This window comes from Sarcophilus harrisii, chromosome 1, assembly GCF_902635505.1.
Source record: "Sarcophilus harrisii chromosome 1, mSarHar1.11, whole genome shotgun sequence".
Classification (NCBI taxonomy): Eukaryota; Metazoa; Chordata; class Mammalia; order Dasyuromorphia; family Dasyuridae; genus Sarcophilus; species Sarcophilus harrisii.
This window is the reverse complement of record NC_045426.1, coordinates 642,775,492-642,847,191: the sequence shown is the minus strand read 5'-3', so window position 1 is coordinate 642,847,191 and position 71,700 is coordinate 642,775,492. Positions and strand designations below refer to the sequence as shown.

At 41.4% G+C, this 71,700-nt stretch overlaps 2 protein-coding genes and 1 long non-coding RNA gene across 5 annotated transcripts; 2 read left to right on the top strand and 1 right to left on the bottom strand.

Annotated features, from left to right (window-relative positions):
• The first annotated feature begins 11,451 nt into the window (after nucleotides 1-11,451).
• Nucleotides 11,452-19,438, top strand: LOC100924622 (TBC1 domain family member 20). The gene is made up of 8 exons (XM_031947377.1): nucleotides 11,452-11,890; nucleotides 13,208-13,387; nucleotides 16,577-16,657; nucleotides 16,946-17,132; nucleotides 17,315-17,416; nucleotides 17,613-17,754; nucleotides 17,926-18,110; nucleotides 18,315-19,438. The coding sequence occupies exons 1-8, from the start codon at nucleotides 11,764-11,766 to the stop codon at nucleotides 18,556-18,558; spliced, it is 1,248 nt and encodes a 415-aa protein (XP_031803237.1). The 5' UTR covers nucleotides 11,452-11,763; the 3' UTR covers nucleotides 18,559-19,438.
• Nucleotides 19,439-19,506: 68 nt separating this feature from the next.
• On the bottom strand, nucleotides 19,507-29,205 carry SCRT1 (scratch family transcriptional repressor 1). 2 transcript variants are annotated; one of them, XM_031947378.1, is made up of 3 exons: nucleotides 28,750-29,205; nucleotides 22,389-25,883; nucleotides 19,507-21,863 (listed from the first exon to the last, which is right to left on the bottom strand). In XM_031947378.1, the coding sequence occupies exons 1-2, from the start codon at nucleotides 28,862-28,864 to the stop codon at nucleotides 24,916-24,918; spliced, it is 1,083 nt and encodes a 360-aa protein (XP_031803238.1). In that variant the 5' UTR covers nucleotides 28,865-29,205; the 3' UTR covers nucleotides 19,507-21,863; nucleotides 22,389-24,915. The 2 variants fall into 2 exon arrangements, with proteins under 2 accessions (XP_031803238.1, XP_031803239.1); XM_031947379.1 differs by lacking the exon at nucleotides 19,507-21,863 and having other exon boundaries at nucleotides 24,072-25,880.
• Nucleotides 29,206-29,811: 606 nt separating this feature from the next.
• On the top strand, nucleotides 29,812-69,862 carry LOC116420727. 2 transcript variants are annotated; one of them, XR_004231139.1, is made up of 5 exons: nucleotides 29,812-30,537; nucleotides 37,975-38,097; nucleotides 60,695-60,761; nucleotides 67,699-67,857; nucleotides 68,972-69,862. It is a non-coding gene; the product is annotated as an uncharacterized LOC116420727 (long non-coding RNA). The 2 variants fall into 2 exon arrangements; XR_004231138.1 differs by having other exon boundaries at nucleotides 67,699-69,862.
• The last annotated feature ends 1,838 nt before the right edge of the window (nucleotides 69,863-71,700 follow it).

Sequence of the window (71,700 nt, the reverse complement as noted above, 5' to 3'; positions counted from 1 at the left end):
TATCTCATGTAGTTTATACATTTACATGTTTTAAACATATTTCTATTTTAGTCATGTTGTGAAAGAAAAATCAGAACAAATTGGAAGAACCACAAGAAAGGTAAACAAACAAAAAAAGGTAAAAATATGTTTTGATCCATATTCAGAATCCATATTTCTCTCTGGATGCAGATGGCATTTTCTATGCCAAGACTATTGGAATTATCTTGGATCACCACATTGCTGAGAAGAGTTATGTCCATCATAATTGATCATTACATAATCTTGTTACTGTGTACAATGTTCTCTTGGTTCTGTTCACTTCACTCAGTATCAGTTCTTGTAAGTCTTTCCACACTTTTCTGAAATCAGCCTGTTCATCCTTTCTTCTAAAACATGAATATTCCATAACATTCATACACCATAACTTATTCAATCATCCCCCAATTGATGGGCATCTACTCAGTTTCCAATTCCTTCCTACCACAAAAAAAGATGCTACAAACATTTTTGCACATATGGGTCCTTCTTCCTCTTATGATTTGTTTGAGATACAGGCCCATTAGTGACACTGAGTAATTTTTTATTCTGAATCCTTAATGGAGTCATGCAAATAAATATTTATTGCCAGGCACTAAATTTGCTACAAGTGAATGAGCTCGTTAGATGGGAGCCTGTTGAGAGATTAGTACAAGGAAGAGAGAACCCCTAATATCACCCAAAGGGAAATTCACTTCTAAGGAGTTAAGCTAGAAATCAGGTATATAATGAGGAATTTCTGCAACTTCCAGAGTCTTTATCCCTCACTCTCCAGTCCCTAAGGGAGAGTTTAGCCTCATGAATGTCCTATCTGGAAGAAAGAAGAGTGTCTTTCCCCACCAAACTTCCCACCCTCACTCACCCTTCAAACAGAAAAGCAGCCTTTCTCCCGCATTCCTTCCTACAATTTGGAGTTACACTTAAACAGCACCATGAAAAATACTCCAGGCTTGGTTTGGAAACCAGGTCATAAATCTATGGGTTTTAACCACCTGTGCAAATTCATCTATGAATCAATCAACAATATGATAAGAGAATTAAAAAAAACAATTCCATCTCGGAACATATTAATACAAACAGATCTAGGCAGCTGTTGTTCCTTGAACAATATGTCTTAGCCAGATCACATCAAGATTGAGTTTGGTTGCAGGTACCACATATTAAGAAGGACATTGCCAGGTTTCAGAGTACCTAAAATAGGATGGCTAGAATGATAAAGCAACCACAAATCATGCCAAGTGAAGACAGGTCAAGGAACTGGGAAAGATTATCCTAGAGATAGGAAGACTTAGCAGGGACATAATAACTATGTCTAACTACTTAAAGAGCTGTGGAAGAGCTGTTCCATTAGGAAGAGGGCTGGAACTTGTTTAAATTTTGACTCCATGTCTACAATACCTGATTTCAAACTATAGTACAAAGTCATAATTGTTGAAACATTTTAGAATTAATTAAGAAATAGAAAAGGATGATCAGTGGAATATATGAGCTTACACAATATACAGAAGCAAATGAGCACAGAAAACTGAAGGTTAATAAATCAAATCTCAGTTATGGGATCGAGAACTCACTATTCAACAAAAAAAATTGAAAAAAATAAAAAACTGACAAACTATACAAAGATGAATATTACACTCCTGATACAAAGAAAAGCTTAGATATGCACACAATTTAGACATAAATATATATTGGAAGCATGGAATAATCTATGTCAGTTTTATGGATAAGAAGAAGAATTCCTAACAACAAACTATAACCAAAAACCCATGGGCCTAGGGATAGAAATAGGATCTCTGACCCAAAATCATACTGCATTCAGCTGAAATCAGAGTCATTCATAATCTTTAGATAATATAATAAATATGTACATTATCACCAGGGGTTCAAATACCAACAAAGACTTCAGCAACCATTAGCCCTTTACCCAGAGCAACAGTTGATGAATATCTACAAAATCCTGAAATCTCATCCCATTGAGAAAAGACTCCTCCAGCCATTCCTGAAATAATAGCTCAATTCATGAGTAACTTTAAGAAATGTTACAGAAAAACAGTGGCATATGTTTTGCATCTGTCTAGAAAAAATAATAATTTAATATACAGTAAATTTAAAGACATGAATGTTACTTCTCTAAAATTACTATGAATATTTATTTTCTTTTTTATTGAAGCTTTTTATTTTCAAAACATATGCAAAGATAATTTTTCAACATTGACCCTTGTAGGAAAAGGACCTGTATGTGCACGAATGTTTGTGGCAGCCTTCTTTGTAGTGGCCAGAAACTGGAAACTGAGTGGATGCCCATCAATTGGGGAATGGCTGAATAAATTGTGGTATATGAATGTTATGGAATATTATTGTTCTGTAAGAAATAACCAGCAGGATGATTTCAGAGAGGCCTAGAGAGACTTACACGAACTGATGCTGAGTGAAATGAGCAGAACCAGATCATTGTACACAGCAACAACAATACTATATGATGATCAATTCTGATGGATGTGGCCCTCTTCAGCAATGAGATGAACCAAATCAGTTCTAATAGAGTAGTAATGAATTGAACCAGCTACACCAGGAGAAAGAAAGCTACATCTCTACTCTGGGAGATGACTATGAACTACTACATAGAATTCCCTATCCCTATATTTTTGTCCACCTACATTTTTGATATCCTTCGCAGGCTAATTGTACATTGTTTCCAAGTCCAATTCTTTTTGTACAGCAAAATAACTTTTTGGACATCTATACTTATATTTAATTTATTCTTTAACATATTTAAAATGTATTGGTCAACCTGCCATCTGGGGGAAGGGGTGGGAGGAAGGAGGGAAAAAATTGGAACAAAAGGTTTGGCAATTATCAATGCTGTAAAATTACCCATGCATATAACTTGTAAATAAAAAGTTTTAATAATAAAAAAAATTGACCCTTGTAAAACATTGTGTTCCAATCTTTCCTCTTCTTCCCCCACCCCCTCTCCCAAATGGAAAACAATCCAATATATGTTAAACATGGTAAAAAATAATATGTAAATTGAATCTAGGCATACATATTTATGCATTATCTTGCTGCACAAGAAAAGTTTGATCAAAGGAAGAAAAATGAGAAAGAAAATAAAATGTAAGCAAACAACAAAAAAAGAAGTGAAAAACCCATCTTATAATCCACACTCAGCCCCCACAGTCTCTCTCTAGGTGTAGATGACTTTCTTCATCACAATTCCATTGAAACTGGCCTGAATTATCTTAATGTTGAAAAGAGCCACATCCATCAGAATTGATCATCGTATAATCTTGTCTCTATACAATGATCTCCTGGTTCTGCTCATTTCATTTAGCGTCAGTTCATGTAAGTCTCACCAGGCTTTTCTGAAATCATCTTGCTGGTCATTTCTTACAGAACAATAATATTCCATAACATTCATATACCACAATTTATTCATCCAGTCTCCAATTGATGGGCATCCACTCAGTTTCCAGTTTCTAGCCACTAAGAGAAAGGGCTGCCACAAACATTGTTGCACATGTGAATCCCTTCCCTTCCTTTAAGATCTCTCTGCGATATAAACCCAGTAGAGACACTGCGGGATCACAGGGTATGCACCGTTTGATAGCCCTTTGGGCCTAGCTCCAAATTGCTCTCCAGAATAGTTGGATCAGTTTACTGTGTGTGATATGTAATAAACATTTGATCCAAGTATGAAATATGTAACAAAACACATTTTGATTCCAGAGGACAAAACTGGGAATAATATTCAGAGAAGCATGGGAAAGTTTATACGAATGGATGCCAAGTGGATTAAGAAAAACCAGGAAAATAATGTAAACAATAGCAATGGTATAAACAGAACACTATGCATAATTAAGATAATAAAAATGGTTCACAACGAAGAGAAGATAATGTCCTTTTTTCTATTGCCTCATAGTGTAATAAGATACATTTGATATATGGATTGATTTTTCTGCAGTTTTTTTTTTCCTCTTTATTTTTTAAAAATAAGTTTTTATTGATGTCTTTTGCTTTTTTACACCAATATATGTAGGATCCCCTTGTATTCTTCTTCTTCCCCTTTTCAAAAAGCTTTCCCATAAAACAAATATTATTTTCTCTAATTGTTTTATTAAAGCTTTTTTTTCCTTCAAAACATATGCATGGATAATTCTCCAACATTAGCCCTTGCAAAACCCAGCGTTCCAATTTTTTCCCTTTCTCCCACATCTTCTCTTAGATGGCAAGTAGTTCAATATATGTTAAACATGTTAGAAATTCTTTTTGTTTAAGCAATCAAGGTTATAAGTGATTTGCCCAGGGCCTTTTATAGTAGTATCTAAACAATATTTGAACTCAGGTTCTCCTGACTCCAGGGCTGGTGCTCTAGTCACTGTGCCAGCTAGCTACCTCTTTATTTTTTAATCTTTGCTACAAGTATGATTTGATGAATAGAAAGAGGGGAATAATCAGAAATAAGTATGCTATAAAAATGCAAACTAGCAATACAAATAAGGTTTTTTTTTAATTAAAAAAAGGTGGTGAATTTTCCTTTATTTGAGATCGTCAAGTCAAAGCTAGATGACTTCTTGTTGGGTATGCTATAGGGAGTGATTCCTTTTCCTCTTGCATTCAGTGTATCTCTGAGGTCCCTTCCACCTTTGAGGGTTCACATTCCAGTCTAATTCCTGGTGAAGACATGTAGAGATAGTACTAGGAAACCAGTAAAGGCTTGGGCCTGTGCCAGCTCTGGGGGGAGATGGCGGTGGTAGAGATGGAGTGGGTACACAGAAAGAATCTGACTGTGGGATTATAACAGAAGCTACCAAATCACATGGCATAAGCCTTTCCTGGACTCATAGAGACAAACAGCTTGGAACAAATGTCATCCAAGAGCCTCATATTCTCAGCTTTCTCCCTGGCTTGAAGTCCATGTCTGTGATGAAAACTGAGGAGTAAGGGGCACATAGGGCAAAGGGGCACAATCTTCCCCTAAGAAAACACCTGGTTTTGAAGGGACACCTGGTCCCTGCCTTCAGATAGCTCTGCCCTTTCCATCTCCACCTTCTAGTACATGGGTTTTTCAACAATGGGAGTTTCATCTATGGCATGATTCTTCCTCAGAGGGAGAACAGATCGATGAGCTCCTAGGAAGGAGCAAAATCTCTGTCCAGTCACACTGGGTCTCAACTCCAGCCAAAAGGGGCAGGATATGGAAAGATTTACATGAACTAATGCTAAATGAAGTGAGCAGAATCAAGAGAACATTGTGCACAGCAACAAGATTATGTGATGTCAACTATGATGGACTTAGCTCTTTTCAACAATGAAGTGATTCAAGGCAATTCCAGTAGATTTGGGATGAAAAGAGCCATCCACATCCAGAGAGAGGACTGTGGGGACTGAATGTGTATCAAAGCATAGTATTTTCACTTTTTTGTTGTTTATTTGCTTGTTTTTTTTTTCCCTTTTGATCCTATTTTTCTTGTGCAGAATGACAAATATGGAAATATGTTTAGAATATGTTTATTGTAACATAAGAATATGTACAGTAAACTGCAGATGTTTAACCTATATTGGATTGCTTGCTTTAGGGGAGGGAAGGGAGGAAGGGAGGGAGGGAGGGAAAAAATTTGGAACACAAGGTTTTGCAAAGGTGAATGTTGAAAATTATCTTTGTATTTGAAAAAATGAAAAGCTATTATAAAAAATAAATAAAAATAAAATAAATTTCTATGCTCAGAAACTCAAAAAACAAAACAAAAGGGGCAAGCTAGATTCTAGGGTTAACCTTGAAAGGTTGGGATTTTTATTATGGTTGCTCATCAGTCCCCATATAATGTGCCCTCCCTTCGTAAATCAACCAGTTTGATATCAGTTAGCTTTTACAAGCAAGAACTTACTGAGAAGATATAAGAAGGGACAAAAATGACAAAACAGTCCTGAAAACAAAGATACACTTTTCCCTTTACATCTTTAGGAAGAATGGGATCAAACTTAAAACACATAATGATGCATCAGTGTAGAGAATATATAGGTCCAAGGAGAACACTGTGAGTCCCTTTCTCCCTTTGAGAAGTCCCTATCAAATAATGAGGGCAAAGCATTTCCAGTGATAAATCCTTGGTCAGCTCCACTATTGGATTTGGTCAAGCCGGTCACTAGGATGACATGCTGTTCCTCACAGGACTAAGTTCTTTGGTGCTACCAGCTCCTCTCCTCCAGGGAAGCTGGACCTCTGATGGCTCTGATGAATTTTCTTGATCTCACTAGTCTTCTGGGTACTAGACCTGGGTATTGTAGGAGCAGCTGGATGGTCCAGTGAATGGAGCACCAGCCCTATTGAAACTAATGGGATACAGGGCAGTCACTGTCCCTCTTTCCATCTTGCTTCATTCCCAGTGGGAAAAGTCCAAAAGGGCCAAGAAAAGGCTGTATCAATCCTTTTGTATGTGAACAGAATTCTGGTTTTATGCCTGGTTGAGTCATTGATCCTTCTAACTTCTCAGCAAATCAAAAGTTGCCACATCTCCACAGAGCATCAATCACCTTAGTCACTCATGCCCTGAGAAGGCTCACCAGTTTTTTAAACTGGAACTAGGCAGGAAATATTGCTCATACTTCTTTGTATAGGAGGATACCAGGAAGGGCAAATTTGAACATATTCTAGGGACTGGGCCCCTTACTGGCCCTTCTCCCATTACAATACTTCCTCTTTAGATAATTACATGTCACACCCAATCTTTCAACAGGTTTAAGAAAGACAGCACAAGGGCCTGTGTGGACTACTTGAACTACTGCATAGTTACTGTATACAGTTTTTATCTATGTGACCTTTCTCTCGGATTTGGTGATAATAAGATAATAGCAATAACTAGTAAGTTATGTGCTAAGCACTTTACAAATATTATCTCATTTGATTCTCACACAACCCAGAAGCTGGGTGCTCTTGTTATCCGCATTTTACAGATGAAGAAATAGAGGCAGGAAGCTGTCAAATGAATTGCTCAAGGTCACACGGTTAATAAATGTCAGAAGCAGAATTTGAACTCAGATCTTCCTGAGTCCAAGCCCACCACTTTGCTCACTGTACCACTTGACTGTTCTTTAGGATCGCTGGGTCTGGTGACCTTGATGAAAAGTTGAGAAATCCCTGGAAATTCTGACAAGGAAACAGATTGGTGAAATACTGGGAGGTGATGAGATTTGAGCACAGGAACAGAAATTTCTAACATTGCCTAATATTGCCTTCCTTTTGCAATAGGACTCTCACCTTCTTGGTGAAATCCTGATAGGGTTGGTAAGAGATGAGAAAGCTTCAGTTTTCAGCCATATCTCCCTTTGGGACCATTCAAGGTCAGTTCCCTTTGTGATTCACCAGTCTTCAAATGGTTTCAGGTGCTTCTGGCTTCTAGCTTTGAGTAAGAGGATGAAAGGGGTCAGCCTGCTTCTGAAGGCTGAAGGAAAAGTCCCTGGGAAGACAGGGGAGGAGCTGGCAGTCTCTAGCAGGATCCTATTTTCATTTGGTCACTCTAGAGACTGCAAGTAAGTTTCCCTTGGGCGAGATCAAGGACCTTCTCTTGGTTGAGTGCAGTTATCTCCCTCGGGATGGGAGAACTCCATCACTTTGTTTTGTCTTGTGTTTGTGTCTTTTCTGATTTCTGTTTGATAAGCATAAATGGGTGTCTTTGCTATTCTCTCTGTGTGTTCAGGGGGAACCTTCCCCTCCCCAAAGCGGTTGGAAGGTAGGTGGAAGACATTCATACCCAGCCTGGCAATATTTAAGGGAGCAAATACATATATAATTCTAGCCCTCTCTCGGAGGAGGCCTCCTAGCAGCAACCTCGGGCTTCTCATTCTGGCAGGAACTAAAGCCCTTCTTGAAGAGGCTCTCTGGCCTCTCCTGGACATCTCTACGGCCGCGCTGCTTCTCTCTGAGCCCCTTGGGACCCGGGGGCCTTCTCTGCAGGCCCACTCCTCTTGTACGCGGCCTTTGAAGGTGACTTTCTGCTGGCTGCACAGGGGCCCGGAAGGTGGTGGCTACGTCGGACAGACCGAGCCTCCTTGACTTTGAGAACTGGATCCCCGGGTTCTTGTGCAGACAGAAGGGCGCTTGCTTTTTCCCCAGACGCGGGCACCCACACGCGCTCAGCTCCCCCCTTTACTCTGCGGCACTCAGCAGCGAGCTCGTGTGCGCTTGACCTTTTCCCAGCACCAGAGTTGGAATGCTTCCTGGAGCAACATTTAGCTGGCTTCTCTTTTTATTTTGCAACCATATTTCACATATTCCTCTTGCTTAAATTTAGAACTTGGTCGGCAACCACAAAAAAACCTCAGCAGCCTCTTAGAGGGACGGTAGTCTGAACGTGTGTAGGCTGAGTGCCTCCTGGTGGCCGGAGGAGCTACTGAAGCTTGGGAGGCAGGCTAGTCCATGAACGGTCACCCTGGGAGGCAGCTCATTAGGGACACCTCACAGGGGGCACTTCGTTAGGATAAGGGGTGACATCCCTGCCTTCTCGTGGGCTGAAGGAGCGCCTGCAAGGGAAAGGAGTCGGCTAATGCTGCTCTTTATCTGTTACCTCACAATAATCTCTCTCCTCTCAAATGCTGGTACAATGCCCAGGGGCCGATCTCTCCGTCCCATAAATTTGATTGCACAGAGCTCAGTTCCGAAGAAGCGATAAATAAATGTTTATTGGATAAAAGATCGGACAAACACAAGATACAGGTGGTTCTGGAAGGTTTCCTAGAGTAGGGGTCCGGGCATGCCAATTAATCGATCAGCCAATGCACATTAATCACTTGCTTTGGTACTGAGCTGTCAGAGTGTGTCAGAGGAATAGGAAAAAGGAAGAGGTTCCAAGTGGGGGCCCAGGCTGAAGGGGAGAAGGAGAAAAAGCAGTCAGGCTATGTTATAACTAAGGTTTCCAAGAGATGCTCAGTCATCAATAATTTCCTAGGAGCAAGACTGGCCACGGCCTATCCATTGAGTTTAGATGCTTTCTGATGCGGTCCTCGTTTGCATTTTGGAGGCCGTATATGTTGTTTTCTTAGTCTTGCTTTCTTCTGTCTACATTAATTCATATATGCCTTCTCATGGGTGGTAGGCTATGGCTAGGCTTCTATTCATCACAAGAGAGAAGGAAAGTGCCTGGAAATGTCCAGGATGTCACAGGGGAACATTTCTAAGGTACAGAGCAAATAGGATTACCCACCGGCAGGAGGGAGCAGGGATGCTTTTGGACAGTGGTCCTACTTAGGCAGCTAGAACATATTTTTTGGTTTCATAAGGAATTGAAAGCTTTGCCCTGGTGACTTATCCTGAACGTCCCCTTCCCTCAAATAAAACCACTCAAGCTCACAAAAGAGGGCCCCGTACCTTCCTCCTCAGACCCGGCATAGAGTGTACCATTATCAGTATATGTGAATCTGTTATCATTGAACTAATCCTCTGTCACTTGGTTTGAATGACTGGTAAAGTGGGCTGATAAAAGACTTTGAGAAGTGGTATTGGCAGAAAATATGGTGACTGGGTGTGTGAGGAGAGGTTAACCACCAAGATTAGACCATTATCCCTGATGGTAGAACTTGATGGTAGCTGGGCCAGGGGTCATGGCCCTCTGGAACCCAGAAGGAAATAGCCCAAACTCTGTGTGACTGTATCTGTCATCAGGTACAATGTCTATCTGGGGAAAAGGAAGGAACCTCTTTCTATATTTCCTATCTATATCATTTCATTTGTTTGCATGTGGACTGAGTACCTTGAGAGCAGGCATTGTTGCCTCCCCCTTTCTCTGCACCCCCAGTACTAGTGGAATGCCAGAAACGGGTCATTTCTTTACTTTGAAGCGGGGGTCTTGGTGCTAATACATATTCTTGTTCATTATTCAGCATTTGTGTCCTTATGAGCTAAGAAAACTAATTTTTTTTACATGACCAAACCGTTATTTTGCTGTACAAAAAGAATCAGACTCTGAAATATTGTACAATTAACTTGTGAAGGAAATAAAAAATGCAGGTGGGCATAAATATAGGGATTGGGAATTCAATGTAGTGGTTTTTAGTCATCTCCCAGAGTTCTTTCTCTAGGCGTAGCTGGTTCAGTTCATTACTGCTCCATTGGAAATGATTTGGTTGATCTCGTTGCTGAGGATGGCCTGGTCCATCAGAACTGGTTATCATCTAGTATTGTTGTTGAAGTATATAATGATCTCCTGGTCCTGCTCATTTCACTCAGCATCAGTTCGTGTAAGTCTCTCCAGGCCTTTCTGAAATCATCCTGTTGGTCATTTCTTACAGAACAGTAATATTCCATAATTTTCATATACCACAATTTATTCAGCCATTCTCCAACTGATGGACATCCATTCAGTTTCCAGTTTTTAGCCACTACAAAAAGGGCTGCCACAAACATTCGTGCACATACAGGTCCCTTTCCCTTCTTTATAATCTCTTTGGGATATAATCCCAGTAGTAACACTGCTGGATCAAAGGGTATGCACAGTTTGATAACTTTTTGAGCATAGTTCCAAACTACTCTCCAAAATGGTTGGATTCGTTCACAACTCCACCAACAATGCATCAATGTCCAAGTTTTCCCACATCCCCTCCAACAATCATCATTATTTTTTCCTGTCATCTTAGCCAATCTGACAGGTGTGTAGTGGTATCTTAGAGTTGTCTTAATTTGCATTTCTCTGATTAATAATGACTTGGAGCATCTTTTCATATGACTAGAAATAGTTTCAATTTCTTCATTTGAGAATTGTCTGTTTATATCCTTTGACCATAAGAAAACTAATTTATGTGGTATATGAAAATTATGGAATATTACTGTTCTGTAAGAAATGACCAACAGGATGACTTCAGAAAGGCCTGGAGAGACTTACACGAACTGATGCTGAGTGAAATGAGCAGGACCAGGAGATCATTGTATACTTCAACAACAATACTAGATGATGACCAGTTCTGATGGATGTGATTCTTTCCAACAATGAGATGATGGAGGTCAGTCCCAATGATCTTGTGATGAAGAGAGCCATCAGCACCCAGAGAGAGGACTGTGGGAACTGAATGTTCCTATGTTGCGTGCATTTTATTTTCTTACTCGTTTACTTTTTTTGATCTGATTTTTTTTTTGTGCAGCAAGAGAATTGTATATGTTTTATATATTGGATTTAACATATATTTTAACGTGTTTAACATATATGGGATTGCCTGCCATCTAGGGGAGGGGATGGGGGGAAGGAGAAAATCGAAACACAAGGCTATGCAAGGGTCAATGTCAAATTACCCATGCGTATGTTTTGAAAATAAAAAGCTTTATAAAAAGTAAATATAAATACATTTCTTTCTAGTTTTCTAAAGCCGCAGCCATTTTCCATTACCCTCCTAAGCCATTCCCCAATCAACTTTGTTTTCAACTCTTCATTTCACAGAGATACGGAGAGCGGTCCCAGGCTCTCACACCCACAAGTTTCCGTTCCTCCCTCCAGGAAACCCAGCTGGGGAGGAGTTTGCTCCACCCTGCCAAGGAACCAACTCCGGGAAATCAGTGGTGAAAAGACTACAATTCCCAGGTGGCCCTCTTCCTAGGTCCCGCCCCGAACAGCTGAGAGCCAATTGGCGGAAGTGAGAAGTGACGGACTTGGTGACCAGTGAGTTACTTGAGTGGTGCCTGCAGGACCCAATGAACGAAAAGGGGCGGGGTTTGCAGCAGCTGCCCGGTTTTCTGGACCCAAGAACTGAGCTGGCGGCGGCATGAGAAGGGCCCGCGGAACCGGAGACCGTCGGGGAGGCCGGGACCGGGGCGGGACCGGGGCCAAGGCTGCCGAGGAGAAACTGACAGCGCAGCAAACCCGCGGCCTCAAAAATAAGCCTAACTCAGGTGAGGGGCTTTAGGGGAGGGGAAAGCCGGCACGGAACAAGGCCGGTGAAAGGAGAAGCCGACTGGGAGAAGAAAGCCAATGGAAAGACAAGTACTAGGGAATCCGACCAATAGCAATAGCCCAATGGTGGCATGGGAGACCGGGCCCGAGCTGATAGAGGGCGGAGTCAGGGCCAGGGAGGCGGGGCTTGTGGGGAACTGTCCAATGAGGGTGTGGTCTGTAATTAAGTTCCATTTAATTTAATATTAAGTGCCTACTAAGTGCCCGGCACGAGCAATGCCCTGAGGGGGCAAAGTTTAAAAAAAAAAAAAAATCCCCAAACTCTCCCAGCGTTTTAGGAGTTTAAAATCGATTGAAAGGACAGATCAGTAAAGACACACTGTGTGCCATTAATTACGAATGACTTGGACAGAAAGCATTCCAAGCATGAGAAACAGCCCGGGGAGGGCTCTGTGCCAGAATAATATAATGATGGAGGGGGTGGGGGTGGCGGAGGGCAGACCTGGACGTTAAATGCTAACTTTTTTTTTTTTTTTTTTAATGTTGATAGCTATTTCCATATAATTGGGTTCCTTTATAATCTTATGTTTTTTTTTATTTTATATAATTAAAGATTCTGAGGAGGGGGTCCACAAGCCACTCCACACTGGAGGTTGCAGTTACCCCTTTGGAAACCAGCAGAAAAAAGCCAAAAAGGGATGCGTGACCCTGAACAGGGATAGCATGCGAACTGTGGGGGCTTAGTGAAGACTGAACCTGTAAGGAAGGGGACCAGGGAAGTGTCCACTGCTGTGCGAGGGAGAGTGTCCGGCGGCTTGAAGAGGACGTTAGCAGGGACCTGTCCTAAAAGGGTGGTCCTTGTTTGGGAGCATCCCAGGGGCAGCCAGATTCAGGATAAGATCTGTTCCTCATGCTTGGAACCTGTTGCGGGCCTTCCTGGATTCTCCTTGCTACCCAATTAATTTGTAATTTCTTGGCACACATTTTATATGTATTGATTTGCTCTAAGTTTAGAAAGTGTTAAGGGAAGATTTGTTCAGTTAAACAGTTTTACTTTCAGGAGTATCGGGGAGGTGGTGTTTGTCTGTCCATTGAAAGCGCCAGTCCCATGAATCTTAGGGGGGACTGGAGAAGAGAGAAGCTGAGCTCCCTACCAGTCCTACAGTTGCTCATAGATTAGTTTAGTTGGGATGGAATTAATGAAAGATTCCTGGTGCAGGTTGTACTTGCAGCCTAGGAGGATGGTGAGACTATGCAGAAGGGGATCTGGGAACTGTTCTGAGCACTCCGTGGGGTTTTGGCTCCTGTCCCCGCAGAATCCTGGAGAAGGCAGAAGCTGCTGCAGATTCATGAAGCCCTGAGCCAGGATCCAGTAGATGTGGAGTTACTACGAAAGGCTGCCCAAAGCCGAGGGGGCCTACTTAGTGACCAGGTCCGGAGGAAGGTCTGGCCCCGGCTTCTGGGCCTTAGCCCCTATGACCTGCCACGCCATCCAGGTGTGAGAGCAAGGGTGTGAAGGGGAGGCCGGGAGAGAAATGAAAGGGAAACAGAAGTCAGCCCTAATTTATTCCCCAAATCTTCTCTCACCTTCCAGTTCTATACTCACATACCTGTAATGTCTGGAGGGAACAGTGACAACCTCTGGGCATAAAGACATAGGTAGAGCTCTAAGGCACTTCAGGAATCCTCTAGTCCAACTCATTTCCCAGCTCATATCTGAGCAGGAATCTTTGGATTTCAGTTTCCTTTTCTATAAAGTCAGGAGGTGGACTAGATGGATTATAAAACAGAGGATCAGAATATTATAATGAAAAGAGTCCCAGATTAAAAGATGGAGGACTTGAGTTCAGGTCTAAGTGCTGCTGACTTATTCTGCTTCTCCATGAAGCTTTTCTGGGTCTCATAGCTCGCATCTGTAAATTGAAGGGGTTATATCTGGTGTCTTCTAGGTGCCTTTTAGTTCTAATCTGTAATATTGTGATCTCCAACAAGTAGTCATCTGACTTCTCTGTGAAGATCTCCAGTAATGGGGAATTCCTTATCTCCAAATACAGAGCATTCTACTTTAGGACAGCTCAAAGTGTACAAATGTCTTCTGCTAGTGAGTCAAAATTTGCCTTTCTGTATCTTCTGGCCCCTGTTCTAGTCCTAATATAGGGCATTCCAAAAGTCATAGTGTAGTTTTACATTTTGAGAACACACTGCACAGAGTGGTAGAAAAATTCAGGAGAAATCTAGATCCAAATCTTACCTTTTTTTTTAAAAGCTTGGTTTCTTAAATGGAGACTAGAAAAACAATCTATATAACAAGAAAAAGAATTATATAGAAGAGAGTCTTAGAAATACTAAAATTCAAGTCTAGAGAGTCCAAAACTGTTAAATTATACAATTAAATCACAAAATTGATCTTCATCAATGGAGGTAGTTTCCATACTGGTAGTTCCTGGCAGAAAGGAAGGATGAAAACAAATATTAAGCACCTACTATGTGCCAGGCACCATTTACAAATATCATCTCATTTAATTCTCACAACAACTGTGGGAGGTAGGTGCTATTATTATCTCCATTTTATAGTTGAGGAAAATGAAGCAGATAGAAGTTAAATGATTTTCCCAGATGAGAGGGAGTTATTAAGTATTTGAGACAGAATTTGAACTCAGGTCTTCCAACTCCAGGCTTAGTATTCTATTCACTGAGCCACCTCTATCTAGCTATGGCAGTAAAATCATATAAAGATCCAGGAGAGTGAGAGTGTGTGTGTGTGTGTGTGTGCTGTGTCTGGACCTGTGATATATAAATGGATGGATAGATTTGGACAAAGAAAAATAGTACTGCACAGGTTGTTGTTAGGAGGAAATAAAATAAAAATAAAAAAGCATCTAATGTGCTTTCTAAATCTTAAGGCCCTCCCGCAAGTATCCATAGTTATTACCGTAACCGTAATAACCAGGTTATTAGTTGTGGAGCCATCTCAGGAAAGAGGAATTAGATTTTCTCTGTTGGACTTCAAAGAGTAATGCAACCATCAGGATCTCTAAAACTCTGAGCTCAACCACAAGGCCCAACCCAATATGTTACGATTGCCTTGTCTCATTATGTCTCTACTCAAGTTTATTTGAGAAGTTTCGGAAGATAGCTCATGTAGCTCATGACTAAGTCTCTATAGACATAGATAAAAGTATTGTCCTCCCTCCCCACCTCCTCAGACCTGATACAAGCACTCAAGGTAACCTGCATTTATTAGTTATGAGATGGCCTTTATTTCACGCCACAGAAAATACATAGGAAGCTTATACAGACTCCATCATGGATAACCATGAACTCAGTATCACTTTACTCTCAGAGGGGAAATGCATTTAGGGCTGTTAGATGGGCAACCCTCTTCCCATTGGTTCTATACTATTTGAACAACTCATACCGTGGGAGCAATATTATCCTAAAATGTAGTTAAATTTCATATAGCATTTTAAAGTTGGCAAAAGCACTTTGCAGAGATTATGTCATATGATCACCAGATACCTTTATCAAGTTTTCTTGTAGAGGATTTTCTGATAGAGTTGATATCCCACGTACTAACTGGAATTCTTGGCTTTGATGCAGACTTCCACTGAGAAATACTATGTGTATGGAGCTAAATTTCTAATGTGAAGAGATAATTTCCTGATCTAGGTTTTAACCAGCTTCTGGTTGGATATTTATAGAGAACTGGCCAACCATGAGTTCCATGTATATGCTGTCTTCCTGAGAAAACTACTGTACCTATGTGTCCTGTCTCTTAGGCAAAGATATCAAATTCCAGGCTTCAGAATTCTAAGGGAAGCCACAACTAAATTAATGTAATTAGGAAATATTTAACAAAATAAATAGAAATACAATACAATTGATTTTAACTTGTGGTTTTCTAGTTTTCTGGTTAGCTGATTTCCATTTTTTATTTGAGTTTGATATACTCCTTTAGACTGTGGGATATTGAATCTATCTATGATAATAATCATGAAAGGGATAAAGGTTATCTGTGATACCTGGAGAGCTGCAGTTAAAAGAGGAGCTGAGAGTTTGGAACTCCCCTTCAGGGTGTACCATCTTTACATGTGATCCTTTTGTCATTCCTTTATTTGTCCTTGGATGACTGGCTGTGAGAAAAGTTGGCTGATAAGGAACTTTGAAAAATGACTCCAGCTAAAGACAGGGCGATTTTTTGGTTGGGGGCAATTAGTTCCCCAAGATTGGGCCCATTCTCTCTGAGTCGAAAGCTTGGTGGTCAGGTGTTACATTACCCTTTGGAGCCCAATAGAAAATAATACCCCCTTCCCTATGACAGTATCACAGGATTAGGAATCTGAAGACCTGAGGTTTCTGATTTTAGCTACCTGTGTGACCTTAGGCAAAACATCCCTCCTGTTATCCTTACTTTTTTAATCTGTAAAATGAGGGTGTTGGATGTATTGATTTTGAAGTTTGACCACAGTTCTTAATGTTATGATTTTTAAGTACTTGAAGAAGTGATGAGATTATTTCCTCTTCTTGACCCAGTGCTTCTATATCATGTATTGAAGTCTGCTAATTAGCAATGGGCATCTGGGAGTGCTGAGGGTGGGCGGGATGACTTGAAATCTCGGGGCCTTGGAGGAGGGAAGGCCCTCCGACCCTGAACGCCAGCTTTCCCCACCTTTTCCTTCCCACAGGCCGAAGCTCGCTGCAGGATCACAGAGACTATCACCAGGTGCAGATGGATGTGGAGCGCTCCCTGGCCCACTTTCCCCGGGGTGAGGTGCCTGGCTTGGGCTGGGGACAAGGGCAGCCAGGGGGTGAGGGAGGCATTGAGCTCCGAGAGTCAGGGTGGTGCAAAACAAAGAGCCCTTGGTTTGGAATCCGGTGGACCTGAGTTCAAGTGTTTTTTTAGAACCCATGAGGCTTTCATCAAGTCACTTTACCTCAGTTTCCTCATCCACCCAAAGAAGGGTTTGGATTAGATGGGAGGGAGGGAACCCAAAGTGGGCCCCAGGACAGGATGTGGCGGTGACCGCTGCCTCTGTCGCCTTGTGTCTGGGCAGGGATGCGCCCTGAGCAGAGGGCAGTGCTCCAGGAGCAGCTGGTGGCCGTGATCCTGGCTGTGCTGAGCTCGCGGCCGGAGCTGCACTATTACCAGGGCTACCACGAAGTGGCGCTGGCCCTGCTGCTGGTGCTGGGGCCCCGAGCGGCCGCCGCCTTGCTGGACCAGCTCTCCATGCACCACCTAAGGTACCCAGGGAGTGAGGGGCCCGGCGGGGGCAAGAGCCTCCTGGGGACCCCCAGCCCAGGCCTGGGGATGGGGTGGCCCTTCTTGCATCAAGAGCCATGGGAGCACCCCCGATGTCACTGCAGAGGAACCGCAGGGAGGTCAGGTTGGGTAACGGCCCCCTGATGCCTGTGGTTCCCGGCAGGGACTTCATGGATCCCACAATGGACAACACCTGGCACATCCTGAACTACCTGCTGCCTCTGCTGGCCCGTGAGAGTCCTCAGCTACACAGTTTCATGGAGAGGTTGTTAGTGCATCCTTGAGCCTTGGGCAGGGGGAAAGGGATCGGGGGGCCAGAGCCCTGTGGGCAGATCAAGCATGACCTGAGACCTGTTGGGGGGCCGAGGGGCAGTGGGGCCCGAAGCTGTGCAGGGGAGAGAGGTTACTAGAAGAGTGGGATGGGAAGGTGCTTGCCTAAGGCTCCAGCCTGTTGGTGCCAGGGCCGAGGTGGGAACAGTCTTTGCCCTAAGCTGGCTGCTGACCTGGTTTGGCCATGTGCTGCCCGAGCCCACCCACGTGCTGCGTCTCATGGACTTCTTCCTGGCTTCTCACCCACTCATGCCCATCTATGTGACTGCTGCGGTACGCACTGACCATGGCTGGTCGGGCTGGGGAGGAGGGCGGCCTGGGATCGTAGTTGTACCCAGGGTCCTAAGTGAGCCTGGATGATGGGGAGGAACATACTGGGTGGTGGTCCTGGTCGGGGAAGTGGAGTCCAGGGCCTAACTCCAACCTACTACCTGTTACCTCCAGGTGGTTTTACACCGGGAGCCAGAGGTCTTAGCATGTCCCTGTGACATGCCAAGCCTGCACCAGCTGCTATCTCGCCTGCCCCAGCCATTGCCCACTGAGTCTCTCCTGGCACAGGCCCTGAACCTCTTTACCCGACATCCCCATTCCCAACTAGCCCAGGAGACCTCCATGAGGACCCATAGCAGGTAACCTACTATAGGCTGGGGGCTAGGGCTTGGGAGAGATCCCCAGGAGAATGGGGGATGGTGAGGCTTTTGGCAGGAGGGGGGGGGCCTTCCAGGGAAAGCACAAATGGAATGAGGAGGAGGCTGGTCAGGGAATGTTCATAATCCCAACTCAAGATGTATCATTGATTTCCCTACCCCATCCCCCCTCCCACTTCCCCCCAGCTTATCCATTGAAGGCTCCTTCACAGCTCTCCGAGCAGCCTCAGCACATCAGCGGCCTGACTGGGTCTTACAGAAGCAGCGGCAACAGCCAGGGTGCCAGAAGGCTTCAGGGAGTCAGGCTGGGCCCAGTACCCTGGTGAAAGCAGCAGTATGGGGTCTCTCAGCCACATTAGGGGCAGCAGCCCTGGCTATCACACAGACTGCATTGGGCTGGGGCCCTGAAGTTCTCTGGAAGATCTTCTAGATAGACTCATATCCTGTTGTGACCACAGTTGACCCCCAGACGGTGGACTAGCTATTATTGGACTGAGCACAGCTCAAATAGCCATAGCTGGACTGGTCAATCATGATAGCCCTGGCAACTGTACCCAGCTGGACAGAAGGACCTGAAGAGATGGCTGGGAAGGGAAGGTCAGACATTATTCCTTCTCTCTTTCCTTGACCATACCCCTCTCCCAACCCCCTATCACTCCCCCACACACAAGGAAAGAGTCACTGGACAGGGTTCGTCTGCAGATACTGCTGGGGGACAGAAGTGAGGAAACCTTTGGACCATTCTATCCATCTGTTTCCTTGGGGCAATGGTGAGCCATCATGATTTTGTATCTGGACTAATAAATTCATCACATCCTGGCTCCCTATTACCCAGGGAGTTCGTTGTTTTTATCCCTGGGCCAAAGCAACACAGATAGGCCTGGGGGAGTGGAGGGATTTATCAGTGACTTTGTGCCTCCTCCAGCTCCTAGAAACACTGCTTCACATGGTTAATTGGACATGGGAATCGTGGGGCCTGACTTTTCCACTCCTCCTTCAGGCCTGGCAATTGACATAAAATGGACACACTTTCAGTCTCCCAGACAGAAGGACAGTCAGACCCACAAAGTCTGGAAAAAGAAGCTGAAAGAGGTCTGACAAATTGAGGTGCAAGTAGAAAGGCAGATTAAAGAGAAAGGAAGTCTCAGAGTCCTAGGGAGGAGGAGCCCAGAGATGGAGGCAAATACATAAGAGGGAGAGGCAGAAAGAGCCAGACTCCAGAAGGAGAGTGACAGACAGAGGAGCTAGAATATGAAACCCAGGCCGGCCTCTAGCTGCCCTCCCTCCCAAAGGACCTGCTTTCCCTCAGAGTAGGGGACCCCAGTGTTGGAACACTGCTAGATGATAGGAAATTAAGTCTCAGGAACAGAAGCAGTTCTATCAAGAGTCGCGTTTATTCTCCTCTTGGAGGTGCGGTGCTCCGGGGAGCTGGTGCTATTGTGCTTAGGAAGGAGGTCTGTCCGTCCGTCCGTCTGTCCGGCCGGCCCCAAGCCCCCCGGGCCGCAGCCCCAAAAGCGGGGCATGAGGAGGAGTCAGGCGGAGGGGGAGAGGGGGACGGCCCACGTAAAAATCCCAGCCTGTTGGGGCAGGGCAGAGGGAGTATATACAAGGAGAGGGGAAGGGAAGGGAGTCATGTGCTGCAGAGGGGAACAGGGGGAGGGCACAGCTGCCCTGTCCCCTCCCAGCCCTAGCTCTCCCATTCACGCTGGGTGGCCCCGGGGCCTGTTGCAGTCAGTACAAAAACAGAGGTGCTACCTATACACGTTCCTTCTACCTGAATTTGCTAAGGTGGGATATTGTGCTGATTCAGAGATGGGGACTTGGGAAGGGAAGAGAAGGTGGGACCCATGGCTTTCCACGGTAGGACACGGGGCAAGGCATTGGGGAAAGGGGGCCCCCGGCCTGGCCCAGCGGCTGTGAGACCTGCTCACTGCTTAGGTAAGTAGGTAGACCATGTGTGTGCAAGCACAGAGGAGGAACACAGGGGAGGTAGGGAGGGGCCCAGGGAGGTTTGACATGTGTGTGTGTGTGTATGTGTGTGTGTGTGTGTGTTGTGTACAACCATGTTTGTGGGACTGTGGTAGTGTGTTCCTGGGCGTGTGTGTGTGTGTGTGTGTGTGTGTTCCTCTGCGTACAACTGCATTGGTGTGCCTGTGTGAGACTTGTCATTTGTCTGGGTGTCATACTGGCTGGAAGGCTGTCTGGCTGTGCTTGGGTATGGAAAGTGGGTGTGTAGCCCCCTTGCTCTATCACTGTGATGGAATGGGATTGGAAGCTCCCTGAGGGCAAGGACCATATCTTAGCTTCTTTTTATGTCTCCTTTAGCAGCTAATGCAGGCTTAGGCTCTGTGGGGTGTTTTATGAAGATAATAAAATCTTGGAGCTGAGTGAGCAGTAAATGGAGTGAAGTGAACAGTGGACCTTGAAGGAGGTGATCTCGTGAATCCCACCTCCAGCACTTACTAGCTGTGTGAGTTTCTTTACCTGTAGAACTAGTACAACACTTTCAGTACCTACTCCACAAGGTTATTGTGGAAAAACAAGTAAGACAATGTATGTATGTCAAGTACTTTGTAAACCACAAAGTTCTAGAAACAGCAGCTTTGATTAGCCCAGCCTGAACTTGAGCTGAAATCCCCTCTAGATTATCTCTGGGCAAACTCCATTTGAAGACCTTCAGTAATAGGGAATTCAGTTTTCACAAGGCAGCCACTCTCCTTAGGACAGTTCTAATCTTTAGAAATGTCTTTTTCCTCCTTTCAAAGGGAAATCTGCCATTCTATGATTGCAACCCCTTTGCTCCTAATTCTGCCCTCTGGAGCCAAGCACCAGTTGAGTAAATGAATGAATGTGTATGTGTATCCATTACCATATATCTGTGCCTATGTATATGGTAGTAATTGGCGGAGAGGGTTATGATGGGGTGTGTGTGAGGGGAGAAAATGTTGTGATTGTGTTCTGCTATACAATTGTGTCCCTGGGTGTATCATGGAATGATGGGTGAACCTAAGGCAGAGGAGCGGAGGTCCCTGCACTCCCCCAAACCCTCCTTCTGGGGTTCCTAGAGTTGGAAACCTCATCTCTCAAATAAGTTGGGGTGATGGCTATGTATGTAATGGGGTGTGTGTGTGAGGGGATTAAGTCTGTATTAATATTCAATTCTGTTTCTGAATCTCTGTTTCTCTTTTTCTATGTGTTTTTCTCTCCTGTCTCTATGTCTCTGCGTACCTCTGTGTCTGTCTTCCCTGGGTCTCCATATAGCTCAGTGTCACATCATTATAGAATTTCAGGCCTGGAAGGGACCTCAATAACCATCTAGTCCAATCCATTACTGAAAAAAGAATCCTTGTCCTCTATCTGGATCTAGGATCAAAGGATCACTGAACATCAGAGCTAGAAGGGTCCTTTTACACCATCTAGTACAATCTCTTCCCTTTGTAAAGGAGAAAATGGAAGCCCAGTTGCTCAAGGTCATACCCAGGACTGACAAGAATAGGAGTGCAGCCAGCCCCATTCTCCTGATTTGCTGTACTCATTCTATTACACACTACAGTGCCCCTTGGGTGCTCTGCGTAGAGTAGGAAAGCTGTTGCCAAGCCATCTCCTCCTTTCATCTCTTCGGGATTCTTTCCCATCTTTCTGCCTCCCTTTCACAGGAAGGAGTGGATTCCTCCCTGCCCCTTGAGTTTTTCAAACCTCTTTCTGACCATTACTGTTTGTGTCCCGATATTCTGACTAGAAAAGAGAAAGACAGATATGCATCATCCTCTCAGGCGACTGTAATCTCTGTGAGGGGTCATTTTCCAACACTCAGCATAGAGCAAGGGGCTTAACTCTTTATTGAGTGGTATTTTTTTTTGTCTCGTGCTCCCCCCCATGCCTCTTGCTATATTTTTTCATGTTCCCTTATTTCTACGTCTCTGCATCCTTGTTTCTCTGTCCTTAAGACCCTGTCCGTTTCCGTCTTCATGTGTACGTGTATATATGTGTATGTGTGTGTGTGTGTGTGTGTGTGTGTGTGTGTGTGTCCTCCGCCTCTCTCCCCAATCTGGGGTCTGTCCCTTGGTGGTCGCCTCCCCCGCCGCCGCCGGGCCAGCCGAGGGGGCCTTGGTTGGGGCCAGGGCAAGGGATTATTGGAAGGGTGGGATGGGTAGAGAAAGTCTGCGCGTATGGCCCCCGCCCACCTCGCGCAGTGTCCCTGATATCGGCGCGGGGCGGGGCCTGGGGCGGGGCTTGGGGAAGAGGGAAGTGGGGGGGTACCTGATTCTCTGTAACACTAGAGGCGGCGGCAGCTTCGCATGCAGTGCGCATTATTGCTCTATAGTCGGTATCGGACTATCTAAGGGGAGGAAAAGGGGAGGGGAAGGAAGAAGGAAGGGAGAGAGAGGAGCAAGGGGCGGGGCAGCCCCGAGGAAGGGAGGGCGGGGCTGCATGCAGTGACGTCACAACGGCGGCGGCCAATGGGGTGGGGCCCTGGGGGGCGGGGTCGCCGCCGAGGCTTTGGCATAGACGGGCGAAAATTGGCAACTGAGTGGGAGGTGGGGAAGGTGGGGCGTGAATGAAGTTACTGGGGGTGGAGTGGGGTGGGAGAAATCTATGTAAGGAGGTGAAGGTGGAGCTCCGAGGAGGGACGGGGCTGACGGACGGAACTCCGAGATGAAAGTTGAGGCCTGGGAAGGAGTGGAGCGTGTGGGGAGGACTTCTAGGAGGGGCGGAGCTCCGGTGACGAGAGAGTGCATGTGGGGGGAAAGAGCTGCCAGAGGGGCGGAGCTCCGAGGAGGCGGGGGGGGCGGGGCGGGGGGGTGTCTATCTTAGGAGGTGGGGGCGAGAAAGTTCTTGCAGGAACTTTCTCTTAGAAAAGCCCAGGGCGTGGGCCGGGACTGCCCGACCCGAGTGCAATCCATTCATCAACAAACATAAATAACAAATAAATTAACCCGACGCGCAAGAGACGCCCCCCTGAACCCCCAGGGCTTTACCCGCAAGGCGAATACTGAGAGGTGATGGGGGCGGGGGGTGTGGGCGAGGTGAGCGTCACTATTACAATTTGCCCCGCCTCCCCCAGGGACATTTAATGCCTTGGGGATTGGGGCTGGAAGGGGTGGGAGGAACCTAGGGCTGGGGAAGGTCGGATAAGTCCATGCGATCCGATATGCGTCATTATTATTCGTTATGGGGAGCAGGGACGGGGGACCCAGGTAGCTGGGCCGGAAGAGTTCGGATTTGGTGGGCGGAGGCAGGGCTGAGGTGGAGGAAAGGGAGGACGGGGTCCGAACTGACCCCTTCCAGGTCTGAGCTAGGGAGATGAGGGGAGGGGGCTTCCCAGTCCTCATCTCCCCTCCCCCAATCCCTAGAGAACTGTGGGGAGATTGCCCTCTTGCCTGTCCCTCTTTCTCCCTGGGGCTCCACCAAAGGGGAGGCTTTCTCCAGGGTCCTGCAATCCTCCCAGAGCCTGCAGGCAGAGGGGGCCGGTCCCTGGGTATTCAGCCTTAAGGAACCCAGGGACTGGGAAACCCGAAAGGTCCTGTGACCCTAGAAGGAGCCGCCACTCCCCTCCTCCAGCTATGCAAGGCCCCGAGGGAGGATAGGGCCCTTTGACCCTATTGCTGGGAAATAAGATGGTGGGATGGGATGTCCCTAGTCCCCAGCCTGTGAGGGGTCCTTATTGGAGAGGGCAAGAGGCATGGCGCCGCCGCCTCGGTAGCCTATTGCTTAAAAGAGGTGGACGGCGGCACCAAACCCAGTATCCTTTTATCCCCGTCAGCCAGTAAAGGCCTAAGGTGGCTGGGGGAAGGGCTGTCTCCAAGACCCTATCACTGAGGTGGGGGTGACACTTCCCCAGCCTGGGGGTCCTTCAGACAAGAGGGGCTTCCCTGGGCGACCCTATTGCCGAAAGAAGTGAGGGACACCCACATCCATTACCCAGCTTGGGGCTTCTTTTAGGAGACAGGCCAGGACCTTTCCAGGGAAACCCTGTTGCTGAATGATGGGTACGCCTCTTACCCAGGTCCCATCCCTAGTCTGCTCTACAATGAGGACAGAAGGGAGGGGAGGTCACCTATCGGGACCCTGTTGCTGAGTAATGAGGGGCTCCCTTTCTCCAGCCCAGGTCTCGAAAGGGGAAGCTAGTTGAGATCAAGGCAAGCCGCCTTCCCTATGGCCCTATCATTGAGAAGATACGGGGAGGGAGGCACCCTTTTCCTACCCGGGGTCCTAAAGTGGGGGGAACAGAGACTTTGCCTTCACCTTCCCAGGAGACCCTATTGCTGAGTAGTAGGGACAAAATCCTCCTCACCCATTTTCCCCAAAGTGGGGGGGGGGAGAGGAAAGAGGTCGCCTTGGGGGGGGTCCCCCTTCCCCAGTCAAGGGCCCCAAAGAGGGGAGACAGACATGAAGACGAGAAGAGGTTGCCTTGAGGGGAAGTGCGCCCTCCCCAGCCTGGGGTCCAGAAGCTGGGACAGGGGCAAGGCCACCTTTCCCTTCCTCGGGGACCCTATTGCTGAATAGTGGAGAGTGCTCCCTCCCTAGCCTGGGGCCCAGAAAAGGGGGCCAGAACGGAGGCCATCTTTTCCGGGGACCCTATTGCTGATCAGTTGGGAACACCTCTCTCCTCCCAATGCCTTCCAGCCAGATGCCTGGAAAGGATCCGAGGATACACCGCCTTCCTCTTCCCAAGGGAGGGGAGCCCTATTGCGGAGAGGACGGGTGAGGACCCCGGCTCTCCCCTCCCAGAACCCTATTGCTGCCGGAGGGATGAAGGGAGGATGGAGCTCCGGGAACGCCCTCCTCAGGCCCTAAGCGGGCTGAGAGGAGGCGGGCCGTGCACTGAGGAGGACGCCGAGGGGGGGGCGGGGCCGGGCGTAGTCGGGGGGCTGACGGTCCCTCCCCCACTTCCCTCCGCAGCTCCCCCTCCGTTGCTGCCGCCCTTAAAGCAGGCGGACTCGTAGTGTTTGTTGAGATAGGACTTGAGGGCGAAGGCCTTGTGGCAGCGCTTGCACTGGAAGTGCTTAAAGGCCGAGTGCGTTTGCATGTGTGCGCGCAAGTTAGAGCGGTCAGCGAACGCTTTACCGCAGTGCGCGCAGCCGAAGGGCTTCTCACCAGTGTGCGAGCGCATGTGGCCCTGCAACAGCCAGGGCCGGGAGAAGGCCTTGCCGCACACGCCGCACTTGTGGCGCAGATCGTGCGTGAGCAGGTGCATAGCCATGGCTGGCATGGACACGTACACCTTGCCGCACGTGGGACAGCGGCGCGCCAACTTGCTGTCCAGGCTGCGGTGCGTCTGCTTGTGCCGGCTCAGATTAGACGACGTGGCGTACGTCTTGCCGCAGTCGCTGCACGCGTGCCGGCCAGAGCGCGCCTCGGACCCCGGCCCCGCCCCGCCCGCCTGTTGACCCCGCCCCCCAGACCCCGCCCCACTCCCGGCTCCTCCTCCTGCTCCTGCACCGCTACTGCCGTCGGGTCCGCCTTGGGCCGAGGCTGCGCTGGCGCCCTTACGGCGAGATCGCCCGTCGGTAATGAAAAAGGAGTCTGCAGCGTACCCCTCGCTGACCGCCGCATCGCCGTTGATGTAGCCTCCTGCCGCCGTGGCCAGCTCCGGGCGCGGGGTGGGCGGTGGGGCCGAAGCAGCGGGCGGGCCCAGCTCTCCGCGGACGGCCGATGCGTACATGGGCTCCTGGGACGGGCCCTTGAGCAGGGATGCATCCGAGTCTGCGGCATCGTACACGGGGGGGGCGATGTAGTCACTGAGGTATCCTGCTGGGGGCAGGGAAGGCAGGAAGGCACGAAGAGACAGGCGCGAGAAGAGACAGGGGAAAGAAGACAGGGGGGTGGAACGACAAGTAGGAACAGGTGGAGGAGGGGAGAGACGGAGCCCAGAGAAAGATGGAGAGGAGGCAGATGGGGGAGAAAGTAAAAGGGCAAGGACACGGATACGGAGGAGAAATGGGGAGTCAGGCAAGCGGCGGAAGCGGAGTGCGGAGAGTGAAACAGTGGCAGAAAGGGGCCGGGAGAACACGCAAGGACAGAGGCAGACACACACAGAGACCCGGGAATGGGGGCAGGGGGGAGAGAACAAAGAGCGATCAGAAGCGGGAGTCACAGCGAGGTGGAGGAAGATGGGACAGAAGGGAAGACCAGAAGAGACATAGACACAAGGTGATACAGAAAGGAGAGGAGGCAAGAGAGGAGGGAAAGAGATGAGAAGGGGACTGACCAAATCTAGGCCCCTCCCTTCCCCCCCCCCCCATTCACTTCCCCTGGGGGGAGCAGCTGTGCTGTAATGATTCCCCCTTCAACCCGTCTCCCCATCCAATCCAAGGGAGCCTCAAGGTCGGGGGAGGGGGTGGGGAGGGTTGTGGTTGGGAGACTCCTAGCTTTTCCTTTTCTATCCTCTCTTTCTCCTCTCCCTCTTCTTCTTCCTTCACCCTGCTCCCTTCCCTTCCCTCCTCCCCCCTCCTCTCTCTCTCTCTCCCTCTCTCTCCCCCTCCCTCCCTCCCTCTCTGGGTTCTCCCCACTTCAGCAGTTTTGCCTGATTATGCAACACACTGCAGACGGCTGCTGCCTCCTCCTCCTCCAGGCATCAGCAGTGGCAGCTGCACAAAGCCCTGACTGTGGCCCCTGTGGTACCCCCATCCCCGATGCCTAGCCCTCCCCTAGTCCCTATCCCCTGGCCTCTTCCACCCACTCGCCCTAGGGCCAGGGGGGGGAGCTGAGGTGTTTGGGCCAAGTAAGGCTAAGGAGAGGTGGGGATAAGGAGGGTGGGTGGGAAGAGAGAAGAGGAGTGGCACAGTCACACTGCCACACACACATGGCATCATGCAGGCCACATGCCGTGTCCCTCAGAGTCGCCCACAGAACACACAGAGATAACGTCAAGCATCGATTCGGTGTCACAGCACGGCCGCACCCACCATCATTAAGCACATGGAGTCACCCACTCATCCTGGGTCATGCTTAGTATGGTTGCCATGGGGTCAGGTTGTGGACTATTCAAGACAGCCGAGAAATCACACGTACTGTCGCATACTCATAGGGCCACACAGATGGTCACGCATGTTCTTATACACAGAGAATCACCATCGTATTCACACAGGGCCACGTGTTCACCCATAGCCACATACATATACAGGGTCAAATATGGTCGCACGAAGATGGAGACACTTGTCAGTCAAAGTCAATCCTGTCTCACACATACAGGATCACCTGTGGTGATGCATCATTTGTAGATGAGATAACACATACCCACAACCACACATAGAGGGTCACAGATATGGTCACATGCACACTTGAGGTCACACAGGGTCACAAGCACATATTGGGGATTATACATAGTCACAGAATTACACATGCAGGTCCATACACAGTCACACAAGTAATATCTTAGGCACAGTCTATTCTCTCCCTGGCCTAGATCTAACAGTTGTCCTTGAACTTGTGTACCCTCAAACAAAGAGGCAGCTCTCATTTACCATAGACCCCTGTCTCCTCCCACTCCCAGATGTCCTCAACTTCCCTATTGGGCTCCCAGACCCTGCTCTCCACTCTTCTGCAGCCTCATATGTTCAGATGCAGCTTCCACAGTGATCAGATTCTTTCAGGACACCTCAGAGACATCTCTGCACAGGCTCATTCTTCTATGAGGTCTAATGGCTAAGCATCCACAGACCCTTTCCACTCCACTGGTACTGATTTCAGCCCTACTTCCCCTTCTGTCCTTGTTTCCCCCATGTCCTGATGGGGAGGGTCTGGGTTGCTTGTGTGACCATGTGTCTGTGTTTCTGTGCGTGTCCATGCATGTCAATGTGTTTGTCCCAGCTGTGTGTGTGTGTGTGTGTGTGTGTGTGTGTGTGTGTGTGTTTGTGTTTACCTCCCCCATCCTCACCTTCCAGGCCCTGGTTTCTAACTGCAGTTCCTGTTCCTCATCCCTGTGGCCTCCGTCCATTCCTGCCCCCAACCCTGGTCTGTTTTTGGTCCCTATTCTCTGCAACCAAGTTCCCTTTTTCAACCCTTTCATCCTTCTGCAGTCTTTGGCTTGCCCCATCCTCCTCCTGCTGCTGCTGTGGTTACAGTCTCTGGTGCCTATAGCCTTAGAACTCCCTGCACCTTGGACTCAGCTTTCCAACCACATCTCAGCCGCAGAATCTTTGATCTCCCCTTAACCCCTCATACTGTGGCCTCCTTCTAGTCCTTGGCCCTGAATAATATCCCCCACCCTGGACTCATCATGCTCTGCCCCTCTGGAGTCCCTATTGCCCTATTCTAGTTAGCCATATCTCAGTGCCCTAGAGACCCTGGCCCTATCTTTGGTCCCCCATGCAAATAAATAGTTAACCCCCCCCCCACTATATCCAAGGGTTATAAAGACTAAAAGCCTTGCTCTATGGAGCTCCCAGAGTCCCGGCCTCATATTTCATCACTCTCAGTTCGGATCCCTGGAGCCCTGACCCCCATATCTGATAACCCCAACTCCTGCCCCCCCCTCTTATCAGCACCTATGTCGCTCACGCCCTAGTCCTGGGAGCCCTGTGCCTTAACTTCCCGTACCCCACAGCCCTAAGCTCCCCACGTAGTGGTTCCTTTAAACTACAGGTTCCCACATCCCCAGTCATTTGGTCCCCCTCACCTTTCTCTGGCAGCCGGGTTCCGAGGTCGCTCCGTGCCCGGCCATAAGGGCCCTCCAAGTCAGAAGAGGAGAACGCATCAAGTTTGACCTTTTTGACCAGGAAAGATCTGGGCATGGTTCCTGCGGGGCTGTGGGGCCTCTGCGGGGCCAGAGGAAGGAGGGCGGCCCGGGCTAGGGCCTGGGCCGGGCGCGAGGGGGCTGCGGCCGCCGCGGATCCCCCTCACCATCCGCGGGGCGGTGGCCGAGGGCCAGGCAGAGCTGGGGGGCTCGTCTTCTTACACAGCGTCCAGTGGCTCTCTTCGGCCTCAGCTCCTCGCCAGGCCGCCGTGGCGCGCGCCGCCGCCTCCTCCTCTCCTCCTCCTCCTCTTTCTCTCCTCCTCCTACTACTTCTCTCCTCTCCTTCTCTCCTCCTCCTTCTCTCCTTCTTTCCCCCTCCTTCCTTCCTCCCCTTTCTCCTTCCGTCCCAGCCCTCGGACAGGAGTGTGTGTATGGGGGGGTCGGCTTTGCCCCCAGGTCTCCTCCCAGGCCCGGCCCCGGCCCCCCCGGGGCCCCGCCGCCGCGGCGGGCGGGCGGAGCGACGGTCCCTCAGTGGCCCCCCATAGCCCCGTGGGGCTCCGCGCGGCCGGGGCCGGGGTTGGGGCCGGGGCGGGCGGGCGCACGCTGCGCCTTTCAGCACCACGGCCAGCACCCGGCTCCGCGTCTCTAGCAGGGGCTGAGGCTGGGGCTGGGCCCGGGGGCTGCGGGCAGCCTGGGCTTTATTGTTCTGCCGGCGGAGCGGGCGGGGGGCTGAGGGAGGGGGCTGAGGGGCGGGGGCGGGGCTCGGCGCTCGGACAGCTCCCGCCGCCCGCGATCGCCTCGGTCTGCCTCTGCCTCGGTCTCTGCCTCTGGCCGGGGCCCGGCCGCTCACTTATAAAGCTGGAAAGGGAGGGGGAGTAGGGGGATACGGCGGAGGCGGGGCTGGGCTCCCCTCTTCCCCTCCCCCGGGGGCTTCCCCTTCAGCACAGCGAGTTCTGGGCTTGAGAAAGAAGAGAAAGGGGGGTGGTGGTCCTGATCTCCCCCGGAGGTTCTACAGATAAGAATACCCAGGCATTTGGGAGCCCTGCCTGCCCTGGGAGTCGGGGTCCTCGCTTCCCCTCCCCCTGGGCTGCGGGTCTCGGAGGCCCCGTGTCCGCGGGGGCGGAGGGGGGGGGGTGATGCTGAGGCAGCGGGACTGCATTGGGGCCAACGCGGCGCCCTCTGCCGCAGTCTCCCCCCCCACCCCACCCCCCGCCTCATTCTCGTCCGCTCTGGCCTCCAAGAAGCCTTGGACACCCTCTCTCCCTGCCTCAGGTTGGAGGAATTTTCCAGCCTCCCTTCTCCTTCCTCCGGAAAAGATTGGGACTTTTTTCTCTATTCACTATTATTATTTTTTATTATCTATCAAAGTAATATTTTCCTCGCCCGCCCGCTCTAAAGCCATACTGAGCTGGAGGCCTGGGAACCAAGGGGACAACACCCTCTCCCCCGCCCCCCACCCGCCCCATTAACGTCTCTCAGTCCCGAACTTTACAGGCCGCCCCCTGACGTCAGGAAGGGCCCTGCCAATGGAGAGGGGCGGCCTGGACCCTAGGAGAGGGGAAGTGGGGGAGGGTCCTCGTGCACAAAGGCCGCGCTCGGGGGAGGGGTTTATGTACACGTTCCCTAGAGGAGGGAGGGAGCCCACTCGGACCCAAGCCAGGGCCTAATTCCAACTCGATTCTTCCTTTAAATTCCCCAGGCCAGTTAGCCCCCAAATCATCCTGGATCTCTGTGAGTCCAACGGAGAGCCCTGGGCCTTCTGACGTGTGTGAGGGCGTGGGTGATGTTCCAAGGTCACGAACAGGTTTGAGTGGGAGGCCGTAGGGTAGCATCCGTATGGCTGGCTCTCAGGTTGGTGTGGTGCTTGTGGGGCTGCGACACATCACTCGCATCAGCGACCCTCGTGGTTGTGCGACCCTGATTTTGCGTGACATTGTGTGACTGTCACAAAGAGGCTCACACTACCCTATAGGCTGAGTGTGTGGCCCTGACACCGACTCGTACGACAGGGATATGGATGTGGGTATGAATGACACCGTGTATCTTGTGTGTGTGTGTGACCTTGTGTGTGACACCGTATAATTGGTACCAACTGTGGGATGTGATGTTTGTAGGCATATAGACTTAGATCTAAAAGTGACCTTGGAGGCCGTTTATTCTAACCCACTTATTTTCCCAAAAAAGGAAACTGAGACCCAGTGAGGTCAGGCTCCTGCTCCAAGCTCACCCCACGTAGGAAGTGGCAACACTGGAATTCGAGCTAAAGGTCCTGGACCCCAAACCCCGCTTTCATGACCCCACACACCACCTACCTAAACGACATCTCCTGTGTCTGCGACACTAACTTGCATCACTAAATCTGATTGTGTAGGACTGACGTTGTGAGATAGGGTGGGGTTGTCACCAGTTCTGTCACACTGTGTGTGTGACAGTGTAACAACCTTTTGAACAAACCTTCCGAGGTGTGCTTTAGAGGAGGACCCCTAACCTGAGTGCGCGTTCCCTGACGGTGGGCGCGCACGCAGCTGTGGGCCCAGGGCCCTAGGTCTGTAGAGCCAAGCAGAGGGGAAGTGCTGATCTCAGCTCAAACAGGCTCCGCCTTCATATTTGCATAATCTTTGGGGGGCGGGGTCGAGACTCGCAGCGGCTAGGTCTCCTTTCCCAGCCTGTGGGGCCTGATGGCCCAGGGAGCTACCCAGGGCTAGATGGGAGGGACTGGAGCACGACTGTGTGTGTCTACATGTTGCGTGACTGTCCACAATTTTGTGTATGCCTTGTCTGTGTGCGTGTGTGCGACTGTGTTGTGCGTGCACACGGGGATCACTTTGTGCCAGTGAGTCTGGGGAAGGGGGAGGAGGCGGGGTCCCAATGTCTTTGTGGCAGCCGGCTGGGCCTGGGTGGGGGCGGGAGCTGCGGGGGGACATTCATCTTGAGTGTCAGGCTGTCCCTAGGGGTGGAGCCGCCCCCTTATCTCTGCGCCGCAGCCGGGACCGGACGGAGCGGGAAAGGGGGAGTGGCGGGGGAGGCTCAGGGCCTAGGAGCCCGATTCATCTGGTCCAGGCCCGGGGTGACTGTGGGTGGACGTGAGAGTGAGTGTGTGAACGAGCTGAGGGTTGGGAGTAGGGGGGAGGGTTGGGGGCCGCAGCCGGAGAGATGAAGCCAATTAGCATTTTGATTGCGGGCCGGGGGCAGCCTGGGGGAGGGGGGGCGCATCTGGGCAGAGCCGCCTCATTACCGCCCACCAGCCCCCCGGGGCTGGGACCCAGGCGCCCCTAGCTCTCACAGCTAGCCGCCTGTCTTCCCCCCTCCCATGGTCTTCTATCCCATCCTTCTGGCCCCAACCTCTTGCTGATACCTCTGCTCCTCTCCTCTCATTCCCTTATCCTCCTGTCTTCATTCTTTTGTCCCCTAGCTCTGTGTCCTCGATCCTCTATCTTTGTGTCCTAATTTAGCTCTTTTTCTCTTTCCCTCCATCCTTCTGTTCCTCACTTCTTCTCTCCAATCTTCTCTTGTCCGTCCCTTGGATCCCATACTTGTCCCATCTTTCTAATTCCTTATCCTTCTGCCCTTATACCTCAGTCTCTCTGTTGTTCTGCTCCTCATCTTTCTCTCCTCTCTCACTGTGCCTTTCTTTCCTTTGCAGTTCATCTCTGTACCTCGTCTTCCATTCCTTCAACTTCAGATGAGCCTGTTAGCTCCTGCTGTATGCAAAACTCCCTTTCCCCTTTTACTACCATCTCCCATCATTATTTCTCTGTCTCTCAAATTACTCTCTCCCCCTTTATTTGTGCCTATGTCCCTATCCTCCACTGCTATCTCAAAGTTCCACCGTCTGTGGTTATCTTCTATTTCTCTGACACTTTATCTCTTTTCTCTCTGTGTCTCTGTTCCTCATTCCACTTATTCATTTGCGATCACTGAGCCTACATATCTCAGGCCCCTTTATCTGTATCCTTACCTCTCACCCCACCCTTGATTACTGTCCCTTAATTTTTGTCATCCTATTCATCTATCTATCCCTCATTTTTCTATTGTCAAATCTCTGTCCTCTTATCAATTTCCTTGCTTCCTTTAAATTCCTTGTTCCTGTCTCTATCCATCTACTTCCATAACTTCAGTCCATTTTCTCTGTGACCCATATCTATCTAATTCTCTCACTGTTTCTCTATTCCCCAAGATCTTTCTTTTTATTCTTCTATCTCTATCCTTGTTTCTTCCCATCTCTTTCCTGACCTACCCTCCATCTCCGTTATCTCATTCTTCTTTCCCTCTTCTCATCAGTGACTGGATAATGAGGTATGGACACATGTGTGTCAATTCTCTCCCCGAGGGAACACTTGGGATAGCACGTGCTTGGTGAGCCCCCTGAGTCCCTGACCCCCCGCTGGGAATGGGCAGCCGGCACTCGGGCAGGACGGACACAGCTGGGTTTAGGGCGCTGCCATCAGCCAGAACAGCCCAAGCCCAGCACACACATGCGGCCCCAGGTCAATTATCAGGCCCCACCCCCAAGCAAGGCTCCACAGACAGAACTCACTCCGACTCAATTACTCAGACCCCACCCCTTTTCCCTACCTCAATTATCCAGGCTGCTTCCTGTTCTTGTTTCAATTATCCAGTTCTCACTCCAGTCTCTTACTGACTCAATTACTTGGCCAGACAAGACAAAAAAGGAAAATGTTTGGAAAGGCTGCAGTACGTTCACTGTTGGTGGAACTGTCTAGCCCTTCCAGGAAAACAATTTGGAACTATGTCTCAAAACTAAAGGATCTCTACATGCTCTTTGACCACTACTAGGCCTAGATCACAAATAAACTTTAAAGAGATTTTTTTAAAAACCCTAAAATATACAATAAAAATTTATAACAGCTCTCTTTATAATAATAAGGAAGCAGAAATTAAGGCACTAGAGATTGGGGAATGCCTAAACCAATTGTGGTATATGAATACTATTTTGCTATAAGAAATAGAGAAAGGTGGTTTTAGAGAAACTTGAAAAGATTAAAATCAACTGATGCAGAGTGAAGTGAGCAGAAAAACAATTATTTATACAATTAAAAAACTATAAAGAAAACTTCTTGGAAAGACTAAAGAATTCTGACCAATGTGATGAACAACTGCAATTTCAGATGATTGCTATTGAAGCATGTTATTTACTTCTTGAAAGAAAGGCGATTAAAGTTGCAGAATGAGACATACTTTTTTTTTGGACAAAGACAGTATGAGAATTTTTGTCTAACTAGAAGGATTTATTGCAAGAGTTTTTTTGTTTTTGTTTTTTTTCACTTAGGCAAGGTTGGGAGATGGGGACTAGGGATAAAATGGCCAAAAGGTATGGGAGCTTTACTGGAGCATTAAAAAAATAAACAGAAGAAAGCAGAATACTAGAAAGAATCACAAATGAACAGAACAACTTGGAAAGTTTCATGTTGAATTTATTATATTTTAAAACAAAAGCAACATGTATATAATAGAGATTCATTGTTCCATGTTTTCTTTTTTTGTTCCATGTATATGAAAATGCTCATTTTATAAAATAATTGTTAAATTTGGAATAAAAATAAATTCTTGTAAAATGAAAATAAAATCTAGAGGTTTAGAAAAAAGATCAGTAACCCAAGATCCTGACTTCTGAATTGTCACTCCTTATTCAATCTTGTAAATCCTGAATTCTGTCCCTGGGTCAATTATTCTGATTTTGTCCCCAGTTATTGGGACACTCAGCTCAACTCAGTTTCCTAGAATATGACCTATTTGTCCTTACCATTGACTCAGTTTTCTATCACTGATTTTATTACCATTTTCTGGGAATTTTAATTTCTAATGTAGTTAACAAATTGTCACACAGAGACCAAATCCCCTGGCATTGGCCTCTCACAGATTGACTGATGCTACCTGGTCTCATTTTCCTCCAGAACCCTTTTTTTACTTCCCATACCTCTCTTGCACAAAGAGAGATATCTATAGGCATGAAAATTAGGAATTGGGGAAATAACTACAAATGATAAATTTCCTATCACTAGAGATATTCAAGCAAAGCTCTGGATATGTGTTTGTTAAAGAAGCTATGGAAGAAATATCTATAATTCTTGGAAAGATTGACAAAACTCAGTTTTCCATTTGTAGACTCTCCACCTAACACAAACTCATTTCTCCCTTTTAGGAGTCAGTGAGATGGCTTAGCATCCCTCTTCCAGGCAGAACTGGAGGCTAAGAAGAAGATATAGGCATGGACTCAGCCTTTCTACTGAGATCATAGAATTTAGAGTTGAAAGGAATGTCAGAGACTATGGAATCTAACATCTATCTATCTATCTATATATATATATATATATGATATAATATATTTGGTTTATTTTTAAAATATATATATATGTGTGTGTATATATATATATACATATATATATATTTAAAAAAGAGTAAACCAAGATTGAGAAGGTAGAAGGAACTTAGCTAAGGTCAAGCAGATAGTTAAAATGTCAGAACTTGAACTCAAATCTAATCTTCTGACTCCAAGTTTAGAGCCATTTTCTCTATGCCCAATTGTCTATTTCTGTCTGTCTTTATATCTCAAGCTTTGTTTCCCTCTGGGTGTGACTTTGTTTTAGTCAAGCACATTCTGGTGGATGTATGTATTATGGTATAGATCAAGAAAATAACTAGACTTGGAGTTTTGTTCCTGATTAACTTAACCTGGATCCAAGTGGGTAGAATTCTAGGACTAACTTGGCAATTATTCCCTCAGTGGAATCATAAATTTGAAAGCTCATATAATAAAACAGTACAAAGATGAAACCAGCTGCCTTCCCATCATTGGAGATCTTCAAACAAAAGTTGATAAAGGTTACTGTTGCTGCTCATGTATGTTTTGGACTATCATACTTTTTCAGTTGCTTTTCATCCCTGAGATCTTTTGGGTCACTCTGTCTCTGTCAGTCTCGATCAGTCTCTGTGTATCTGACTTTCCCAGACCTCAGCCCAATGCCATATCTGCTCATCTTGAATTCTTTTGTCTCCTTGATCTTTACCTCTTAGTCCTTCAGAGACCCCTGCCCCTATCTTCTTCCTTTCATTTCTTCTCCTCCTCTTTTTCTGTTCCTTCTCCTTTTTTTGATTTTCTTCCTTTTCATCATTTTCTACTCCATTTTTCATTTTCTTCTCCCCACTTTTATTCTTTTTTCCTCACTTTCCTTCCTCCTTTTTTTCTTCATTTTCTTTCTCTTCTTCTTTCTACTCACGACTTCCAATGGAAAAGAACGATAGGTATGAAGCTCATGGTTATTTTACCTTTTTAAGGATAAGGGCAGGGATAGGACAAACCTGCTGAGCAAGGGTTTGGGATTTGTATGAGGGAAAAAAGCTTTGCTTTTTCTTTCCCTGGCTGATACCAGTTTTAGATAGCAACTAGAGGGAAACTCATTCCTGTAAAGTTTAGAAACTCTTGCTGCTTTGGAAGCTTCAGGAATGCCATACTCAGACACTGGATGTGTGTGTTGGGGGGGAGGGAAAATAGGGAGGAGAAAATGTCTCTTGGTATAGAAATAACTTTATTGAAGAATAATGCCCCTTTGTGTGGGAGTGGCTTGGACTCCCTAGGGTCTCATGTGAAATATCATGACAAGTGGTGCTATTTGGTCATGGTGATAATACTGGGATAGTGGTAGGGCACACGGAAAAAATCACATGTGCAGCTGCTTGAACCATATAACACTGGATATAACTCTGTTCCTCACATTTAGCTTGTCTAAATAGGAGCTCCTCATCTCTCCCCCAAAACCTTCCCTTTCTTCTTTCTATTTCTGTTGAAAATATTAATATCAGATTGGTAGTCTGCTAACTAAAAAGTCTACATTACTGACTTTCTTTCATCCTTTTGTCCTTAAGTGGCCTCTTGTCCTTGGCATGTCTCTCAAATTATCTACTCAGTTTTTCCCTATTTTTTCTTTTCCTTAGCACCAACTGAGAAATGCAGACCACTATTTCTGAAAGTCCTCATCACAGTCTTGATCAAAACACTGATACTTTACCATTAAGAATCTCTAAAAAAAAAAAAAATAAGACATCACTGTCCTAAGAAAAATACATATTTACAGGAACTCCCTGTATATATTTCCATAGAAGTATATCCTTCTTTATAGATTTCCACAGTATACTTCCAAGACTAAGAAAGTCTACCTGCTTTCCCCAGGTCTCAGTGCTGAACCAGTCAAACAGCAAGTCTCAACTTCACCTCTAATGCTGGCCATGGTGCTGACTGACTTTCTAATAATATAACCAATGCATACCATTTTCTAGGTAGCTAGGATGACTTCTCTCCATAAATTCAAATCTAGCCTCAGACACTCATTAGCTATGTGACTTAGACAAGTTCAGTAATCCTGTATGTCTCAGTTTCCTCATCTGTAAAATGAATTAGAAAAAGAAATGGCCAACCAGTATCTTTTGCCAACAAAACCTCAAACAGGATCATGAATAATAAGACAATACTGAAAACAACTTAACAACAGAAACCATCTTATAAGATCCTGGCTCCCTCCTTTTTCTTTCTAGGAGGAGGGATATATGATTTGGCCTCCTTACATATACTAGAGGAGAAATTGCCCACCCAATAAGATACTGGACAAATCCTGAGTTTTGTTGAAGAAATTGATCATATTTAATCTGGAGAAGATTGACTGATATGGGTTAAATATTTCAAGTGAAGTCATATGGAGGAGAAGGGATATAATGTGTTATGTTTCGCCCTTGAGGTGAAAACCAGGGACAATGGGTAAAAGTTACGAGAAGGTAATCTTAGGTTTGAGATCAAGAAAAACTTTCTAACAATTAGGAACTGTGCAAAAGTAGAATAAAGTGCTCTTAGATGTGGTGAATTATTTCTACTTGAAGATCTCCAAGCAGAGGTTGAATAGCTTGTTAGATATGTTATAAGAAGGATTCCTTTTATGTAACATGTTGGGTTAGATGGTCTCTAAAAATCTCTTTTAACTCTCAATTTATGTGATTCTATAGAGTTGCTTGTATTTTAATGGTTTTCTATTGTTGATCAAACATCTTTTTTAGTGTTGGCTATCCTGCTTATCTGAAAGCCTGCACTGCATACCTCAAGAGTCCCACGTTGAGAATTTTCTTCTCATCTCTTTTTTCTTGCTTTTTTTTTTCTTAAAGGGCTGATTAATGCTGATAGCAACCCCAGCCCCTGCTGTATTTTAAGGATTTTGTCAGAAGCAGCAGATTGCTAACAGTTATTTGGTTATATGGTCATCTTAACGAAGTCCAGCAAAATTCCAGGTATAGAATATGTTGCTAATTGATCTGTTAAGTCCTCAGTTCTGAAAGACCCCCATAAGCACCACCTTCTCGCAGGAATAAGGTGAAACTTGCTAATATGAGTTAATATGGATCAACCACTTGCCCTAAAGACATTCCCAGCACAGATGTAGATGCTTATGGAGGTATTGTACGTTTAAGAAGTGAGCAGCTTGATTGTGGAAAGGGGTCAGAAAAAGTACTTTTGCATGAAAAATATGAAATAAGTCAAGAAGCAGATAAGTAGCACAGGAATAATATATTGGATTGTAAGTCAGGAAGACCTGAGTTCAAATCCTGTTTAGACATCAGTTTTCTAACCCTAAACAAGTCAGCCATAGTTTCTTCCTGTGTAAAATATAAATAATAATCATACCTACCTTGTAGCATTATTGTGACACTTGAAAGAAATAACACATATAAAACAAACTTTCCTCTCTAAAAATACTATTTGCTATATGGGATGGCTCTCTAAGAGGGAGAGGAAGGGATATTTGGCATAATTATGATAATGTAAGAAACAAAAGATTTCAATAAAAACTCATTTTCAAAAAGAAATAGATCTACCTGAAACAATATAAGGTAATGTCGCTTTCATAGATGAATAGTTTGTTAGTTTAAATGGTCAGGAAAGACCTTTGTTTAATTAAAAAGTGCTAAGTTCCATGTGTAAATGAACGATTTTCCAATAGAATTTAAGTTTAGTTTCCCAAAAGGGCAGAAAATAGGTTTCTGCACAAATAAAAACACCTAAATCACCTTTTAAAGGATGTAAAGTGATTCCCCTTTCATAGGTGAATGGTTTCATTCTGAAAAAAGTGGTATGAAAATGATTTTATGCACTTCAAACATAAAATGAAAGTATAAACAAACACAGATTTCAGAGATGGAGAATGTTAAGAGGACCAGAAAGGCAGAGGATACAGGACATTGTGGTCTCCTTGCTCATTTCCTTATGAGATGATTACAAAGTGATTGTTGGTTTAATTAACTAACAGAACTGGAGAATTTGTTCCTTTTTTACTTCATGAGTGAAAGGTGAGTCACTGATTACTAAAAGGCTTTTATTTGAGCCATTAAAAACAGTGAAGTGAGGAAGGAAAATCTGGTAGGAATGGTCAAGAATAGACAAGTGAGAACTCAACAGGAGGCAAATCTGGTTAGCTACTGGAGCTATGAAGAAACCAGCAGAAAGGCAAGAAGGTATCAGTTAACAGTTCTTAATTGCCTGGGGGAAAGTTGAGTCTTATTTGAAGATACCTGAATTGTCTTTTAGGGTTATCTAGTGTAGAGGCCTCTCAGAGGTTCCTGTAGCAGAAAGGCAAAGGACAAGATTTGCAGTTGATTTGCTGTTGAATCAGTTGACTAACAACTGATTGAACTTGGTAGAATCCTGGTGAATAAAGAGAGATGGTTGGACTTGTTGTTTGCTCAGAGACAACCAATCTGATGAGCTTTGAAGTACTCTAGCTTAAAGGGAAATGCTGGCCAATATAATAACACAACACTTTCTCAATCCTCTTTTAAGAATGATTGTAAATCAAAAGTAAAAAAAAAAAGCTCAGCAGTGCTACATCTATTTGAGATCAGAAGGAAAGAGGATTTGCCCAGACCGAAAATAATGAGGATGAGGAGGAAAGCAGCTAGCACAGAAACTGTTAGTTGTGGAAGATTCCTATGTGGACCAATAATTGTTAAGCCCTCTGACTCAAAGTTGTTAGTTAATCTGTTTTCATAACAGGCCACTCTCCCCACATAGTCTGAGAACATATGTGGGAGAATATAATCTAGGTTGATACAGAAAACTGAAGTATTCCTTTCTGGGGCAAAAAATGGATAATTAATAATTAACATGCTAATCTTTAATTTAGCATGTTAATTTACATGTTAACCTTTAAATTTAATTTTCATGTTAATTCAAACCAAACACTTTCAAAATAAATATTATTTCATTCTACTCTCCACAATTCTATGAGGTAGGTCATTCGACCAGCATTTATTAAGCACCTACTATATGCTAGGTATTGTGTTAAGTTTTGGGGTTACCAAAGAAAGGCAAAAACAGTCCCTACCTTCAAGATGCTTACACTCTAATGATAGAACAACATGCAGATAAGTATGTGAATATAATTTATGTACAAGATATCAATAGATATAAGTGAAGGGCCATCTTATAGGGAAGGCATTAACAGTGATGGGAGAGGGGAAATAGTCTCCAACAGGAGATAAAAGAGGACAGGAAGTAGAAATGAGAAGGAAAACATTCTAAGTTTCATATGAAATAAGATAGGAAGTGGGCCAGGGTAGCTGGTCCATAGAGTATATGAAGGGAAGAAAAGTGTGAGAACACCTGAAAGGTAGATAGGAACCAGAAAATGGAGAGCTTTATAGGTCAAAGATCCTGTGGGAAGTTTACTGAGTAGGGAAATGGCAGATATGGTCATATCTACTTTTAAGGAAGGTCACTTTGGCAGCTGAATGGAGTTTGGTTTGGAGTAAGAAGGAACTTGAAGAAGGGAGATAAATCAAAAGGTGATTGTAGTACTCCAGGAATAAGAAGATGAAGGTGTGTATTAGGTGGTGGCTATCTATGTGGGGGGAAGATGACATATACAAGAGATATGTTCAAGCAAGAACAAAACAAGATTTGGCAACAGATGATAAACTATGTGTGACTGTGAGTAATGAGTTGAGAATGACTTTGAGAATGAAAGCTTCACATTTATAGAGCACTCCATTTCCTTCTTGTGTTCTTGTTCATACCTTTCACCATGACTAGAACAACCATATATGTTTATTTTTCTTCTTAAGGTCCAGGTCTGGCCTAAATCTTTTATGAAATATTTTATTGATCTCACTTGCTAAAAGTGATCTCTTCCTTTTCAGATTTTTCACAGTACTTGTTTTGGATCTTTTGTTTGCATTTATTGTATCAAGCATAACTTCCCTGAGAACATCTTCCTTCTGTTTCAGGGCAGAAATATTTCCTGTCATTTTTAGAAGAGGATTTTCGTTTTCCAAAACTCTAATATTTTGACAAAAGAAGTGTGGGGAAGGGAAAAAGAAAGACTCTTTCAGCTAGAAACTCCAGGAAGGGATGGAGATGCAAGGGATTTAGCAGAGGGGCTAAGTATGAGTCCTAAGTGGTCAAGAAGTGGTCCACGAATCTCTGGATCTCTGCCAATATATAATAGTCCTTCTTTAGGCCTCAATGCAAAGTATAGTGAACATATTGTATGTTGAAAAAGATACTGACAAATTAGAAGGATGGACCAAATGTCATAAGATACAATTTATAAGAAATAAAGGTAAAGTGTTACATTTGGGCTTAAGGAATCACTTATGTAAGCCATAGGTTGGAAGTACAACTGATTACAACAATTTCGGTGGATTGTCAGCTCAATTTGAGTCAACTGTGTAACATGGTGGCCAAAAAATAGCAAAATCAATTTTAGACTTCATATAGAATGGTATGGTGACCAAAATAACAGATTTTAAAAAACAGTAGTCTCCAGATTTCTGTTCATGTACCTGTCTGTCAGCAAAAATGAATTTTGAGCATGCATCCCAAATACATGCATATTTATTTACAATTTATAAATTACATTATAAAACATGCACCAAAGATGCTTTTTAAAAGATGAAATAAATATAAACATGCATAAAATAAGGAAGAGTGAAAAGAACAAAACCAAGAGAACATTGTATATGATAACAGCAATATTGTTCAAAGAACAACTTGAATGATTAAGTTATTCCGAGTATTATAAATACTCAAATCATTTACAAAGGATCCATGAAGGAAGATGCTATCCACTTCCAGGGAAAACTGATAACTAGAAGTATGCATAGTATGGTTATGCTTGTGTCTGTGTGAAATGGTGACCTTCTCTAGTTTGGATTGGGAAGGAAGGAAGGGAGACAGTATGGAATTTAAAATGTAACAAAAAAATCAAATTAAATTAAATAAAAACCCCAAGTTTTTAAGCATGCAGTGATAAAAATATTTTATATATAACATCCTCATACAATGCTCAGCCATAAAAACTTAGTTTTTAAATGACCTGTTAAATAAGATGGCTTCATACAATTATTAGCAAGTATATTAAGATAAAATATGCATTTAGCATATTCCAGACACGCAGTAAATATTTATTTAATTCCTATTGACTAACTGGCACTTAAAGCAAGGCTCATATAAATGATAGCAGATGAAAGTTTAGACTTCTAAAATTCTTGATCATTTTGAATTTTGTGGGATCAACCTCTGATCTGATTAAATCATCATTTTTAAATCACAGTATGGTTGAAGAGTTAAAAGGAGAGAAGTGAGAACTGTTGTTTTTTTGGTTCATCTGTGATTCAACAAGTATGATCTTCAATCTGAGATTTCTTTGCAAGAATCTTTCAAGTCGCCTGTCCATTTTGTGAAAATTAATATAGTTAAAATTAGAGAGCATAATTCATCATTTAACTGAACGCACACTACAAAACATTAGAAATGAATGAATAAGCAAGAGCACAACAATGTTCTGAAATCCTTGTTCTTTTCTCAGGATACCTGGTATACCATATCTGATATCTGACCATATAATAGATACAATGATCAAGTGAGAGCACCAGTATCAACTTTATATGTTAAATATTAGTAGATTAAAAAATAAATTAGATTATTCTCTCCCTGTACCACAAATCTTCTTAGTCTAAGTGCTTTCCCTCTAATAGTTATTTCCTATTTATTTTGTATATAGTTTGTTGATTTTATTTGCATCTTGTCCTTGCCATTAAGGTGCAGCTAGATGGCACAATGGATAGAGTTACTGGGTCTGGAATCAGGAAGACTCATCATGTTGAGTAAAATCTGACCCAAGATCCTTAGTAACTGTATGATCCTAGGCAAGTCACTTAATCCTTTTTGCCTCAGTTTTCTCATCTGTAAAATGAACTGGAGAAGAAAATGTCAACCTACTCAGGTATCTTTGCCAAGAATACCCCAAATAGGGTCATGAAGAGTTGGGCACTACTGAACAACAACTTCATCATTAGATTGTAAACTCCTTGAAGGCAGGCTTTGTCTTATCCCTCTTTTTGTATTCCCAATACTTAGCACAGGGTGCATCTATCCTGCTTGAGATCACTGATGTAAACATATAGACCATAGCAAGATTGTTGTTGTTGGTAAGTAGTTTAAGTTGTGGCCAACTTTTCATGACCCCATTTGGGGTTTTCCTGGAAAAGGTACTGGAGTAGTTTGCCATGTCCCTCTCTATCTCATTTTTCAGATGAGGGAACTGAGGCAAATAGAGTTGTGATTTGTTCAGGGTCACACAGATAGGAAGCATCTGAGGCCAGATTTGAATTGAGGCCTTCCTCACCCCAGATCCAGTTGTCCTTATTGCACTGTTAGTATCAATCTTTAGGATGGAAAATGCCTTCTGCAATCAGATAAAGAACCAAGGAGTCTGAATGAGGATCAAAGCAAACTCTTTTCACTTTTTTTTTGTTCTTGTGGTTTTTACTTTTGTTTTGATTTTTCATAAATATGACTAATATGGAAATATGTTTTCAATGATTGTATATGTATAACCTATATCAGATTGCTTACTGTCTGGGAGTCTTGGAGATAAGGAAGGAATGGAGAAAAAAAATCTCAAAAAAGATCTCAAAATCTTATAAAAGTGAATGTTGAAAACTATGTTATGGAAAAAATAAAGTGAAAAAAATAAAATTAATTTAAAAAAAGAAATGAATGAATGCCAAGAAAAAACTAGTGTCAATCTTAATTTAATCAATCTCAAGAAGTACTTAAAGTACTAGTGCAGTAAAGGTTTGTGCTTGGTAAAGTGAATACTCAAAGGGATCTATAATCTCATTTATTTGGAAATTCTCTCCATTGATGTAGATTGCACCTAACCATGATGTACGTCCTGTGGGGACCTTGGTCCATGTCTCCCCATAAGTATTCCAAAGGGGATCTATCCAAACCTTCTGTACTTCCCCCAGACGTTGTGAAGTACCAGTAAAGCCCTCCAGTTGTCATTCTTATTTTTCCTACAGAACCTGTCCATTTTCTTTTCTTCTCACAGTTCCCAGATTTTGACCCTGTCCTTCTTTGGATGCCTCATTGATTCTATGTTACAATCTACTCATATCCAACAAGTGTTTCTCCATTGTTCTCTGTGAGATATTCATTTTTAATTCTTTGGAGACCATTGTGTTTCAGACATATAATGACACTGTTAAATGTTAGTCTTAAAAAGATGAACCTTAACTTTCATAAAAACTCTAAGGTGAGTAAAGAAGCTTTGTGATTCCCTGAAGTTAAGCCTACTCCTATTCAACTCTGATCCCAAATCATTGTCTGGTTCCAACTAACTATACTATATAGTCTATATATATGGTCTATATATAAAAACATCAATAGACATAAACATTTCCTATAGAAAATAGAAAAAGAGGACTGCATATGAAATAGTAAATCCCAATTCCATACTACTTATTTTTAAAATTTAAATAGATTTTTATTGATTTTGTTTAAAAACAATCTCACTTCCCCACTCCCAGAGATCCATTCCTTAAAACAAAGAATTTGTTTTTTAAAAAAAAAAAGCAAAAGAGGAAGAAGAAAATAAAAATTAAACAAACCTGATTACTACTGTGAAAAAAAATTTTAATATACAACATTCCATTCTTATAGAATGCTTTCACTACTGTAAAGGAGAAGGGGAAACATGTCATATCTCTTCTTTGAGGCCTTGATTGCTGGGTAATTTTGTAATAATCCTTTTTACTTATTTTATGGTAATCTTTCTAATTACATTATTGTAGCCATTGTATATTGTTTTCTTGGCTCTGCTTCTTTCACTTTTCATCAGATTGTTTCTTTCCATGCTTCTCTGCATTTGCCCTTTTCTGTCTGTCTTACATAACAGTTATATTTTGTTACATTCACATTACCAACTTGTTTCTCCATTTCTCCAATTAATGGGCATCTATTTTATTTCCACTTCCTTGCGACTACAATAATTGCTGGTGTATGTGGAGACTATCTTCTATAATGATGATTTCCTTGGGGTATCTATCTAGCAGCAGAATCTCTGGGTCAAAGGGTATGGACATTTTAGCCAGTTTATTTACAACACTAGATTTTAAAAAGTATATTTGGAATTTAACATGGTAGTGCAACATTATCTGCTGCTCTTTTCTTCCTTCTACTTTTTTTTTTTTTTTTTTTTTGGTAGCCTACTAAAAGTCCTGGGAAGTGTTGCTGTCCTAGCCAAAAAGAGGCTGAAGGATACTCTTCCTTCATTTGGGGAGATTTGGGAAAGAGAGAAGGACCTTTTAAATGTAGAAGCTATCTGAACAGCAGCCAGCAGGAAGGGGGATGAAACAAAGGTTAGCTTTAGCCTTTTGAACGCACCCTAGATTTCCTGCCCAGCAGCCAATCAACAATTCATGTCTTCATTATATGGTTAGCAGACTGGAACCAATTATGGGATATCTACTCATGCTCCAAATTGGGGAGCAGGGCACTTCCATCACACATTATCAATGTCCTTCCAGAAATAGGCTCCCCAGCCTCTTCTGTGTGAAAATTACAGCCCTACTCCTTACGCTTAAAAAACAAAGAAGGGCTCCAATGTGAAAACAGTAAAGAAAAACCATCTGGAGAAACAGACTAACTAACTTGTCACAAAGTTGAAGGGTAGTACAATATTATACTGAGGAAAAAGAGAACACATGGCTAAGAAATAAATATAAGCCCGGGATAACTAATAATGAGAAGCACAAATCAAAACAAACCTGAAGTTTTATCTCACATCGTACAAATTAGTAAAAATGACAATATTTAATAATAGAAGGATTGTAGTATGATAGGCACAGTAATACATTGTTTGTGGATCTGTGAAATGAGGCAACCATCTTGGAAAGCAATTTGGAACTATGCAACTAGAAGTGATTAAAATATCTATATTGTTTGAATTGTAGACTCCATTACTGAATTTCTGACCTAAAAGCCATCAATAAAAAGAAAGTCCCCCTATACACTGAAATATAGCATTACTTTTCATGATAGCAAAGAAATGGAAATAGTAGATGCTATCAAATGGAGAATGACTGTATTGTGATAAATTGTAGTAAATGAATGTAATCAAATATGATTATGCTGGGAAAAAAAAAGATGTGTGATAAATGTAGAAAAGTATGGGAAATCTACATGAAAACATGATGCAACCAGGAAAACAACATACACAATAACTATAATGTAAATGAAAAGAACACCCACACGCATAACACCCCAAAAAATGAATGTATCAAAATTACAAAGATCCAGTAGAACTCAAATGAAAATACATGAAAGGTCACCCTTCGAAACACCACTTTGTGGAGGTTGGAGGTCCATAGACATTACATATTGAACATGTTTTTAAACTTTTTAAATGTATTGATCAATTGTGCTGATTTTTTTCCTCTCTTAAAAAATAGTGTCATATGGGATAACTCTTGGGGTAGGACAAGGGAAGGGATACATGAGATACTATAGTGTGGTAAGAAATAGAAAATATAAATTAAAACTTATTAAAAATAAAACAAAATAAATGAAGTCATTTGCCCAGAACATAAAAAATAGAAATATGAGGTTCTTTCCAAAAAAGAGGAAATATCTGCTTCTCCTCCAAGGAATTATGATGCAGATTCAGACTTGATCATCCAGTAAGAATTGGATCTGTTAACAATAATAGAGATGTCATCCCAGGGCATGTTTGCCAGGATGTGATAGTCAGCTTCCCAAGATTTATTAAATTGGATGACTATGAGTTTTGATGATTCACAGGAGAGAAATGATACTGCCGGAAGACTTTGGCAAGAAATTGGGGACCTTAGGGGCACAAGTGGTTTGCACAGCTGAACACTGAAGACAAGAGCTTAGGAAGTATTTGGAATGTGAACAGCTGGTTTAAAAGATGTTATGAAAAAACAGGTCTGGATTTCCTGACCATGTATTAAATGGGAAAAATGCATCCCCAAGCCAAGAACAGAATGAACCTAACAAGGGCTAGTTAAAAAAAAAAACAAAAAAAAACCAAAAATTAACTGGAGTCTTTTTGACCTATTCATAAGGGCTTTAAATTTTTAAAATATGACACTGACTTATTCATTCATAAACACAGCCATCATTGGGTTAAATATCCATCCACCCTAAGGAGTTTTGATTAGCTCAGAATGCAACATAACAGCCACCAGGTGGCACTCTATTCGAACACTCAACCTAGCCTGGTTATTAGGTGTAAAAGCAGTATATACTAGAACTTTAGTTTATTTTAAAAATTAAAAATTAAATTTATGACAGAATTCTATTGTCTAAAGTTATTGGAGTCTCTTGAGGGCAAGGACTTAATCAGTCTTCCCTGAAGACCTAACTAGTTTCAGTATGGTATCGTAATTCTCTGAGAGTAGATGAATAGAGAATATTTGTTGTATTTATGACCAAAAAAGGAGTGGAAATATATTTTTATTTAATCCATTTAGGAAGGGGCTTCCTTATTTACCTTTGACTGGACTGAAAAAGGACTCCTTAGAGGGAACAGAGAAGTTTGGGGAAGGCATTTTCTCTGTGAGTTAACATTAACATTAGAATCATTCTATTTGGTAAATTAAAAAAAAAAAACAAAAAACTCTTCAATTTAAACTTTCTGTCTTTGTTTTGCTTCACTGTGGAATTGTATCTTCTGTTTCACAATTACTACAAAGTGTAAAGATGGAAGGTCCTCAGGTCAGAGAGGATATTTTGATTACTAGGGTCTATGACTAGCTGAATCTCTGTCCCAGCAGAAAAGCATGCATATTAATATATTGTCTGTGACAAATCCTGTCTAAAACACAGAGCATAAATAATTTTCTTCTTCAGGAGTTATTTCCTCCCTCCCCACCATTCTCCCCACACCCTATTAATGAGGCAATTCAGCTTTTATGTTCTTGGCTAAGAATCAGCATTTATTTATTCTGTCTATGTGCTAATTGAGTCAAGGGTAAAATTTTTTTTCTAAGCTGTAGAATACACTCAGAGTTATACTGGTAAATATTTTACAATTGGCTCTCTTGAAAAAAAAAGTACACAGAATACATTTGAAAGTTTAATCTGTAATATTTACACTTTCCACATCAATTTCCTAGTCTAGACAATCAATAAAACAAATTAAGCATCTGCTTAATGGAGGTATAGGTATAGCATCTGCACATGTTCAGGGTGTAAGTGTTCACATTGAAAATTTGACAATTGGTTCTCAAGATTTTGTAGGAGTGGACTCTAGCTCACCTCTTGGTGCACCCCACTTTCTTAAGGCATGAAGCCCAAAGCAATGAGCAAAATTATTGATTTTTTCTTGCACTTCCCACTTAAATACGTCACCATTTTTGAATGAAAGCATAAGTTAGATAACTATTTTAAGATTAACTCTAGGCTAATTTGATGAATTTGCTTCAAATGACAGGGAATACAGTATGAAAATTACTTAAGGTCTGTGCAAATAAAGTCACATTTGAATTGTCTGATATTAAATCCTTTAAAATAATAATAGTCCTTTTTTCAAAGGTGCAAAGAGAGTCCCCAACATCCACCTCTGCAAAATCCTATGTTCCAAACTTTTCTCCCTCCTTCCCCTTTTACCTATCCCTTCACTCCCCAGACAGCAAGAAGTTCTGTATAGGTCAAACATGTTCAATTCTTCCAAACAAATTTCCATATCTATCATGCTGCATTACCCCCCAAAAAAATCAGAACAAAAGAAAAAATGAGGCAAACAAATAAACAACAAAAAATTATAAAAACACCATATTATAATCTATACTCAGTCCCCATAGTCCTCCACCACAATTCCATTGGAATTGGCCTAAATCATCTTGCTGTTAAAAAGAGCCACATCCAAATCGATCATCATATAATCTTGCATTGCTGTGTACAAAGTTCTCTTGGTTCTGCTCACTTCACTTAGCATCTGATATCAAATGTTATTAGGAAAATAATCTGCCACTATTCCCTTTAGTTAGGATAGATTCATGACAACAGATGATTTGTATAATCTTCCTGCATTTGACATAAAATGTATAAATTCATAGTTAATCTTTGTGTGGAAGTTTTAATTACTATAATGTCTGTTGTACTTCCCAACATCATTTATTTTCCTAAGTCCAGTATACAATTATCCCTTCCACATTACAACTTTCCCCATCACAGTTTTGACATATTATGAGCAAAAGAAGTCAAATGGGAATTTTGGGAGGAAAGTTTTGCAGAAGTCACAAACAACACAGAAAGACCACCAGATGACATAGAGCCTATGACCAAATACTTCACCCAAATTTTGCAATACGGTACTGTAAATATCCCATAAAAGAAAAACAAAAACAAAAAGAAAAAATTCAGACTTCTTCTCTGGAAGAAAGAGAAGAACAAACAATTTTGCATGGGTTTTCCAGATTGCAGGGGCACTGTACCGCCAACGCCCATGCTGTAGAAAGAATATTTATAATAAACTGATTTTCACCCCACTTTCAAAACAAACAAACCCTGCAACTTAAATTTAATTATCTTATTTTTTTTAATCAGGCAGCTAATTATGATGATTAAAAAATTAAGAGAGTTTCTGGGTAATTTAATCATTTTATCAATAAGACCTGCATGTATATTAATAAAATGATCATTTGGCTGTCTCTCAGACCAAAGATCCCTCATGATAGTGGGCTTGCAGGTTCTTCAAAGAGTAAGTGTTCCTGAGAGGTACCAGTTAACTCTGATTGGTTAACTTAATGGGATGTGGACCCTATTAAGGTTCTTGGGGTAGAGACTGGGTCAAATCTTGGTTAAAGACATATCAATTTCTATATCACTTGACTGAAAAAAGGGAAAATAAACATTTCCCCAGATTTGTCTGAGCAAACACTATGAGCATGCATGCACTCATTGGCTTAAACTCAGAATTTCTTTTACTGTCTGATTAGATCTTGGCCTGAGTAAATCTTTTTTTTTTTCTTAATAGTATTTTATTTTTCCCAAATACATATAAAGACAGTTTTCAACATTCATTTTTCTGAGACTTTGTGTTCCCAAATCCTCCCCCCTCTCCCCCCCGCAAGACAGCAAGCAATCTTATACAGGTGAAATCCGTGCAATCCTTTTAAACATATTAACATATTTGTCATGTTGTGCAAGAAAAATCATACCAAAAAGAAAAAGAAAAACCATGAGAAAGACAACAAACAAACAAAAATGCTTCGCTCCACATTCAGTCTCCCTATTTCTCTCTCTGGATATGGATGGCATTTTCCACCTGGGTAAATCTTTGAGAGAGATTTCTTGGTTGCTTTCTAGATGACTAATTAAATAAGGAGAAAAAACTTTTATCCTAATAAAATAATTGATTGTTAAATATAAAGGAGAAAGAATTAATTTCTCTCTCTCTTTTTTTACTTAATAGCCTTTTATTTACAGGTTATATGCATGGGTAACTTTACAGCATTAACAATTGCCAAACCTCTTGTTCCAATTTTTCACCTCTTACCCCCATCCCCTCCCCCAGATGGCAGGATGACCAGTATATGTTAAATATATTAAAATATAAATTAGATACACAATAAGTATACATGACCAAACCGTTATTTTGCTGTACAAAAAGAATCAGACTCTGAAATATTGTACAATTAGCTTGTGAAGGAAATCAAAAATGCAGGTGGGCAAAAATATAGGGATTGGGAATTCAATGTAATGGTTTTTAGTCATCACCCAGAGTTCTTTCTCTGGGCGTAGCTGGTTCAGTTCATTACTGCTCCATTGGAAATGATTTGGTTGATCTCATTGCTGAAGATGGCCAGGTCCATCAGAACTGGTCATCATCTAGTATTGTTGTTGAAGTATATAATGATCTCCTGGTCCTGCTCGTTTCACTCAGCATCAGTTCGTGTAAGTCTCTCCAGGCCTTTCTGAAATCATCCTGCTGATCATTTCTTACAGAACAATAATATTCCATAATATTCATATACCACAATTTATTCAGCCATTCTCCAACTGATGGGCATCCACTCAGTTTCCAGTTTCAAACCACTACAAAGAAAGAATTAATTTCTCATACAATAAACACTTATTAAATATCTACTCTGTGTCAGACATTGCTAAGCTCCAGGAGTAGAAAACAGTGGCAAAAAGATGGTTCCCACCTTCAAGGAGCTCACAATTCAATAAGGGAAACTATCCAAACAAATATATATATATATATATATATATATATATATATATATATATATATATATGTGCAAGTTATATATAGGATAAATAGGAAATAATTAAGAGAGATGAGATACTAGAATTAAAAGGAGTTGGGAAGAGTTTCCTGTAGAAAATGGGATTTTTACTGGGATTTAGCAGCAGGTGAAGGTGAGGAAGGAAGTGTTCTAAGCTTAGGGCATAATGAGAGAAAATTCCTGGATCTGAGAGATGAAATGATTTAATTCTTAGAATAGCCAGGAGGCCAGTGTTACTAGATGGAAAAGTATGTTTTGGGAGTAAAGTGTGGGAAAGGCAGAAAGGGGCTTGGTTATGAATGACTTTGAGTGCCAGAGGATTTGATCCTAGGGGCTAATGGGAGTTGTGGAATTTCTTGAGTAGGGGGACGATATGGATGAACCTGTGCCTTAGAAAAATTACTTTGATGGCTGAATGGAAGATGGCTTGGACTGAGGAGTTACTTGAGGCAAGTAGAGTCAGTGTCTATTGAAATAGTCCAGACTGGGGTCTGCATCAGGGTGGTGGTGGCAGTGTCTGAAGAAATGTTGCAAAAATGAAATGACAGGCCTAAACAACAAATTGTACATGGGAGTGGAAGGTAAGCAGAGTCTAGGATAACACCTGGATTAGGAGCCTGAGGGACTGGGAGAATGGTGTTGCCAACCACAGTAATTGGGATAGTGGTTGGAAGTGGGTTTTGGGAGAAAGAAAATGAGTTTATTTTCAGACATGTTAAGTTTAGGATGTCTCTGGGACATCCAGTTCAAGATGTCTAAAAAGCATCTTTGAAAGATTGGAGAAGGTCAGCAGGGATGTTAATGCAAAAGAGGCAGATTTGTAAATTATTAGCATAGATAGTAATTAAATCCACAGAAGCTGATGATATCCCTAAGTGACATAGTATAGAGGAGAAGAGAAAAGGACCCAGCCTGGTGGGATACCTAGAATTAGAGAAGATGATTTAAGTAAGGATCCAGCAAAGGAATAGGAGAAGGAGTGGGTCAGATAGGTAAGAGGAGAACAAGAAGAGAATGGTATCCTGAAAAGCTAAAGAGAAGAGATAAAGGAGGAGAAGTTGTTCTACAGGTGTAGAAAAACCAAGAAGAATTATAATTGAGAGAGGGCTATTGGATCTTTTATTGCTGCTAATTCTTCAAAAAAGGAAAAATTATTCATGATGGGTAAATTCATAGGCAGTTTGGAGAGAAAATCCCCAGAATTTGCTCAAACTAATATAAGAAAAACAATAGAGACAATTTAGTAACAGAAATTCAGACCAAGTAAAAAGTCCAAATTAAAAAAAAAAAAGCTATAAACTACCATTTTTATCCCTCAGATTCACAAGTAATTAATCAATCAACACAGCTAACATCTTAAAGAAACATATTTAGTTCAAGACCTATCTTTCAGTGGCTGAGTAACTCTGAGCAAATTACTTAACTACTTAAGATATTCTAGATGATTCTCTAAAGACAATAAATTGCAGAGTAGGTACCAATAAGCTTTAAGTAAAGGGAGTTTCCTCCTCTGGGAGTTCCTTATACTGAAAAAATCATAGGTCCTATCTCCATCTTTAGCCTACTAACTATGAACCAGAAACTATGTTAATGTTACTCGTCCTTTAAAAAAAAATTTTTTTAAAGAATTTCATAATTACCAACAAACACCAAGATCTAAACAAATAAAGAACCAAAAAGCTTGGTAAACAAACTTGAACTTTTGTTATATAAAGTTTGTTCTTTTGAAAAACTATATTAAATTTAATAAGTTGGTAACAAAATTGTACAATTAATTTCTGCACATCCTCATGAAATTCTTTTATGTGTATATTTTTGATGCTTTTTTGATTTTTCCTTTCTTTTTGTATCTATTATTTTCCCACTAACTGGATCTTCTGCCATCCTCAATGTCTCTTAGTAGCTGTGATCCTTCTCTGGACTTGTGTAGATTTCTTAAACCTTATACTACCATGTTTGATATTTTTAACCTACTCTGTTCCACTAATTAACTTTTTTGTTTTTTAATCCAGTACCAAATAATTTGAATGACTTATTTTTTTTACATCATAATTTAAAGTCTAATAATTCTAGATGCTCTTCCTACCTTTTTCATTTTCCCCATTGTATTTTTAACCTTTTTTTTTTTAAAGATAAATTCTGTATCTTTTTATAACATTAGTAGTTTGGTAGATATAATACTAAATTTGTATCTTAATGTAGATTGTATCATCATCATCATTTAAAAAAAATATGGGCACCATGCAATCATGAACAATTAGCATCTTATAACAACAACCATTACTTGCCTTCTTTTATTTTTTTTGGGGGGGGGCATGGGCATACCTGTGATTTAATTGATTTAAGAAACTCTTAGAAAAGAAACTGCTTGCAACAATACAAATTGACACTTGTTCTATAACTTAGGTTCTTAGAGATTTATGGAGAGCATGAGAAGTTATATAACTAACATAGCCAAATATAACAGCCAAAATGAGACAGGGGTTGAATGTGATCCTGGGTCTTCTTGGCTCTGAGGCCAGGTCTCTATGCACTCTGCCATTTTGTAGCAGTTTTCACATCGATCCTGAACTCGCTTAGGTGGTTTGACAACCAGATATTTAAAAATTTTCATAGTTACTCTAAATGGGTTTTTTTTCTTTCTCTTTTATGTGTTAACTGGAATATACAAAGGTTGATGATTTTTGTGGGCTTATTTTATGTCCTGATACCTTAGTAAAGTTATTGTTTCAATTATTTTTATTGAATCTCTAAGATTCTCCAAATAAATCATGATATTATCTATAAAACAGTTCATTTTATCCATCTTTGCTTCTGTTCCTTCCCTCAATTTTTTTCTCATCTCATTATTACAGCAGCATTTTTTTTTTGACTGAGTCAATTGGGGTTAAGTGACTTGCCCAGGGTCACACAGCTAGGAAGTATTAAGTGTCTGAGGTCAGATTTGAATACAAGTACTCCTGACTTCAGGGTTGGTACTCTAACCACTAGCCAGCATTTTTAGGATTATATTAAAATGGTAGTAGTGACAACAGATGTTCTTGTTTTTTCTGGAATCAGAAAAACTTGCGACACTGGGCAGTCACTTATTCTCAGTTACCTTACCTATAAAATGGGGATAATAATAGCATTTCCCTCCCAAGGTTGTTATGATAGTAAAGCAATATAATATTTGTGGGATTTTTAAAGCTCTTTTTTCTTTATTTAAATTTTTTCCCTCAATAATATTTTATTTTTCCAAATACACATAAAGATAGTTTTCAACTTTCATTTTTGTAAAACGTTGTGTTTCTCATTCCCTCCTTTATCTCCCTCCTCCCCAAGGCAACATGAAATTTGATATAGGTTAAATATGTGCAATCCTTCTAAAGATATTTCATATTTGTTAGTCATGCAAGAAAAATCAGACCAAAAGAAAAACCCTAACAACTAGTCAACAAAGAAAAAGATGAAAATGTTTCCATCCACATTCAGTCTTCATGGTTCTCTCTTTGGATGTAATTGGCATTTTCCATTCCAAATCTATTAGAATTGTGCTAGATAATATTTTTTAAAAATAATAATAACTTGGTTTAGCTAGGTGGCGCAGTGGATAGAGCACCAGCCCTGAAGTCAAGAGGACTGGAGTTCAAAATTGACCTCAGATACTTAACACTTCCTAGCTGTGTGATCCTGGGCAAATCATTTAATCCCAATTGCCTCAGCAAAATAATAATAATAGCTTTTTATTTTTCAAAACGCAACATTCATCCTTGTAAAACTTTGTGTTGCATATTTTTCTCCCCTTCTCCCTCCTCTCCCAGATAGCAAGTAATCCAATATAGGTTAAATATGTGCAGTTCTTCTAAACATATTTCCATATTCATCATGCTGCACAAGAAAAATTAGAGCAAAAGGGGGGTGGGGTGAGAAAGAAAAAAACAAGCAAATGACAACAAAAAAAGTGAAAATACTATTTTGTGATCTACATTCAGTCCCTATAGTCCTATCTCTGGATAAGGATGACTCTCTCTATCACAAAACTATTGGAATTGCCCTGAGTCACCTCATTGTTGAAAAGAGCCAAGCCCATCATAGTTGATCATCGCACAATCTTGTTTCCACATACAATGTTCTCTTGGTTCTACTCACTTCACTTAGCATCATTTCATGTAAGTTTCTCCAGGTACAAGATAATGTTTGTATAACATTAAAACACTGTATTAAAATTAGTTATCATCATCATCCTTTTGATCTTATAGTAGGTGAAAGATTTATTAATTAATTAAACAATGCTTCTCAGTTGCATAACAAATCAAGAACAATCCTTATCAGCTCACCACTGGACCCTGAATCCAAGGGAAGACAGATTTTTATACATCAAAAACAATTAATTGAATAAGACCAATTAATTAAAAGGAAACAATCATCAAAAGCACAATATTAGGTAATCTGATTTCTAATTAGGGAAAAGATTGGGGACTTTCTAGTTTAGGAAGGGGAGAATGAATAGGTACAGTTCCCTGAAATCAGAAAAAAACAGATGTCCCATGTCTTTTCAAGTGTGTGTGAACAATCAAAGAAACATGGAAACAATATTTGGTCAGTATGGGGCTAGTTGTCAGATAAAACATGTGGATGGTTTTGAAATATACAATTATAAGAAATTTCCTTGAATCAATCTTTGGATCTGACTGCATTTCTAGTCAATAGAACCTATGTCCTTAGTTAAGAGTTTCTAGTTGTCTTTCATATTCAAAGAAGATCAAAATAACATCACTTTGTTGGGATCAATGTACCTGTATAGTACTTATGAACATTTGGAATGGATATGTATCTAAAATCATGTATCTCACATTTCTTTTGAACTACAGCAATTCTGCTTTGCTCATAGAGCATAATGCCCTCTTGATTCGGGATCTCTAAGCAGCAAGTTGAGGTGGTCCAGCTTCCCAGCCCCATAGGGCTAGGTTCAAATAATGCAACAAAGCCCTCTAACAATTCCCAATTGTGAATAATTGAATAAAGTTTTCTCACAGGAGAGAAATTGGACTAAATCCATAATTGAATAGAAAGGGAGCTGAGCTAGTTCCAGAATTTAATCACAAGATAGTCAGTATGCTTCATTCAGTTCCCATTACCACTTGCTGCTCTAACCTTACTTGTGGATGGCATGAAATCGAACAAATTGATATGGTATCTTGGAAGTGTACATGCAGAAAACACCACATGAGATAGTTTTCCAGAGATAATTGCATTCTTTTAATGAGAAAATCCCCCATAAACTTAAAAAAAAGCCTATAACATAAAAAAATGTATCTGCAAGATAGGTATACCTAATGCAGCTTATGTATTGAAGGGTTAGAGATGACTTGGGTTCAGTCCATATCTGAAAAGGGGAGAATCAAAAAAAGTATCTAATGAACAGCACATCTTCTGAGTGGGGAGAGTCAGGCAGGACCTAAGAATGATGTTGAGTTTGAATACTCACTCTCTTCTATCATTTTTAAGAGACTAATTGGACTACAATGACCAACTGAAGCTTGACCTGGGGACTTACTGTTGGTCAATCAATGAGACCTAGAGTGATTTGAGTTTAAGGCATGATTCTAGTCCATAAACCCGGAGATATCTTGGGAGGTTTTAACAATCAAAATTTATATTCCTTTGGACTGTGCATATGCAGATAAGTGTATGATACTATATGTGGACAGAGGGAAGGAAAGGGAAAGGAAAGAAAGAAAGGAGAAAGGAAAGAAACAAAGAAGGAAAAAAGAAAGGAAGGAAGGAAAAAAGGAAGGAAGGAAGGAAAGAAGGAAGGAAGAAAGAAAGGAAGAAAGGAAGGAAGGAAACAGAAGGAAAAAAGAAAGGAAAGAAGGAAGGAAGGAAAGAAGGAAAGAAGGAAGGAAATAAGGAAGGAAGGAAGGAAATAAGGAAGAAAGGAAGGAAGAAAGAAAGAATGGAAGAAAGAAAGAAAGGAAGGAAGGAAGAAAGAAAGAAAGAAAAAGAAAGAAAGAAAGAAAGAAAGAAAGAAAGAAAAAGAAAGAAAAAAGAAAGAAAGAGAGAGAGAGAGAGAGAGAGAGAGAGAGAGAGAGAGAGAGAGAGAGAGAGAAGTTAATTTCTAACTAGCCAATTCCAATTGGGTCCCCAGTGGGGCAACTCCCACTACTTCTCACAGTCTTTACTTACCTTGTCAAGAAGTCTTACACAAGTATAAAGCACTGAGCTCAGAATTCTCTCTAACATTTAGCATATGGGCTACAAAGTATAAAGCTGGCTCTAATCTACTGTCATGATAGGGAGTCAGGTTACATTTCTCCCTTAAGTGGAAATTGTTTCAAATCCCCTGCAAAAAAATCATCCAGAATAAGCTTAAAACCTGCATAAACACAAATTATTAGCACTTTAAAAACAAGGGCAATTTCAATTCCGATTGATCAGTGATGAACAAAACCAGCTACACCCAGTGAAAGAACACTTGGGAAATGAATGTGGACCACAACATAGCATTTACATTCTTTCTGTTGTTGTTTGCTTGCATTTTTTTTTCCAGGTTATTTTTACCTTATTTATAAATCCAACTTTTCTTGTATAGCAAGAGAACTGTATAAATATGTATACATTGTATACATATATATGTATAAACGTATAAATACATTTGTATTTAAGATATACTTTAACATGTATGACACTACCTGCCATCTAGGGGAGGGAGTGGAAGGAAAGAGGGGAAAAGTTGAAACAGAAGTGAGTGCAAGGGTCAGTGTTGAAAAATTACCCATGCATATGTTCTGTCAATAAAAAGCTATAATAAAAAAAAGAAAATTGTTTAAAAAAAAAAAACTATAACTAACCTACCATTGAAAACAAATGAGTTTTATCAGATCATGCAATTGATAGGGTACCATAAAGAGCATCACTTGATTAGATGACAATATGCCTAAATACAAACATATGCACAACTCAAAAACACAAGCAGATTTTACAAGTATAATTGATTTACATTGCTTGTCTTCTCAATGAGTGGAAGAGAGGCACAAAGGAGAGAATTCAGAACTCAAATTATTTTTTAAAACAAATGCTGAAAATAAATAATAAATTGATTTTTTTAAAAAGTACAGGCATATCTATAGTACAAAGCAATTAATTATAAACAGCAGAGCATAGTATGGGTAACTAGCAAAATCAAGCGAAGTAGCCATGTATAGCAATAACATCAATTGGTATATATATATATATATATATATATATATATATATATATATAAACTATCAGTGTCTGTAAAAGAAACAAACACTTCTATAGCACGGACATTACACAGAATGTAATCAAATGAACACAATGGCAAAGTAAGAAACAACAATAATAATAACTATAATTTGTGTAGCACTCACAAGGTACCAGGTACTGTACTAACTGCTGACTCATTTGCTCCTCACAATAGCACTGGGAGATAGGTGCCCTTATTATCCCCATTTTATAGCTAAGGAAACTGAGTAAAAATGAGTCAAGTGACTTGTTCAGGGTCTTACAGCTAGTATGTGTCTAAGAATGGATTTGAATTCAGGTCCTCCTGATTCTAGGCCTAGTGCTCTATCCACTTTGCCACCAAATATTAGCTACAAGTATTAGAATTCAATTCAATTATTCAGAAATTCAATTATTTAGAAATTAACATGGGCAGAAGTAAACATTTGTAATTACATTCAAGGCATACTTCATTGAGCAATAGTGTTATTGCTTGTATACAACAATTGTTAACTATTTCTTCAAGGCCACTTGTTACATTCCAAATTAGTCTTCTAAAGGGATGGGGAACCTTTTTTCTGCCAAGGACCATTTCGGTATTTATATCATTTAAGGGTCAAAATTATCAACTTACAGAATTTAGGCAGTGGGAAGTTATTGTGTGGCTTTTTTTCTTTCTTTTCTTTCTCTTTCTTTCTTAAGCAATTGGAGTAAAGTGACTTGCCCAGGGTCACACAGCCAGGCGGTAATTAAGTGAGGCTAGATTTGAACTCAGGTCTTCCTGACTTCAGACCTGGTCCTCTATCCACTGCACCATCTAGCTTTCCCCTATACGTAGCTTCCTTAGCAAATCTTTTTGCTAGCCTTATTTAAGGCCTCTGAGCTGACATTCCCCATCCCTGTCTAGCGACCTGGTCTCATTTCTTTGTTATTAGCTGATCCCTTTGTTCTTTTACTTGAGCTAATAGATGGTATGGGCGAATTAGAGACTTGCTTATCTATGTCTAGGCTGACAGCAGGGATAGGTGAACTCTGTAGATTAAAATTACAAAAGAATCTCTTGGATTCTCTAAAGCAGTTCTGGATAGAAGATTTGTCTCTGAATTCAGTTCTCCAGTTCTCTAAGAGAACCCATGATCTCCTTCACTTGAATTTCGGTCTACATATTCAGGTCAGAAAACTAGTGGATAATCTCTTTTGTTCAACATTCATCACAATGTATATCTATCATTCCTCTCCACTTAAATATTTAAAAAATTAAACTAATTCTCCTACAGGCAATAGGTGATTGTGGTGAATACTCTTGACAGAACTCTTCATTCTCTGAGGCAGTTCTGTAAAAAGGTAAAAAAAAAAAAAAAACTGTAAAAAATTACTTAGTCTCTGAATAGCTGTATATGAGTTAACTTTCAATTGACCAACTAACTTGTAAGTTCCTTCAATGCTACAGTTTCTCAACAGAACTTTTTATTGAAGGTATTGACAATGGACTCAAACATGATGTCTTCCCCCCCTTTACAGATTTTCTGAAATGATGCAGTGACTGATAGACTTCTCTTAGTTTTTCCTTCAAAGGAAATTTCCTTACAAAGGATGTAATGAGTGGGAATAATTGCATTACCACAGGTTCTGGAACATAAGTCAATAGGAAAACCTCATTCTCATCCAAACATGAGCAAATTTAGTGCAAAGCCATTAGCATCATTCTTGGTGGAATTACATGCATATACTAGAATAAGCGCTGTTGGCTGCAGCGTTTAGTTGTTTAAGTTCCAATATGTTCGATGGTATGCAGTTGAAAATTCGAGGTGTGATTCTCCTTGTGCATGCTAAGAAGTTGTTCTAGACTTTCTGAGATCTTCCTTAAATAGTTTGTCCATAAAACTGTTACCTCCATCAGAAAGAATCCTAGTAGTGAATTTGTATACCAAAAATTAGTTTTCCAATTACAATGACACAGAAATTTTTTTTGTTTCTTATCAGTCATGTTTGTGTTTCCCTGGTGAAATGGCCAGTCTTAACAAAATTATGACATATTTTTGCTTTATCCTTTTAGAGCTATAAAGTCATCACAAACAAGTTCCAGATGATTGCTGACAGATTTTCCAAATATGCTAAAAAAGGTAATGCTTTTCTTTCTACATATCTGGCATAAGTTTCATGCTTCTTGGTGGCATCTTCTGCCATCTTGAGCTAGTAAAACCTACTTCTTACCAGTTCTTGAGTCCTTTCTTCATTCATATTTCCTAAATCATGCAAGGTATTCATGGCTCTGGGGTGTATGAAAGCATATTAAGATCTTCCTTTTTAGTTAAAATGGAAACATATAGATATCTCTAGTCTTCCCAGCCTTTTCCCTTTAGGAAAGTGTTTCAAAGGCAAAGAACAAAAGCTAAAGCTTTTAAAAGATGAATTAAGAATTCCAAACTTAAAACAAGAAATATTTTTATTAGTTAAGATAATTAATTTTCATGGAATATTACTGTTCTGTAAGAAATGACCAACAGGATGATTTCAGAAAGGCCTGGAGAGACTTACACGAACTGATGCTGAGTGAAATGAGCAGGACCAGGAGATCATTATATCTTAACAACAATATAGATGATGACCAGTTCTGATGGACCTGGCCATCCCTCAGAAGGATCAAAAATCATTTCCAATGGAGCAGTAATAACTAAAGCTACAGAAGAAAACTCTGGGATGACTAAAACCATTACATTGAATTCCCAATCCCATTTTACCCACCTCATTTTGATTTCCTTCCAAACTAATTGTACAATTTTCAGGTCATTCTTTTTTGCCAAAAAATAAATTTGGTCATATACTTATTTTTATCTAATTTATATTTTAATGTACTTAAATTACTGGTCGTCCTGCCATCTGGGGGTGGGGGGTAAGAGATGAAAAATTGGAACAAGAGGTTTGGCAATTGTTAATGCTGTAAAGTTACCCGTGCATATATCCTGTAAATAAAAGGCTATTAAATTTAAAAAAAAAGATAATTAATTGTCTCCCCAACACCTGGAAGGGAAGAGTTATGATCCATACAAGCCTACTACTCTCTTTCCCCATTCTGAAGCAATTTTACATAGATTATACCTGTCCAGTCATACAAAACGTATTTCCATAATAGCCATGATGCAAAAAAAAAAAAAAAAAACAGACCAAAATCCCTCACTATTCAACAAAAATAAAGAAGGTTTTTAAAAAAATATGCTTCAATCTGCATTCAGACTTCATCAGTTCTTTTTCTGGAGGTGAATAGCATTTTTCATCATAAGTCCTTTGGATAAGTCTTGGATCTTTGTATTGCTGAGAATAGCCAAGTTATTCACAGTTGTTCATCATATAATATTACTGTTTCTGTTCTCTTAATTCTACTCACTTCACTTTGTACCATTTCATAAAAGTCTTGTCAGTTTTTTCTGAATACATGCTGCTCATCATTTCTTTTTTTTTTTTTTTTTTTTTTTATTTAATAGCTTTTAGGGATATATACATGGGTAACTTTGCTTAACAATTGAAACCTCTTTTCCAATTTTTCACCTCTTCCCCCCCCTTGGGGATGACATGATGTTAAATATTTAAAATATAACTTGATACCCAAATAAGTATACAGCCAAAACATTTTTTTTGCAAAAAGAATCAAATTTTAAAAAATGAAAAAATCAAAACTTATAAAATGGGAAACAATGTTTTTTAATCTCCCGGTTCTTTTTTTAATTAGTTCAGTTCTCTGCTCATTGAAAATTTTGGTTGTCTGTTTGGTCCGGTCCATCGGGTGTCATCATCGTATTGGGCTTTTGATTCTGTCCTTCATTTCCCATCGGTTGTTAAATCTCAGGCCCTTGTATCCTATTGGTCATTCTTCCTTATTCCATTTTATATCCCAATTTATTCAGCCATTCTCCAACTGATGGACATCCATTCAGTTTCCAGTTTCTAGCCACTACAAAAAGGGCTGCCACAAACATTCGTGCACATACAGGTTGCTCATCATTTCTTATAACACAATAAGTATTTCATCACAATCATATACCACAACTTGTTTAGCCATTTCCCAGTTCTTGAGTATTCTCTCAATTTTCAAATTTTTTTTGTCAGTACAAAAAGAGCTGCCATATTGTACATATATGTAAGTATAGTTCCTTTCCCTTTTGAAAAAAATCTCTGGGATACAGACCTAGTAATGGTATAGGTGGGTCAAAGGGTATACACAGTTTTACCATACTTTGGGCATAGTTCCAAAGTACTCTTCAGAATGGTTGGATTATACAACTCTGCAAATAGTTCATTTGTGTCTAATTTTCCTATGATGAACTTTAAAGCTTAATTTGCATTATTAACATTTTCTCATTACTTTCTTAATTCTAGATATCAACAAAAGAACAAATTAAATTTTGATTTGTAGTTTGCATAATCCAAGTGTTAATGCCTTTATTGAAAAATTAATAATAGGTAAGTCAGTTTGAGCTGACTCCAGTATACCTCTGAGTAGTGTCAATTCAAACTTGTATTTTATAATAGGGTAATGTTTTCCTTGTTTAAGTTTCCTATAAATGTTGCTTCAAATTATCTTCTGATTGAGAGAAGTTTGGGAGAAATTATGGGATAGGAGGAAATGGGAGGTCTATGTCAGTTTAGATATTTCTCTAAGCTAAAAATACTTGGATTGGAATAATGTTAAATTAATAAAATTGCTTTTGGCAGACTTGTGCCTAAAACATAAGAGTATATAGCATTAATATTTTTTCTTAGATATGCAGTGTACTCTTATTTAGCACCTGCTACTTACTGGTTCTACGTATTGGGATACACCCACAGTGCCATAGAGCTCTCCACTATAGCTCCAGCATCTGCCAGTCAGTTGTCTCATCAATAAGATGCCTTCTGTTAACTGGAGCTTGGAACTCAAGATGTTTAGAATCACTACCTTGAATTTTTGGCTTGTATCACTTCTCTTACTCCTTCATCAGCCATCTGTTCTCACTGTCAGTCATCTGCAGACAACTGAGGCAAGGAAGATTGGTTCAATGAAATAAGGCTTAAGTACATACATATTTGGTATTCAGTTTGGTAGAAGTTCCAAGCTCTTAACCATACTTCCATGTGGCTCTACTCCAGTTCCTTGTGTGTCACAGATTGCTCTCACACTTTCTAGTATTACTGTAGTATTCTGGACGAAGCATCTTCATCCACACTAATTTTTCCACGCCTGTAGCATATACTGAAATCATACTTGGCTAGTGCTAATACCTATCTCTGGCAAGTAATATCTAAACTTGGCATTGATCAAAATATCTATCATTCTTTATCAGTTAGTACTTAAAGTTTTGTTCTATATGCATAGTCTTTGAACTTCTTAGTGATATCCTACTTTAAAGTCAAGCACTCAAGCTTATGGAGAGGTTAAAGAAACTATCAGTCAAAGCTCTCCCAACAAATACAACTAGCTTGTGATGATTATCACTTATTTGGTATAAGACAGTTCCTAAATTTTCCTGGCATGTGTGTGTGGAAAAAAGATTTGCTTTAGTCTGCATAAGCTTGATGCATGGATAATAAAGCAATTAAATCCATGATTTAGTTTAATTAATTAATTAATTAAATTGATTATTTTAAATATACCCCCCCCCCTCATATTTGCCTGTCCATCTATCTCTAAAAGGCAATGTAGATTTTAGGACAATTTTTACTTTCCTGCCTTTCTGCTTTGGGGTTTCATTACTCTCATGTTTAAGAGTAAGATCATTCAATGGTTTAGCAACAACAAGGTGGTAAAGTAGATACAGTACTAGACCCAAGTCAGGAGAACCAGAACTCAAATTCAGCATCAGACACACTCTTAACCTCTATCTATCTCAGCTTCTTCATCTGTACAATGGGAATAATAATATCATGTGCTTTGATGCTTTGTTGAAAGGATAGCATTTTAAATTAGGACAACTCTAAGATACCACTACACAACTGTCAGATTGGCTAAGATGACAGGAAAAAATAATGATGATTGTTGGAGGGGATGCGGGAAAACTGGGACATTGATGCATTGTTGGTGGAGTTGTGAATGAATCCAACCATTCTGGAGAGTAGTTTGGAACTATGCTCAAAAAGTTATCAAACTGTGCATACCCTTTGATCCAGCAGTGTTACTACTGGGCTTATATCCCAAAGAGATCATAAAGAAGGGAAAGGGACCTGTATGTGCACGAATGTTTGTGGCAGCCCCCTTTGTAGTGGCTAGAAACTGGAAACTGAGTGGATGTCCATCAGTTGGAGGATGGCTGAATAAATTGTGGTATATGAATATTATGTAATATTATTGTTCTGTAAGAAATGACCAACAGGATGATTTCAGAAAGGCCTGGAGAGACTTACACGAACTGATGCTAAGTGAAATGAGCAGGACCAGGAGATCATTATATACTTCAACAACAATACTATATGATGACCAGTTCTGATAGACCTGGCCATCCTCAGCAACGAGATCAACCAAATCATTTCCAATGGAGCAGTAATGAACTGAACCAGCTACGCCCAGAGAAAGAACTCTGGGTGATGACTAAAAACCATTACATTGAATTCCCAATTCCTATATCATGCCCACCTGCATTTTTGATTTCCTTCACAAGCTAATTGTACAATATTTCAGAGTCTGATTCTTTTTGTACAGCAAAATAACAGTTTGGTCATGTAAAAAAAAAAAAGGATAGCATTTTGCAAACCTTAAAGTGACATATCAATGTTAGCTGTTATTATTATTACAATTTTAAACAAACTTACAACAAATAACCACCAAATACTTGGAAAGTCCTTGAGTCCTTGAGATTATGTGTGTGTCCATTTCAGAAGTACTTTACCTTCAATGACTGAATGCTCACACTTTTGTTTTTGTTTTCTTCTTCTTCTTCTTTTGCTGAGACAATTGGGGTTAAGTGACTTGCCCAGGGTCACACAGCTAGGAAGTGTTAAGTGTCTGAGGTCAGATTTGAACTCAGGTCCTCCTGACTTCAGGGCTGGTGCTCTATCCACTGTGCCACCTAGCTGTCCCTGTTTTTTTCTTCTAAAGATATTTCCATATTCATCATTCTGTGCAAGAAAAATCAGATCAAAAGGGGAAAAACATAAGAAAGAAAAAATAAGCAAACAAACAACAACAAAGGTGAAATATTATACTTTGATCCACATCCAGTCTCCATAGTTCTCTCTCTCTGGATGCAGATGGCATTTTCCATCACAAGTCCATTGGAATAGCCTTAAATCACCTCATTGTTGAGAACAGTCAATCTCTGTTAGCCTAATTCCCTAGAGAAGAAAATGGAAAATCATTCCACTATATTTGCCAGGAAAACCCAATACAGGGTCATGAAGACTCAAAAAAGACTGATTGACTGAACACCAGCTATTACAACACTATTACTACAACAACAACATATGTCAGGCAATGTACTAAATATTGGCCCTGTGAAGAAAGGTAAAAACAATTCCTGCATCTTAAAAAGTTTGCAATGTACTGGACACCAACAGTTCTCTTAGAGACTGTCAAGATTACTAGGTATGAATGATCTTTATCACTCACATTACCTTGTCCAAATTTTGTAATTGATTTTAAAGGTATTTTTTTCCTCAAATATTTGTGATAAAGAGATTGGAAAATGGTAGTGACTAGAGTTCCACTGTCAAAGATAGCTTTGTCATCCACATTGTCAATTTTTACCACCATACACAGTATGAATTAATATGAGTCCAGGCACAATAAAATCATAAGGAATTGTTGATGTGGTTAGTGTGACTATTTTGGGGTTCATGAGGACTTTCTTCCCAAGAATCCACTTTGGTCTCCTGAAGCTATAAAAGAAGACATCAACTTTTGGACTATCCATGCTATATTTCTGGAACTAGTACAATATGTATGACACTCCAATCTATAGTTGTTAACAGATTGGGTGGGGGGGTGTCTATTACTCTGGTGATTACCTGACAGAAGTTTTCTTTTTCTTTTGATTTTTTATAAACAATATTTTTTCATTTACATGTAAAAACAATTTTTAACATTAAAAAAATTGAGTTCTAAATTCTCCTCCTCCTTTTTTCACCTTCCTCCTCTTTGAGACAGTAAGTAATTTGATATAAACTGTACATTTGCAGCCACAAAAATATATTTCCATATTAATCATGTTGTAAAAAAAACACAGATAAAAAAGCCCATAAAAATAAAGTAAAAAATAGTATGTTTTGATATGCATTCAGACTCCATCGGTTCTTTCTCTGGATGTGGATAGCATTTTTCTTAATGAGTCCTTTGGCATTATCTTGTATCTTTATATTGCTGAGAATAGCTAAGTCATTCATGGATGATAATCCTACAATATTGCTGTTGCTAAGTACAATGTTCTTCTGGTTCTGCTCACTTCATTTGGCATAATTTCATGTAAGTTATTCCAGGTTTTCTGAAAGCATCCTGCTTGTCATTTCTTATAGCACAATAATATTCCATTATAATCAAACGCCACAATTTGTTCAACTACTCCCCAATTGGTTGGCCTCCCCTCAATTTCCATTTCTTTGCCACCATAAAAAGAACATTTATAAATATTTTTGTAAAAATAGGTTTTCTCCTCTTTTCATTTCTTTGGGATACAGATCCAGTAGGTATTGCTGTATTAAAGGATGAGCACAGTTTTACAATCCTTTGGGAATAATTTATGGATATTCTTCTGTCAGGTGTTCATACCCTCAGTATCCTTGGTCTTCAACCTTTCCAAAGATAATCTCCTTGGAGTTTTGTGCCAGTGTTCTCTCTCTCCTGAATGACCCTGGGCCAATCCTGGGGCTATGACTGAGAAGTGCTAGAACCTTGCTTTGCTTTTTTGGCCCACTTTTGAGAACTCAAAATTGCTGAGACTGAGCCCTTAATTGGCAACTGACCTCTTAAGTTCAGGAGAACTTGAGGCGTTTTTGGTTGTGGTTTTTATGTCTGCAAGGTCACAACAATGGATACACAAGGGTCACATTTCAAGCATTGACTTGATTAATACAATAAAATTTTATTTGTGTTCTCAGGGTCTACAACAAGGGTCTACTTGCATCAGTTTCTGAAAGCAATATACTCTGCCTCTTCAAAAGGAACTCAACAATTTCCTGTGCATTATACAGAATTATAGACAACATTTATGTGGGCTGCTGCTGATCTTCATCCTTCCCTCTTAAATTTCAGATAAAGTTTGTATATATTTACATTAGGTGACATCTGGCTGTGGACCTAGAGGTTTCACTGAGGCTTTCCCTCTTGTTATTGTTGTTCATCCTTTATTCTCCAAGAGGACTAGTGCATCATAAGGGTGATGGTTTTTAATGAGGCAGAGCTATAGAAAGTCATCCACCTCATTTTCTCCTCCAGAATTATTGGAATCCAGGGGCAAGACAAAAATTTAGATAAGTGGTGATGGCCCAGGATGTAGTGGGTGATCTTGGCCTTTTTAAATTAAGATCTTTCCCAGGTCTCAATTTGTCTGCAACAATGTCCACTCAATGACTAAGGGTTACACAAGAATTGAGACAAAACATGGCCTGTTCATCATCACCAAAATATCAGTCAGAGAGGGGAAAACCATCAAAGTTTCTGGCCAGAACAGAAAGCAATTGCTATTTACTCTTACTCTAAATTATCAAAATTCAAACAATAAGCAACAGAAGCTTGGGCTTGCTTCTACTATTAGCCATTCAATGAAAGCCAGAGTGATTTGGGTTTAAAGGCATAGCAAAATAGCTCCATTTGAACCTCCATCTATTTAAAAGCCTATTTTTTCAGAGCTACATTTCAAGAAATCACAAATGAAAACTGCAGGGCAAATTGTAATTATTTCCAGTTTTTTGAAAAATGAACAAATAGGAAATTTAAGAAATCCAATTTCCAAACTCCAAGATAGCTTAGAAAATATAAGCAACCAAAAATTATATTTTGTTGGACAGAACACCCACATGTATAGTATTGATGAGAGCAAAACCAGACAGCCCTGTAAAATTATGTAAAATCACCAACAAAAAGTTATACAAACTTAAAAGGGACTTACATTCTCTGAAACCAGGAAGAACTTCCAGAGAATGACTCCTTTCATATACAAACTTAGATGGTCCCACATCCTCTGGAGCCAGGAAGAGGAATATCCAGAGAATATGCCCTTTCATATACAAACTTAAGTGGTCTTGCCTATTCTGTTCTATTGTTCTATCTCTGTATAAAGTAGGCCTTCAGAAAATGTCTCTTTGCAAGAATCACTTCTCTCGAGAATAATTGCCCACCAAGAGCATTATCTTGGTGTCTTTTTTATCACAGCCTTTTGAGTAAGCCAATTTCCTTTGCTATGAGCTCACCCCGTACCTTGGTGCCTTGGAGAACGAGAACCTCACACACATCCCTACTACACGACCCTACCCTCATCAGTATGACATCCTAAGTAGAGAAAGAGACCATGTGTAATGGGAAAAAAAGGAGAAGGAGAAGGAAGAGAAGGAGGAAGAGGAGGAGGAGAAGAAAAAGAAATAAGGAGAAGAAAAGAAGAAAGGAGAAAAACAAGAAATAATAAGAAGAAATATTCTCCATCCTCAACAACTACTCACAGATTATTGTTTGTCCTTCTTTGTTCATAAAAAGAACCAATGACAAATGACATTACTCATGAGAATGATGTCTTGTATGTATATGAATTGGAATTAAGTGAGGCAGAACTACAAAAAGTATCAGTCTCACTCTTTCCTCCAAAGTCATTGGAGTGGGTGGCAAGACAGAATCAAGACAATTGGTGATGATCTATCTCTCTTAGGTTCTCTCATCATTTTGTCTGATTTTGATAACTTACAGTATCTCCAGAAATGCTCTTGCCTATGCAGTCCAAGTCTCCTAGCTAAATGGCATACTTGGTTCATTTCCAGAGGAAATGTCGATTTGGGGTCTATGATATCTGTCGATAGACATGGGCACAGCCTCAGCCTTCCTTGCAAATTAGATGTATTTCTCAATTTAATTGGTACATTCTGTTTTTTTGTAGAAATGTCTCCTACAAAGGCATTAATTATTTTAAAAGGTGGGAAACCCTTAGAAAACAGCTTCTACCTTTTAAAGTAATTTTTCATAATCAGAGAGAGGACATTGTCAATTTCCCCATAGTCAGGTAGGACTAGGAAAATTTCCAGAGTTGTCTCATCTGCCTTAACATTAAAATTTTAATTGTAAACTCTTCCAAGTCTTTTTACTTTTCTGAACAATATCCTTACAATTTTGTCATTTTTAAGGTCTACATCTGCACCTAACAGTAGAAGACCTCTAGCTTTTCAACTATAAATTAGTGACTATCACTCAGCATCCTCAGTTCTTATCTTTTTAGACTATTTGCTCACATAGATGCACAAATACTATTGCAAAAAGTAAGGATATAGTATTAGAGAAACAAAGTTCTATCAGATTAATATGCTATGTCTAAACAATATAAGAACACAGCAACAGATATGAGTTAAAATCATGAAAACAATATCAATGAGTTTTTCATGTATCAACATATAAAATACTTCTGCATATAGCAATTTCTAAAATTTGCTTAGAGACACAGAGCTTTAGCAAATTCACATAAGGTAACATCAGGTGGGAAAAGAAGCCAAGCTAGTTTGCATAAATGATTAAATTTTTTAAAATTTAAAAGTATAAAGAAATATTAAAATTAAGATAGAGCTTTCCTGAAATATTCTTTGGGAAATAATTCCAGGATGCAATCAAGAAAGAAACGAAATTTTCTTCAAGGGAAAACTGGCCCAGTGTGACCTAGTTACACTGTTCTACTTGCAGTACTTAGAACAAGACATTCCATCTATTGACTTAGTATTTTCACTAATTATTCCCTGTGCTTGGAATTCTTTCCCTCTTGGATTCCTTGGTTTTCCTTCAGGAACCAGAAAAAAAAATTCCACCTGTTACATAAAGCCTTTCTCAATTTCCTCTAATTCTGGATGATTACACAAAAGATTATCACAAACAATGATTAGTAATGGAATTTATCCAAGCAAATCAGAAAGCAAAAATCAGAGAAGTTATACAATTTAGAACATACAAAATAATATACAAAAATATATTCAGCTGGGAGTGAGATAAGATCTCAGCTCAAATCATGAGAGGGTAAGATCTCACTCAAGGTGAAGTCTTTTCTTTGAAGTCACTAGAGTGAAAAGCTAAAAAATCAGGAACATTTGGAAGAAGACTTCCACTATGTGTCAGTAGTTTGCAGAGTCTTTTATTCTTCCCTTTCTGGAATGTCTACTTGCATTGTATGACTCTGCTTATAGAATTCATAAGTATATAATATTTCACTTAACCGGAGAAACATTGGTGCTACCTGCAGTTACTGATATGGTTTGGCAAACCGCTTGTAAAGCTTCCAATAGTGTCACCTGCAGATAATATGGTGTAAGAGAGAAATGGCAATGTAATACCCATGCTGGGATGCTCACCAATTTGCAATAGAACTCAAGCAAGCTGCAAATCCCATAGTTTCAAGGGAGAGGTCCATTCTATAGCCCAAGAACCTCCACTAAGTGTGCTCTTCATTACAGTAGCTATAAAACATTCCCTCCCCCCATGTATACAAATCTCTTACCCTGCAGGAAAGTTAGAAGGGAAGGGATATAAGAAGGGGGAGTGATAGAAGGAAGAGAATATTGGAGGGAGGGGTAGTCAAAAGCAAAACACTTTTGAGGAGAACAGGATGAAAGTGGAGAGAATAGAATAAATGAGGGGTGGGAAATACAGTTAGCAATAGTAATTGTGAAAAGAATTTGGTGGGCAAGTTTCTTTGTCAAGGTCTCATTTCTTATACAGGGAACTGAATCATAGTCATAAAAAAATGAGTCATTTTCCAATTGATAAATGATCAAAATATATGAACAGATGAAGTAATTAAACTATGTGAAAATTACTCTGCTCATATTTTTTCTATCATTCCCTTTTTTAATAATAGCTTTTTATTTTCAAAATATATGCAAAGATAGTTTTTTAACATTCACCCTTGCAAAACCTTG

What these genes read in the sequence shown, in the direction of transcription:
- LOC100924622 (XM_031947377.1), top strand. Translation starts at nt 11,764, where the DNA reads ATGAGAAGGGCCCGCGGAACCGGAGACCGTCGGGGAGGCCGGGACCGG. An exon ending in CCTGGCCCACTTTCCCCGGG is followed by an intron (nt 16,658 to 16,945) that starts GTGAGGTGCCTG and finishes GTGTCTGGGCAG; the next exon opens with GGATGCGCCCTGAGCAGAGG. An exon ending in CTCTCCATGCACCACCTAAG is followed by an intron (nt 17,133 to 17,314) that starts GTACCCAGGGAG and finishes GGTTCCCGGCAG; the next exon opens with GGACTTCATGGATCCCACAA.
- SCRT1 (XM_031947378.1), bottom strand. Translation starts at nt 28,864, where the DNA reads ATGCCCAGATCTTTCCTGGTCAAAAAGGTCAAACTTGATGCGTTCTCC. An exon ending in AACCCGGCTGCCAGAGAAAG is followed by an intron (nt 25,884 to 28,749) that starts GTGAGGGGGACC and finishes CCCTGCCCCCAG; the next exon opens with CAGGATACCTCAGTGACTAC.